At 35.7% G+C, this 72,089-nt stretch overlaps 4 protein-coding genes and 1 pseudogene across 6 annotated transcripts; 3 read left to right on the plus strand and 2 right to left on the minus strand.

Annotated features, from left to right (window-relative positions):
• The first annotated feature begins 5,054 nt into the window (after positions 1-5,054).
• Positions 5,055-8,282, plus strand: LOC137745685 (uncharacterized). Of its 3 annotated transcripts, XM_068485685.1 has the most exons (6): positions 5,055-5,829; positions 6,514-6,598; positions 6,708-6,877; positions 7,138-7,427; positions 7,778-7,999; positions 8,188-8,282. In XM_068485685.1, the coding sequence occupies exons 1-5, from the start codon at positions 5,454-5,456 to the stop codon at positions 7,952-7,954; spliced, it is 1,098 nt and encodes a 365-aa protein (XP_068341786.1). In that variant the 5' UTR covers positions 5,055-5,453; the 3' UTR covers positions 7,955-7,999; positions 8,188-8,282. The 3 variants fall into 3 exon arrangements, with proteins under 3 accessions (XP_068341786.1, XP_068341784.1, XP_068341787.1); XM_068485683.1 differs by having other exon boundaries at positions 5,056-5,829; positions 7,778-8,282; XM_068485686.1 differs by having other exon boundaries at positions 5,061-5,829; positions 7,138-7,412; positions 7,778-8,282.
• Positions 8,283-13,820: 5,538 nt separating this feature from the next.
• Positions 13,821-16,548, plus strand: LOC137745978 (FT-interacting protein 1-like). The gene has a single exon (XM_068486014.1). It carries the CDS (start codon positions 13,839-13,841, stop codon positions 16,224-16,226), a length of 2,388 nt encoding a protein of 795 aa, XP_068342115.1. The 5' UTR covers positions 13,821-13,838; the 3' UTR covers positions 16,227-16,548.
• Positions 16,549-21,550: 5,002 nt separating this feature from the next.
• On the minus strand, positions 21,551-23,517 carry LOC137744874 (large ribosomal subunit protein eL6-like). Its single transcript, XM_068484683.1, has 4 exons — positions 23,185-23,517; positions 22,963-23,069; positions 22,104-22,285; positions 21,551-21,823 (listed from the first exon to the last, which is right to left on the minus strand). Exons 1-4 carry the CDS (start codon positions 23,439-23,441, stop codon positions 21,668-21,670), a joined length of 702 nt encoding a protein of 233 aa, XP_068340784.1. The 5' UTR covers positions 23,442-23,517; the 3' UTR covers positions 21,551-21,667.
• An 8,998-nt stretch (positions 23,518-32,515) lies between these two features.
• On the minus strand, positions 32,516-40,852 carry LOC137746016 (bZIP transcription factor TGA10-like). Its single transcript, XM_068486063.1, has 11 exons — positions 40,482-40,852; positions 40,094-40,224; positions 39,301-39,395; positions 38,973-39,119; positions 38,760-38,831; positions 38,603-38,662; positions 38,336-38,413; positions 38,177-38,252; positions 37,785-38,056; positions 36,262-36,501; positions 32,516-32,879 (listed from the first exon to the last, which is right to left on the minus strand). The coding sequence occupies exons 1-11, from the start codon at positions 40,763-40,765 to the stop codon at positions 32,724-32,726; spliced, it is 1,611 nt and encodes a 536-aa protein (XP_068342164.1). The 5' UTR covers positions 40,766-40,852; the 3' UTR covers positions 32,516-32,723.
• Positions 40,853-43,838: 2,986 nt separating this feature from the next.
• Positions 43,839-44,684, plus strand: LOC137744516 (protein ALP1-like; annotated as a pseudogene).
• Positions 44,685-72,089: the final 27,405 nt, after the last annotated feature.

Genomic DNA, 72,089 nt, shown 5'->3' on the forward strand with positions numbered 1-72,089 from the left:
ATTACCATAATCTTGTACCCTTTCTCAAAACAAGCAGATGGTCCATCCCTCACAGCCATCGTCTCCATCATCAAACTTGACGCACTCTTCTGTACTTATTTGTTCCATAAAGTGGTACTTGAAGATAACAGTATGAAATTGTTGAATTTATCCTACTGCTATCACAAATCACGTCTACTTGTTATTTTCCATCAACCCAATTAACATAAATTGGAAATCATTTGTAATTAAACACTAGACAAATTCTACAAACACTATGTACTAAATTTCTATGTTGTCTTATGTCACTACAGGTAAAATGGCCAATAGTAATAAAGTAACCGTTGCTGTTGTTAGGGTAGCTATTGGTAAAAACATGTTTTTGTGTCACCTTCACTTATAACACATGGTTGGATTAGCAATTCATCTACTTCACCATCAAGGTATGGCAGCTCTACTGGCGATTAGGACAACTCTTACATTGAACCGTCATTAGATTGGATGAGACGGAGTCTATCTGTTTTTGAAGAGATGCGTTAGAGAAGATGTGTTCAGACACCTTACATTGAAGTTTTCCCTCCCAGATAGGCAGTTGTGGTCTTTCTACTTTCTAGTAATAGACCAACCAACACACATATAGCATGGTAAAATGCAAGACAGTATGTATAAGAGAAAATACAAAACTACATGAATGCCTACAAGGTTAATTGTTCTGTATTTTTACGTGTATATCACACGTACATCTATACTGCTGGCCAGTCTTTCTCTCACTGTGGGATTCTAGCCAGCTCAAAGCACCAAGGTGCAGTTGGTCAATGACAACATCTCTTGATTTTTTAAATATATACATTATTGCTGAATATCAGAGTAAAATAATAAAACTATTATTGACACTCAAAATCAAAACAATGTACCTGAAGTACAAAATTTTATAATTAACCGATAATACGTGCGAAAATATATAATACCATGTTATCTTTAATGTAAGGTATATTAAACGGTTGAGATTGAAAAGAACATATTATAACTTTATCGTCTTCATCTAACTCATCAATATTCTACATTTAAAACCACATAATATAATAACCACACCCGAATTCATGAAGAATTCACGGAGTGTCAATAACAGTTGAAAAACACATGCTAATTAACCAATAGAAACCATGTTCTGGGTGACAAGGATAATAGGTGGATTATACCATATTATAGGTCACAATTCAGTAATGAGCTTCATAAAAAGTGCAGTTTAAGATTTGTGGTAGTCTGCTGTGGGCCAAATTATGTAAAAACCTAACAGTATTAATTGGCACTTGCAGACAACCTAATTAGATCACGACAGGTTGACAGCAAGAGAGAGGAGGTCTTTTTCATTACCAAAATTATGGAGTTTTCCACTCCCTAACGCAATTAAACTTTTTGGAAAGAAGAAATACAAAAACATGGACTCGCATTAATGCCGGACGCCCTCACCAAACTCCGCTCTTGTGCTTGGATGGAAACTGCTTTAATTTTTAATTTTTTATTAATAGTTCGGACTGTTTAATAGTATGGAAAATAAACATTCATCATTGAATTGAGAAAATATTATTTTTGTTGACTTTTCAAAGCTTGACTACGCAATAGTGTGTAGTATTAAGGACTCACCCTAATTTCTTTTCTTTATCTTCTCTTGTTGGTCTTCCATAAAAAAATTGTGTATTGGGTTTTCTCCAGCGACTTAATTTTGGGCTAGGCTACCTGTGCTTGCAGAGTTCGCCTTATTTTTATTTATTTGGCAATGACATTTTCTTCGACATAAAAAAGACATATCATATCTTTTAATTAGATTCTTCTACCACTTAGTAACGTCAAGTGACATTAACAATTTTATAACACTATTTTTGGGTGAAAAAATTTAAAATTATTAAGGAATTTAAAAATATCGGAAATTGAAATAACGAGATTTTATTTTTTAAAATTTGTAAATTTTCTTGTTTGGTTAACCTAAAATAACAATGGAATTGAATACAAAATTTTTTTATTTTTAAACTCTCAATCATAGAAATTAAAAAATAACACCTATTTACATGGAATTTGAACTTGGGATTTGGAGGTCCCAAATTCCAAGTTTTTTTTACATGCGGAAATTCTAAATTTTTATGTTTACGAATATAAACAAGAGAATTGGTGCTTGTCAATTTATAAATTCTAACTTTTACCAAAATTCCATGTTTATTTCTAAATTTCTATGTTTACGAATCCAAATAAGAGAATTGGTGCTTGTCAATTTATAAATTCTAATTTTTACCAAAATTCCTTGTTTATTTCCCTCGTCCAAACATAATATAAGTTTTTCTCCTCAGTAGAGGAGGAAGTGCATGTTCGAGGGATTGAAAGATTGAAGGCCCGAGACACCTTATTGGTTGGGGAAGGATTAAACTTAATCTTGATATCGGTTGCACTTTCTTCTCTTCCACTCCTCTGCCTCCTCCATCAACATCCTCCACTCCGTCAACCCAAGTTTTGTTGTCCGTTGCTCCTCCTCTCCACCACACTCACTCCGGATTGTGCTCACCCATGCTCACCATCCCGCTAGATCTAACGTTGCACTCCTACCTTGCTGCAAATCACATGCTAAATCACTATTATGTATGCCAAAGCTTCCACTTGCTGCAAATCTCTTCCTCGGCTCTCTCTCAGCCACACCTTGGTGGGCTTCAAACTCATGGCTCGAAGGATTTGGGATCCCAAGATCATATTTTATCCACTTGATCGACTGCTTATGTGTGTAACTATGTCCCCATTTTAGCATGACCGCTCTTTTCGTTGTCTTCAGACTTGTTACTATGATGGCAGCGTTTTTTGCAGTGGCTGTGCCGATTGAATGGGTGTAGGGTTTGATGTATTTTGGGCTTCAGATTTGGTGTTTGGCTGATGTATCTTTTTTTTTTTTTTTTTTTTTTTTTTGGTGTGTCTATTTGTATCTGGACCGTTTTAAGTTGTTAAATGAAATGCATTTTTATCACCAAAAAAATAAAAAAGCTTCTAAAAAAAATACTCATAAATAAATTTTTTCTTTTTTTAATCTTCAGTATAAAAATATGACCCTTTCACTAAGAGCAACTCCACCCCTATCCACTTTGCGCTAGCACCCAGCCCATTTATCCACTTAATTGAACAGTAATAGACCCAATGAACAGTAATAGGCCAAAGCATCTCCACCCCAAAAAAAATGTGCTGGCACCCAGTCTAAAAATGCGGTGGCACAAACGATCTCTACCCTTACAAAATGCGCTGGCACGCAGTCCATTTAAAATATTACATAATTTTTTTATAAAATAATAAAAAAATAGTTTTAATTTCGGATAGGATTTTTAACCAATCTCGTCACGCCACCTGTCATTATCCGAACGTACTATTTTTTTAATAGATTTCCGCTAAGATTTTCAACCAATCCCGACAACCCACGTGTCACTTCCTGTTTACAATAATTTAGACAAGATTTCGATAAGATTTTTAATCAATCTCGTCACGCCACGTGTCATTATCCAAACGTACTATTTTTTGAATAGATTTCCGCTAAGATTTTCAACCAATCACGTAGTGCCACGTGGCATTGTCCAGAACCTCATCTTCTTTTTTTTTGTCCACATTTCTCGTTTATCCATCTCATTACCCGTAATCGGGTCATGAGTAGTGCGAACCCAACATTCACACAACGTAACATCTTCACTGAGCTTCCACGAAGTCATTTTTTTCTCTCAAAGTGTACAAAATATTCAAATGTAGAAAGTGTAGAAAATATTGAAATGTGGTGTAAGGTGGAAGATGAGGGTTAGGTATTTATAGAAAAAAAAAATAATAATAATTTTTTAAATTTTTTCTGTATTTTTTAAAAAAATTTTGACAATTTTTAATAAATTTTAATGTTGTAATTAATCTGGACCGTTGGATTTGAAAAATAATCAAATCCAACAGCCAACACGCTGTCACGTGGCCAACGGTCAAATTTCTGACCGTTGGGCCTTTTTTTTTTTTTTAATTTTTGGTAAAAAAACGTGGACCGTTGATCTGTGATCGGACGGTCCAATTTAAAATTGAAATTTAATTTTTTTTTACCGTTGGAAATCCAACGGCCTACAAAAACTAGCCGTTGGAAATCCAACGGCTCTGAGGAGGGCCACGTAGCCCTCAGCCGGATGAATGCAAGTTGCCCTGCACGAGGGCCCCACCGCCTGCAAAGCCTGTCGGCTACTCGCCTGGACTCGCGCATGTTTTGCACGCGCCAGGGAAATGGACCGGCTTCTGGGTCCGTCCGAAATAGGCTGGGCTGCTGCCTGGCTTGGGCTGGGTGCCAGCCTGTTTCTTGGGCTGGAGGTGATGGACAGAGTCCCGGTCCATTTTCTTCACTTGGTGCCGGTCCATTTTCCTTGGGCTGGAACTGCTCTAAAGGGACACTCAACATACAGATAATAAAGGGGCATTAAAAAAAAAGTAGTCATGCACATCCTATAACTGTACTTTTAGACACTCTTTCAATGCCACGTCATTCACTTATTTCATGTCAATATTTCAAATTTAACAACCAATATTTAAAATATTTCTATAACAGTCTCTTTTTCTTTTTCTTTTTTCTTTTTTTGTATTACACTTGTTTTGAAACAATTTTTAAAAGGGTCATTAGAAAAATAGATCATTATCTTTATCTTTAAATTAGAAAAACAATAATAATAAAGAATAACTTACATGAATGATTTGAAAAAAAAAAAAAATTACATAAAATGATTTAACTGCTTCCCTTGCATCTCGTTCAATGATACATTTATATGTAAAGAAAAACTTGCATGCAGTAATTCGCAATTAAACATAACATGTAAAGAAAATTTTACACATATAATCCAATTCGAAATTAAAATACTCGGAAACTGTGAATTCGTTCAATGTAAAACTTTGTTATCACAAAAAGCAAGCACAGAATAAATTAGGAATAAAATAAGAAGAATGGATAAAGAAGCATGAGGTGGCACTGGCCCCAATCCACCTTGTCAATCCCATGTTTAGTCTCAGCCCACAGTTTTTGTTTATGTTTTGGTTTGACCCTTTCGCTTTCGCATTTTGGATCTCCTCCACTCTCTCTCACCATCCCTTTACCTCTCATCTCCTTCTGTCTCATGGATTTCTTCTTCTCAGTCTTCCATTGATTTCTTCACCGCCCATGCCTCTCGATTCTCAATCGCCACAGTTCCTGGGTGTTTATTTCAAAATTTTAAGTTATCTCTAATCTGTTCATCCCCAAATCATGACTTTCAGATGATTAAATTCATAATTTCTTATTTTTTCCAACACACTGGATTCTGGGTTCTGGGTTCTTCTCTGTTTTTGAAAATTTTCATATAATCCCATCTCGGTTTTGTTTAAATTGATCAAAAAAAAAAAAAAAAAAAACCATTTTTTGTAAAAATTTTGGTGTTTAAATTTCTGGGTTTCTCTGAAAAATGGTGACTGTGAATCTGGGAATGCTCCATTATGTTCTGGACCATGTGTATGGTGCATTCATGCACAGAACGAAGATAAGCCCTCAATTTTTTTCGAGAGGGTGGGGCGGCTCAAAGCTTGAGTTGCTCGAGAGGATGATAAAGCAGCTTTTCCCGGAAGCAGCTGGGCAGAATTGGCCTCCCGCTGTGATCCAACCCACTTGGAAAACTGTTTGGGAGAGCAAGACGGCTTCTCTCAGAGAAGGGATTTTCAGGACGCCTTGTGATGAGCAGCTTCTCGGTGCATTGCCTCCTGAGAGTCACCGTGCAAGAGTTGCATTTCTTGTTCCGAAGTCGGTTCCTCCTCAGAGAATGGCCTGTGTTGTTCATCTTGCAGGTATCGTCGCAGTTATATCTTTTTATACACTGATAAATTAGGATTGACATTTTGGGATTAATGTATTACTAGTGGGTCATTTTATTGTTTCTGTTCTGGTTATTACACGAGAATGTAGTATATCAAATCGTTGGTAAATTTTTGGTAGGTTGGATTTACACTACCGGTTTGGTTTATCGCTACAAATATGAACTTTGAGCCTAGCTTACTGATGAAATGCTGTTTTCGGCCTCAAGGCAAGTAGCAGTGAACTTGGCACTGTTCATTGTGTTGAGCATTGAAATTTCAGAATTAGAAATCAAATGCTAGAAATATGATTTGTTTATTTATTTTAAAGGTGTACAATTCAAATGGGACTGTCTTCGACTTGTATACTTGTCTCAAAGAGTCTAATATTGAGTTTAAAGTGTTAACTAGTTTTGGGAACTATATTTGGAACTGTTCTTTTTTCCTTGAAAGATTGATGAATATGGCCGTCGAATGTACTTGGTTTGTTTCTCTCAAGTAAGTCATTGCTTTTGAAACTATATTGTTGATTGGGAAATGTGAGCTATTTCAAACTGCTCAGTGTCAAATATTGGATGATCACATAGACCAACTTCTGATAGAATTCCTTTGTAGTAGCACTTAATGGAATTTCTTATTTACCCCTTTGCATTACAATTTGCGATTTCTATTTTGCAGGAACTGGGGACCATACATTTGAACGAAGGTTACGTCTTGGTGGACCGTTGCTGAAGGAAAACATTGCTACTATGGTGCTTGAGAGGTATGAATTTATTCTGCATAGTGAGACACCTTCTGTAAATGATATCAGAGTTTTACTTGATTATTATTTGTAGTTTCCAGCGTTTGATTAAGGTTGATATGTATTGCAGCCCCTTCTATGGACAAAGACGTCCTGTAATGCAGCGTGGGGCAAGACTCTTGTGCGTTAGTGACTTGCTTTTATTAGGAAAGGCAACCATTGAAGAAGCTCGCAGTCTCTTGCATTGGTTAGACTGTGAGGTGGGATTTGGCAAGATGGGTGTTTGTGGACTTAGTATGGGTAAAGACTCAACTCCATCTCTTGCTATAGCTTTGAGTAGAGGTTGGAAGAATTGGTTCCCATATTTCTTCGGTTTAAATATATGTTTTCTTTAAAATTTAGACTGGTTTAATTAGTTTCTATCTGCTTGAAAGCTGAAGCTATTTTTAGTTCTGACTTTGGAATAAGTCAATGAACTTTTCCCGAGAACTAGAACACTCGCAAACTTCATTTAATTATTTTTCTTTTGGCCCAAAATATAATGCTTGTGTGGAACCTAGGAGGAGTACATGCTGCGATGGTTGGATCACTGCACCCTACACCTGTTGCAACCCTTCCTTTTCTTTCTCCACACTCAGCTGTTGTGGCATTCTGTGAGGGAATATTACAGCATGCAACTGCATGGGAAGCACTGAGAGATGATCTTGCAGTGCAGAAGGCTGCAATGACTCTCGAGGAGGTGAGAGAACGGATGCGCAATGTCCTGTCTCTCACAGATGTCACACGCTTTCCGATTCCAAAAAATCCCAATGCTGTGATATTTGTTTCTGCCACTGTAAGTACTTATGAGGTTACCTTTCTACCCATTTGTTATTAACCCATGTTTAAGATTCTGTTAGCGTTTTCCCATTTCTTAATAGGAACCGTTTCCCATTTCTTGATAAAACTAGACCACTGTATACAACTCCTAGTAAGTCATTATGGAATTTAAAAGTTCTGCATCAGTAACATAATCAGTTTCCAGGGTTCAAAGTGTTTTCCGTCTAAATTGTGATGTAGATAAACTGACCTCCATCATTTAACGATGATAAATACATATCGATATGGTTTGCAATAAAGCGACGTATCTTTTTTTGTCTGTTGGTTTTTGTGCCTTGCTTAGCTTTACCAGTCTTTCCTTTAACTGCACTCATGTTTCAGGATGATGGGTACATCCCGAAACACTCTGTGCTAGAGCTTCAAAAAGCTTGGCCGGGTTCAGAAGTAAGATGGGTCACTGGCGGGCATGTCTCATCTTTCCTTCTCCACAATGGTGAGTTCCGGAGGGCCATAGTTGACGGACTTGACAGATTGCCATGGAAGGAGTCTCCATTGTGACATTAGCATCACTTCCGAGGACGACCCTGCACTTATTCTGATGTGGTAATCTTCACCTCTAATTTACACCAAACTTGTAAAAAGACTGGATATAATTGACATGTGAAACACCCCCATAAAGAATTGGAAAACGGGTTCTTCGTTCATGAAATATCCATTTCCTGATGTATTTTCAAATCATCTATTTCCTGTTGTATCTGATTTCCGACGTGTTGAACAATGTGCTGGTTCAGGAACATTGTATAGACAAGATTTACCAGCGGAGTTTATTATGTTTCTGTTTTCAACAGGTAAATCATCCGCCAAAGTTTGTTTGCTCAAATTTTTTCTTTTGAGGGATTATTCGCGATAAATGTTTGTGTTCTATGTGCAGTGGCAAAATGCATAAACGAATCAGTAGGTAAATTAATTTATATGTAGGTAATTAGATGATTCAACCAATATTAATTGATTCAAAATAATTGATTGTAATTTGACAAAAAAAAAAAAAAAGTGATTGTAAAAGGAATTTACGAAAATATGCCTGATATTTTTGGGGAAAGTGCCAAAAATGACCTTTTTTTTTTTTTTAATCTTTAGACTAAAATAAGACAAACCGGTCATGCACACCGTGCACAAAAGTGAAATGATGAAAATACTTGCATATAAATTGTAAAAACTTATAGGTGATGATGTCATTTTTCTGATTTCGAAGAGAATTGTGAGGTCTGGGTGTTTGGGTTGAGCTAAGATTTGTGAACATATTATGTCCATGTCTTGTATATAATGTGTATTTCTAACTCGTTCATGCAAAACAAGATTTCTCCTTCTCCGTCACTACCAATTAAACCCATATGTACATTTATAGTGCGTATTAAATTTTAGAAAAATTCTATTTCTGTTATATTGTTATGCATGTTGTGTGTATATTCTATACATATCCTGGAAATTATATTTTAATAAAAAAATTCAAAAAATAGGTCATTTTTAGCAAATTTCCTATCGTTTTTTTTTTTTTTTTTTTGAATATGGGTAAATTAATTTATGTATGTTACTAATATTTATGATACAAGAAAAGTACAATTTCCATATGGGCTTAATTGCTTATCATAATTAGGGTGAGCAATAACATTTATTGATATAATTAGGATTTTGTGGCATAAGTTATGAATATGTTGTAATAATTGGTTATATATATTGTTTACATGGCAATCTATTTGAAATTTAGATTTTTTATTTTTTATTTTTATATATAGATATATATTTTAACAAACGATATTTTCTACGCTAAAGGGGAGAGGGATGAGCCTCATGGTGCGTTAGCAATAATGTGGTTCAAATTTGTCTTTTGCTAGAATCTAACTTAATATCTCTCACTTACAAGTGAAGAGGAATACCACTAGACCGTAGTACTAAGTGGCTAAATTTAAGTTTTATTTGAATGTTTATAATTAGGTGGGTTTTTGTTTGATTCATTTAGTACTATGGTCTAGGGTGGGCAAATGGGTACAGGACCCGCAGGTCGGGACGGGTCCCTTTTTTTTTTAGAATAAACAGGGCGAGGCAGGTCGTTGATATATACAGGGCTGGGTGGATCGAAATCTTCAGACTTATGGGGCCCTGGACCGGACCGTTTCTATAATGCAATGGTTACTGCTGGGAAAAAAAAGCCCACTTATTTGAATGAATGGATGGGCCCATTCCTATAATAATAATACAATGAAATTGAGCCCGTTTCTATAACAATGATACAAAATGAAATTGAATGAAGGCAATTGCCAATTCAATTTCCTTTCAGCCTTCTTTCTCTTTGATTTCGAAGCCTTCCCAGGCTTCCAGAGCCTTCTTCCTTCTTCAACTCCAAACTGAAACCCACCAAGTTCATATGTCTCTCATTTCTCTCTCACTCTCTGCAAGTCCATAAACCATTTTGACCGTAACCTGCTCTTAATCCTCCCTTGATTTTATCGAAATCTCACTTAGATGGACTAAGATGGTGCATGGCTCCAAATCAGAGAAGACAGTAGACTCTAGATCGACGAAAATGGCGACAATGATGGCGCAAGGGACGTGTTTTTCATCATCAGACTTGGAAAAGATGGTGTTGAAGGCGGTGTTGTCCGTGGCCGATGGTTTTGTCCTTGGGCATCTGGGTTTCGCGACGTCGGAGGAAGACAAGTTAAATGATGTCATTCCCTTCTGTTAGACCCCTGGACTCAGCACGAACTGGCCCGTTTTAAATGGACTGGGTTATGTCTAGTTCCAACTTCAAAAATTTTAAAAACCGGCCCACCCCGCCCCATTCCATTTTAAAGCGGGTCCGGTCCAGTCTCTTCAAATTTGGACCTGGCTCAGCCTGTGCCCACCCCTACTACAGTCTAGTGGTATTCCTCTTCATTTGTAAGTGAGAACTTTTATGTTCGATTCTTGCCAAAATTGAATTTGAACTGCATTATTGCTAGTCCATTGTGAGGCTAAGCACACTCCCTCCCCTTTAGTGATATCGTTTGTTTCAAAACAATAAAAAGTAAAAAAAAATGTGGATTTTTGTTTGAAGAATAGGAATTTCAAGGGTCTATCTCTAAATAACCCTTAAATAAACTAATCAGCGCAAGTGACTCTCTACCAAATCCATAACCCTTATTTTTGGATTTGGATCCCATCCGTACCTAAATTGTGGGGATCTTAGGGATTCTCATATCTTGGTCATTCATCGTGCATCGTGCGGTCAGAAATCATTTGATATTTTTATTTAAAATTAAACACAAATAGTACCTAAAGAAAACTGTCGGCATGATGTACGATGAACAGTTAGGATGTGGAGATCCTTAGGATCCCCACAAAATGAATCTATAGAGGATTCTCTTCTCTTATTTTTAAAATTGTTTGTTGGTTCTTTGCAAATTTAGAAAATTCATTTTGTGAAGTTTTTTCAATCAATGTTGTTGAACTTTCATCTAGTTCTCTGCTTATAGAAGAAAGCTTTCAGGTTTGAATCCTTTTGTTTTTTCGGGTTTGGGTCAAAATGATCTCATATTGCTATATCCTTTTCGTGGTTCCTAAAAATTTGGTTTAAAGTTGCAACCAATGCATTATATTACATGATGAGTGCATTCATAATTCTAAATTTTTCAAAATTCTCAAATTCCTTTTGCAAGTTTTGGGTACTTAAATACAACGTTTATGTTTCCTGTCTTCCGTGACTTGAAATTGGTGATCTATGTTTACTTATTATTATTATTATTATTATTATTACAAACTAGAGTGAAAATGAGAAATTGAACGTAAGATCTCAAATGTAAGAATAAACGTTCATAATTACTTGAATTACAAATCTTTTTAATATTTTTTTATTATACATTGTTGGCGTATCTAAATCAACCCTACTTTTCCCTTTTTTTTTGGTGTTATAGCTCTAGTTTGTGCATGATCTTGTGGCTAATTTCTTATATTTTTGTTTTTAATCCCGGCAAGGTTTTTATCGAGGCCCATTATGCACACTATCTTCAGTTTGTACGAATTCTGATTTGCTTAATGAATATCGTACCTTTGTTTCAAATCTTCACCCTAAGATAGGCTAAATTATTTTAAATTTGTTTTTCGTATATTCTCGTATTTTTATAGCACTCGTAACATAATCGTACATTTTTATCCTTCACGGTCAGTCCGAAGCCACAGAGCTGCTGTCCTAACTTTTCTTGAAGGTCAACCGACCTACACAAAAGGGTCGTCTTCTCCATTTTTTTCTTTTGGGAAAGATGCATAAATTATTAAAAATGGAATATATATATATATATATATATATATATATATAATTAGAAAAATGGGACAATTTGTGAACACTTAAAAACTAATTAATTGAAGTGTTTAGGAAGTGGGGAAACTTTTCTTTATTTGTGCATTTTATTGCACTAAAGCAAAGAATAAAAGATCCCTTGATTATGAAATAATATTAAGTTTATATAAAGCTGTTTACAATTGATGAGAGCAGTATTTAGCTAATTAATTTCTTGCAAACAGAGTTTCATGATGGCCAAATCATCTTTGGCACTTAAAAACTGGCTCTGTATATCTTCTAGCAGTCTAGCTTTGAGGGAATAATAACTCTGAAAGTTTTATTATGTTCCGGTATATGACATGCACCAAATAAATGAAATATTAGAACCCAGACTAGGATTGTTCAATGGCCACATATTATTCATACAACGGTGCATGCTAAAAAATCTCTTGAAAATATCTCCATCAAACATTCATTTATCTTTCCGAGGGGAAAGGCAGCAGAAAATGAAGATTATTGCTATAGTGCTCTTCTTAGCAAAGCATGTGAGGTTCTGAATAATATGATGAATATATAACAAAGTGCTTCACATAGATTGTGTCATTGATTCCCAAACCTAACTGACAATAAATTCTTGCACACGTTTATAAAATTGTGTAAATAACATCTCTCGCAGTAACCTATCTTCCGACTAGCACCTCAGAAAGTTCCCATGAGAGCAAAATTGTGTACATGCACTTGTCGAATGCAATAATGCATCCTAACCAGCAACCAACTAAAAAACCCTCAATTTTTTTCTAAAGAGGAGAAGACCAACATTCTCAATCCTAAATTATATCTAAATTAAAGAGAGAATAAAGTAAGAGAATAATGAACAAAAGCATCTTCGTGTGCAAGGTGACCTTCCCTTGAGCTTTCTTTCTGCAAACTGCTTTTGCTTTTCTTTTAAGCTCACCACACTCCTTTAAACTCTCTCTTTAATCATCTTTTTCTGTTTTGCTTTGCATACGTTAGCTTTGCAGCAGAAAGAAGAGAACTGCCCAAATAGTCCAACTGATGCACTTCAAGCAAAATTACAAGATTGCACTGGTCATGCATGCTGGATTCTTCAAAACAACCAAGGTAGGGTGAAGGGTAATTTGGGCTGTTCATCATGAAGTTTGACAATTTAAATAAAAAAAGGGGAGAATATAGGAAAGTGAAAGTTGCACTAAAATCACAATGTTTTGAAACTTTGGAGTCCAAAAGACCATCTTTGTCCTCACAAGTGGGGCATCTTTTTATCTCTTTCCAGAAATATAGAACAACTAATTAACCAACTCTATTTGTTTTCTTTCCAGTTTTTTAGCAGTGGCATTATTTGGTCCAATACAAAATTTAAGCATACAAATAGTAAAGAGGATCGCTATTCAGACTCTTTCAAAAGCAAGTATAAACGTGAGTTATTAACCCATATAGTATTTGCCTAAATATTTAAGTTGCAGCTTGGGCTCATTATAGCACAATATGATAATAAAGAAGAAACATTACGATCGGATGTTAGTATGTCTTGCTTGAACTTGCTTTTAAGAGGTTCGGAATGGTGGTTTAGATAGTAAATACCTTCACTATCACACTTCCTCCATGCCATTGTCATTTTCAATCAATACTTTGATTATTCTTTATACAATCAAAGCTAACAGAATTCCTTTTTGGTTTACATGACAGCAACCAAAAAGGCAATTCGAAACTGGTAGTGGAGGTGGCAGATGCCCTAAAAGTTTGAAGACAAGAAAATGCAGGATTCTGACTTGCTTGTAGAAGGTGACTCTTAATACCACAGAAGCAGTATCCAAGAGTACTGTACCTTAAGCATCTGTAAAGCCAGGAACAGCTCAAATTCGCAGTCGTGAATTTACTCTAAGACGAGAATCATTGGCTAGAACATACAAATCTAACAGAGAAGGTGAGGATTATCAAAAGAGAAACCCTTGGGATTCAAGGTTTTCTTGTGTGCTAAGGTGAGAGGAACCTGAAATCTATATCTGAAATAGAGCTAATTTTCTGCAGATATTTTTTACAATTATTACTGATGTGTAACTGTATATGTGTTTTTCAGGTACTAGAGAAGCATACAAAGTTGCACCAATGAAGTCACAAGCAGCACCTAACCAAGAGGACTACAAGTTGAAGGACACGAAGCCCCAGCTCGGGGAACGATGGCCACATGGAGGACTTCGCGGTGGAGGAGGGTGGATAAGCAGCGATAGAGCTACGAGCACTTACGATCTTGTTGAGCAGATGTTTTATCTATATGTAAGAGTTGAGAAAGCGAAAGATCTTCCAACAAACCCCGTGACGGGAAGCTGTGATCCATATGTACAAGTGAAGCTGGGAAATTACAAGGGCAAAACAAAGCACTTTGAGAAGAAGACAAACCCTGAATGGAAGGAAGTTTTTGCATTTGCAAAAGAGAAGATTCAGTCTTCGGTACTCGAAGTTTATGTCAAGGATAAAGGGAAGGTGGCAAGAGATGACTACATTGGGAAGGTGGTGTTTGACATGCATGAGGTGCCGACTAGAGTTCCACCAGATAGCCCTTTGGCACCTCAATGGTACAGATTAGAAGACCGGCGACAAGATACTAAGGTTAGAGGAGAGGTGATGCTTGCAGTTTGGATGGGTACACAGGCTGATGAAGCTTTCCCAGAAGCCTGGCACTCAGACGCTGCTTCAGTTCACGGAGAGGGAGTTTTCAGCATTCGCTCCAAGGTTTATGTCTCGCCGAAGCTGTGGTACCTCAGAGTTAATGTAATCGAAGCTCAGGATGTGGAGCCACACGATAGAAGCCAACCACCACAAGCTTTCGTCAAGGCTCATGTCGGAAATCAAACACTTAAAACAAAGGTCTCTCCAACCAGGACAGCGAATCCCATGTGGAACGAAGACTTGGTCTTCGTAGCAGCTGAGCCTTTTGAAGAACAGCTTGTGCTTACAGTTGAAAATAAAGTGAGTGCTGCAAAAGATGAACACGTGGGAAAAATAAGCCTGCCGCTGACAATCTTTGAGAGGCGGTTGGATCACAGGCCAGTCCATTCACGTTGGTTCAACCTTGAAAAATTTGGCTTTGGTGCTTTGGAGGGAGACAAAAGGCACGAGCACAAGTTTTCGACCAGAGTCCATCTCAGAGTCTGTCTTGAGGGTGCTTATCATGTACTAGATGAATCAACCTTGTACATAAGCGACGTGAGGCCTACTGCCAGGCAGCTATGGAAGCATCCAATTGGGATTCTTGAAGTAGGGATCTTAAGCGCGCAAGGACTTCTTCCAATGAAGAACAAGGGTGACAAAGCAACAACAGATGCCTACTGCATAGCCAAGTACGGGCAGAAATGGGTGAGGACCAGAACAATCATCGAAAGCTACAGTCCCAAGTGGAATGAACAATATACATGGGAGGTCTACGACCCTTGCACGGTGATCACACTGGGAGTTTTCGACAACTGCCACCTCGGTGGAAATGAGAAACCAATTTCTGGCAGTGGAGCTAAAAATGACTCGAGAATTGGCAAGGTGAGAATTCGACTATCAACCCTAGAAATGGATCGGATTTATACAAACTCTTATCCGCTTCTAGTCCTACAACCATCCGGATTGAAAAAAATGGGGGAGCTCCAATTAGCAGTAAGATTTACATGCCTTTCACTAACTAATATAATTTACCTCTACGGCCACCCCTTGCTGCCAAAAATGCATTATCTGCATCCATTCACTGTAAACCAGTTGGATAGTTTGAGATACCAGGCAATGAACATTGTAGCCGTGAGACTTGGCAGAGCTGAGCCACCACTAAGGAAAGAGGTTGTCGAGTACATGCTAGATGTAGACTCCCACATGTGGAGCATGAGAAGAAGTAAGGCTAACTTTTTTAGAATTGTCTCTCTATTCTCCGGCCTCATCTCCATGAGCAGGTGGCTTGGTGAAGTTCGTCATTGGAAAAACCCGATCACTACTGTTTTAGTCCATTTCCTGTTTTTCCTACTGATCTGCTACCCTGAATTGATTCTGTCAACTATCTTTCTCTACATGTTTCTCATCGGATTATGGAACTTTCGCTTCCGTCCAAGGCATCCGCCTCACATGGACACTAAACTTTCATGGGCAGAGGTAGTTCACCCGGATGAAATGGATGAAGAGTTTGACACCTTCCCTACGTCTAAGGCTCAAGATGTCGTGAGGATGAGGTATGACAGACTACGAAGTGTGGCGGGAAGAATTCAGACAGTGGTTGGAGACATTGCAACTCAGGGGGAGAGATTTCAGGCGGTCCTTAGCTGGAGAGACCCAAGAGCAAGCAGCCTGTTTTTATTTTTGTGTCTAATTGCCGCTGTGGTGCTCTACGTGACACCATTCAAGATGATTGCTCTGGCTGCCGGCATTGTTTGGCTAAGGCATCCTAGATTCCGAAGCAAGCTACCTTCGATTCCAAGCAATTTCTTCAGAAGATTGCCATCTCGCGCGGATAGCATGCTCTGAAAATCACGAGGAGGTAGACGAGGAAATACTATCTAACTAACATGGATCTTCTAGTGTTTGCAAATTGATGGTTGTTCTGTTGAAAATGAAGTTTCTTGGAAGCAAGGCAATAAATTTTTATCCTGCACTGTTGTATTGCGGGTTTATGAATAATATGAACACGCAAATAGCGTAGTAAATTTGGTTGTGTTTGAGAACTTATGTACATTTATTCGGTTGAATCCCATCTCAATCTATCCTCGAGTCAGAGAATTGATGAGAAACAGGTGAGGAATTGATCCTTAAATTGTTAGCTTTTAGAGAGGAGGGAAATTGGTAAGAATCGGACGCTGCATCATGGTACATAGACATGATTGTTTTTCGCTACTGCAGTAAAGTACTATCTGCCTAGTGCACCTCTTAAAATACACATGTTATTGTTCATATTTTTGTAGCCATTAGATCAATGTGAAAGGTGGTTATTAAAATTTAAAGCTAAGCTCAACCCGGTCGAAAAGACCCAGTCGGATAAATTGTGACCCATCTAACTCTCTCTGTTCTACGTAATACCGTTCAAGATGATTGCTGTGATTGCAGGCATTATTTGGCTGAGGCATCCTAGATTCCGAACCAAGCAACCCTTGGTACCAACCAATTTCTTCAGAAGACTATCATCTCGTGCGGATAGCATGCTCTGAAAATCATACACTTCTTCAGACTTCCAGGTGGTCCCAGGACCACCCGGGTCCATAATCGGATCTGCCTCTGGTTATTCCTCATATTGCTAATTAGTTTTACAATGGAACCTCAACTTTCAACATTTTCTAATATTTGTCTTTTAATGTTTGTTCTGTTAAAGAGAAGTTTATTGGAAACAAGGCAACAAAATTTCATGTTGAACTGCTGTGTTGAGGATTTATGCATATTATGAACACGCAAACGTCCGGTTGTGTTTGAGAATTTGCGTACATAATGTGACGGTATATATTGCTAAGGGGTGAGGGAATTAATTGTCATCTACAATATTTGAACTTAAGATCTATTTGAAAAGGAATAGAGCTACACTGTAGTACAATATCGTCATTTCCCAGTCTGATAACATCAAACAGGATTCAATGCCTTAAAATGACATTTCAACATTTTGTCATGGCACAAAATGGGCAAAAATTTGTCAAAAGACTCAAAACTAGTAAGGGTGGAAGGACTAAAATTGGTAAGATGCCTATGTACAAGGTTGCTAGTAAGGGTTTTTTCACCACAAGTGACACATTGACATCTTAACTCCGCCGCAAGACATAAATTGACATTGAAACTTTAAAGCGATATCATCCATAACTTAACTAATCATTTCATTTTTTCCTGCAAAAACGTTTGAGGTGATTCTCACGTCACCCTTTCTAAAGATATTATATTGACGTAAGTTCATTTGCAATTACGTTGTCCTTTTGGGTAGCTTCAATGCCACTCAAATTTTGGAAGCACCCCTAAATTTTTAATATGAAGTATCAGTCTTCTTTAACACGAAATGGCTATTGAGGCCAGCAAAGTATGCGATAGCAACATCAAACTGATAATTATGTAACGTTTTAGTAGTCAACAACCAAAATATTAGACTTTCAGCTAAATATTAGAAACCATGAATTGTATTTATCCAAATCTTATAATTTTTTAGAGAAGTTTTATTTATGCTTGAGAGTGTAAACAATTTTTTGATTCGTTTGCGGTAATCTAATAGTAACAAACCGAAATGTCAAGTGTTGTAAAAAGTTTGTTCTTATAAAAATCTAGATTTTTAGATGCTCACGAGCGTAATAATATGTTACACTAACTTCAGTTAAAAACAGAAATCCAAGGCAACAGCAAACGGCCATTAAAAATTTTGGGCCAACAAATTCAAAAATCACCACCTGCATATAACTAAACCGGCTTTGCTTTTGAATTCGAAGTTAACGGCTATAAACTAATACGCGGAGTCTCAAGTCTAAACCCGCCCTTTGCTTCCTTCATTAAGTCGTCATCTACCTCTCATTCACTCTCCGACGTCAAATCTCCTCTCTCTCCCTCTCTCTCTCTCTCTCACATCAAATTTCAAGTTTCAAGCGATCGATCAATGGCGTTTCAGCGTTCCTCGTTCTCATTCCGAACATCGGACTTCTGGGTCTCTGTGAAGCTGCAGGGATTCCACGCCCCGCCGGACCCTAAGGCCCAATTCGTCGGCGAGCTTTCTCTCCGTCAGGACCAGATTCATCAAAAGCGCTTCCATACCCATGTTCTCGATGAATTCCCACTCGGTCCCGACCGGTACGCCACGCTTCGTTTTGCTGCCCGCCAACTCGTACACTCAGAATTGCACGCCCACTTCCGCTCTCTCTCCTCTTCCCTCAGCCTCGATCCTTCCATCTACGAGGCGTTAGCACCCTATATCAAATCTATGGCCTTGAAACTTGCAAATCGTAATGGCTCGCTGGGATTCATCATGGTGGCTCAACTTGAAATCCTGTCTGTTGATTATGTCGACGACCTGTTCGATGATTTGTCTGACTCAATGGGTTTACTTGCAATTGGTAGTAGCAATGGAGGTTCGACCTCGTCATCGTTCTCATTGGATTTTGTGGTTGAGAAATTGGGGGCGGAGAGAATTTTGGAAAGGGGTGATGGCGACTTGGGTACTTGCAGTATATGTTTGGAGGAACTGTCGGACGGGAAAGGGAGTGAGCTCATTCGGATGCCGTGCTCTCACGTCTATCACCCATCTTGCATCCTTCGCTGGTTCAACATGGAGAAGAAGACGTGCCCCAACTGCCGATGTCAATTCCATGCCCAGTGAGTGACCCAGTTTTGTTGCCGCTTTGTCAAATCCAAGTTTGTGGTTATTAGTAGTGTAGTTACTCATCAATTCTTTAGTACTCATTGATTCCTTTTTGATAAGTTTCTTTATGTGTTCTCAACTTTGTAAATCCTTTGTACAACAAAAAATCGTAGAAATTTAAATAGATTTTCCGTCCGTGCTTACAATTTACATAGAGACCGGTTTTCATTTACTATTTATTTGTTACGATAGGTGTCTGTTTGTTTTAGCTTTATCTCTGCTCGTGTTTTCCTTGTGGAATTCTAGTCCGTCCTATTATACAATTTCTTTTTCTTGAGTAAAGATTTCATTTTTCCTTTGTTTTCAGAAAGAAGGGGAAACAGGTTTTTTGTTTTTCGTATAAAAACTGAAGAAGTAGAAACTGTGCACTTATAAAAAGGAGGAGGAATGCAATATACATGATTTAATCTTGATCGTTTGTCATGATATATTATTATATTGATATGTTTATGTATGAATACTCTTTTCGATTAAATATGTTAAACATTTTTGCCGACTTCTGATGGACTCCCAAGGTGTTTTTAGGAGTACCATTTTAGTTGATTAATCTTATTCTCTAGTCGTATATGAATGTATTATTGCAATAGATCTTCACCCACTTTGAACGCTGAGCTGGAACTAGCATTGCTAAATCAATTTCAATTGGTCTGACCAGCTAAAATTTGTACCCAGAGATCTTCCGGTAGAAAGAAAGCATGATACTATGGCTGGTTCTGGTTTTGAAAAAGCGGAGGACTGAAAGAAGACTTAATAAAGGTAAGGAAATTGTTACCTGATTTGCGGTCAAAGCAGCTTCTTGTAATTATTATTTTTTGTTTCCTTTGTAGTTTTCTCCTGGAAATTTGATCTCATAAAGAATAATTTTGTAAAGGTTCATTTCTTCCTGAAGCATAGAGAAGAACATCCTTCAGATGTTGGGTTTCGACTTACCTCATGGATCTTAGGTCTTTGTGTTCTAGCTGTGTTGTCATTATCATGACAGCAAAGACGGTCTTCCTTGTACAAGAACCCTCATTGATACTCGAACTTCTTCTGGTAAGGAAATTTCTAGTCTATAGCTTTGGTTAGATGTCACTTCTTAAATGCCTTCAACCACACACGAATGTTGAACATATTTTGTATTCGGAAGATATCAATGCCATATGGTTCCCCATCCAATATGGTGTTTTCCATGTTTTTTCGTATGTTTGTGGTGCTTTGATGCTATTACCAATTCACAAGTTCTCTTTGACAGATTCTCAAAGAATTTCCTTTGCTGCTAAGCTATCACCTATCAGTATTAGCTCTCCCCCAAGAGAAACCAACTTCTGCCAGCAGAACTAAAAATGACTCGAGAATTGGCAAGGTAAGAATCCGCTTATCAACCCTGGAATGGATCGCTTTTGTTTATTAAATGCAGATATGTGTAAAATACATTCAATAAAAAATCTGACCATCATACAGTAATAGTACTAAGTAGTAATACTAAAACCAGCCCCCGAAAAGTGAACTACTAACCAAATTTCCTAAGTTAAGTAGGGGCCATCACATTTGTCTAACTTTTTAAAGGTTTCCGAGTGTTTGGGGGCATGATGCAGAGTAAGGCGAGTGTTTTTAAGCTATATTAAAATAAGATCTCTTATTTACAAGTGAAGAGAAATATCATTAGACTGTAATACAAAGTGGTAGGTGGTTATTATTAATTATATTGTTATCATCATGAGGATTGAACCCCTTTTATCCTTCATTTTGTGAAAATAAAAGTTAATTTATGTTGTTAGGGCCTTCCTCTTAAACCCCGCCTCTCAAGTCCGAAACCTGCAAAAGAGATGACACCATATCAATTGACTAACATCGATGTGTACAACATTGTGAGATCCAGACCTGAAATGGTATAATCATACCCAATTAGTGTGTTTGCCAAAGTGCCTGTGATGCCCACGTCAGAAAGTGTGAGAGAAAAACTAAAAAGTCGGGAAGAGAGTTTCTAAATAATAGAATTCGTGATTATCAATTTCCTTATTTGACTTGGCTATTTATAGTGAAATTTTTTCCGTAAGTCGTCTGCTAGCAGGAGAAGGCAGACCGACGAGCATAGCAGTCTTCCTACTGGTGGAGAAATATTCCTTTTTAACAGATGCCTGGCAGAGAGCATCAAGATGTCGCTCACTTGGTCTTGGACTCGGTAATGCAAGAGCTAATCGCTTATAAATATGGAGTCGGGAAGGAAAGTACTTGACCTTGTTTGATACTCAGTAGAGCATTCCTAAGTTGTATACGTTCTTGTCCGATTTCAGACTTTCATAGTTATCGTCCGTCGATTCTTTATTTGTTATGATCAATTCCGGTATCTGAAACTCTGTATATAGTTACTTTGCGATCATAATTTATTCACGATTGAAGCGGATTAAATTTGTTTTTGCGAAATAATACCTGTTTGTGTGCAAAGAAATCGAAGAAATTTGCCGATTTCTAATGATCCAGTGAAAAATCAAAATGACCCAAACAATATCTTTGATATGCCAGTAAAATGAAAATACAGAGTACGCTGATAATCTGAAAGAAACAAGTCGAAGAGCACAAAATGATCCTAAATAGTATATGAGATAATGGCCTAAAAGACAAGCTCATGAGGCTTCATGCCTGCCTTCAGAGAGAACCTCGCCGCTAAGTATGTCTTCAAGTCTGGGACAGCCTCAATGGACTTTATCAATGATGCATCCACACTCTTCTGTTCATCTTTCCTTCCTTGTGGGAGCACACTCTTTTCCTACAATTTGTTGTTTGGAAAAATATTAAGAGACAACATAAAATATTGCAATGGAATCAGGCACGGTGAACATTATTCTCCAACAGTTTACAAATCGACAATCTGTATAATCTTATCCTTTCATCTCAGGGTATTCCGTTGCATGATAAAAATAATATGCAATATTAGAAGACTGCGACTGCACTGCCACATCGAACTACTTTAAAGTCCATGAAGACAATAGCAATAATGGAAGAGAAGCATGAATTTGTTATGTAAATGAAGAAACAACAAATCTTACCTCCTTCTCGGCCTCAAAAAACTCTCCCTCGCCCTTCTTCTTCTTCTTTTCAACTTCCTTTGCAAAATATTTGTCATCAAACTTTTCTACATTCACCCCAGAAATGTCAACCTTGGTGGAAGTGCCAATCACATAAGACTGATTAACGCGTCTCAAAGGAACACCATTAATTTTAAAGGGCCCTGCGATGGAATAAAATCAACACTCATGTTAGAAAGAAACTTAACAAGTTTCGTGAAGAAGCATGCAAAAACTGGAAATACACATTCAATCGTGAGGAATCATGATTGAATGATGCAAGGTGCAGAGATCACATTCTCGAGAAATACACATCTACATGAATTAGAGAAAGTAACCATGTAAATTAGGTATCAGATGACACTACGCAAATTGACACTCTTTCCCCCCAATTCTCTCTTTCATGCATCAATCATCGTCCAAAAACAACTTTGCTGTGTGATACAGCTTCAGAAGAACAAATCTAACACCACATCACTCACAGTACAAACTACCCTATTTGAACATACCCCACTACAAAATATCCTGTTCAATGGGAGAGGAGCATTCTCCCAAGTGCATAAGCAGGGGGCGGTTTTGCAATATTTTACAACGAAGGCAACCTTCTTTTCTGCACCAAATTTGACTGGTGCCGCTACAAATCAAGGTTGTTGGCATTTGGCCGAAATAGTATGGATTTATCAAACTTGTTAATCAGAAAATGAAAAAAAAAAAAAGATATTACTTCTAACATAAAATAAAAAATAACAGTAAGAATACAACCATTCAGCTAAAACCGAAAAGAACTCGAAACATAAACACAACAGGAAGTGTTTGCATGTAAAACGGAAGTAAATCTCACCAGTAACAAGAAGCAACCCAGATGGAAGCTGCTTAAGAAAAACAACTCTCTTGCCCTTAAACCTCCCAGCCAATATAATCAACACCGTCCCTGGTGTAATACTTGCCCTGCATTCAATCAACCATGTCACAAAAATAAAAATAAAAATTAACCAATAAATTAAACCCATTTCCTTTTCTTTTTTTAATTTAAAAAATAAATAAAAATTTGAGAAAATGGAACCTGAGCTTGGTAGGTTTGGGCTTGCGTTTGTTGACGAGTGGCTTCTTGACGTCGTCAGCGGGGTAAAACTTCGGGGGCTTCTCGGGCGCGGTCTCGGCCGCCGGCTTCGGGTCATGGCATGGGAAAACGCCGCCGTTTTTGGCCTTGATAGCCCAGAGACCACGCTTGTGGTACATTTTGGACCTCGAGAACTTACCTACCCCACGAACCAGATCTGGGTTTCGGGTCTTTCGAGGGTTTCTTGCTTTTGCAGCCATCGCGACTCTCGCAGTGTTTCTGTCTGAAACCTATGGCTTGCGATTTGGGAGAGAGAGAGTGCGGTTGAAGTAAAACCCTAACGGCGGTTTAAACATTTAATTAAATTATTTTTTTCATTGGCCTCATCGGGAAAAAGCGGGCTCTTTATCAATCTGGCAAGGCCCAAGCGTTGCCAACCTTTTGCCATCTGATTGGGTCCGATCGACTTAGAAAATCTCCAAATGAGATGTCAAATTTTAAACGTAAAATTTGAATTTGACAGCTTATTTAGGATTTTGAAATCTTTTAAAAAAATTTTCTTCATCCGATATGTCAAATTAAATATTATTTTATTACACTAAAACACAATTCACATATCCACAATCATCAACCTAAAACAACGCTAAACCAATTTGGGCCAAAATCCGGTCCAAACCGGATCTCAATTGCTCTATTAAAGTAGCAAACGATGACGACGAAGAAAAAATCTGGTAAAGTAGCAGACGATGATGACGAAGACAATCAAAACAACAACAAAAAAGGCGATGATGATACGGCGAAGGCGAGTTGGCTCAGCAGGTCGAGCGAGTTGTGGGAATTGGGTGGCAAGTCGAAGCGGGAGGGAAAAAGAGTACGTGGTGGCACGGCAACGTCGAGGCAGCAGAATAGCGACATGCAGAGCTCGACGAGCTTGTCGAAGAGGAAACAACGTCGTGGTAGATGACAGCTTGGGGAAAGAGTGAGAGGGGTAGGAGATAAAAAGAATAAAAAGAATTTTGAAGGTATTGTCAAATTTGACAACAATCCCCTTGCTGCCAATCTATGTCATCGCCACATAAGATTGACATATTGGTTGGAGAATATTATTGTGGTTTTTTTTTTTACTGTTATAGCTTATGTGGATATTTTGACATTTCCTGGACATGTTCTTAGCATTTTCAATGAAAATGTAAATTGTAAAATTTAAATTATAATTGATGGATGATGCAGTCATTTCAAGTTTTAGAGCTTTGGGAGTATTTTTGCTCACCATCATTTAGTGTGATGTATGCTTATCACCTTATTTATCACCGTTAGATGAGTTTAAATTTCAAGATTCGTGTAGTGGATATGCACAAATCTTAAAATTTAAATTCACCTAACGATGATAAATAGAATGGTGAGCATACACAACACCAAAGGATGGTGAGAAAAAATGCACTCATTTAAAAGAGAGGTCAAAACTGTCACATAGACATTCAATAGTATAAAATGGCAAAAAACTTTCTCCAACCAAGCATTCAGTTTCTTATGCAAAATTGAGTCATTTGAAGGAAAAGCCTTCTGGCATCAAAATTGACAGCTAATGTCAATTGATTTAATATATTTTTTTTTTATCGGGGTGACACAATTCATAATAAATGTTGTATGTTTCAAATATTTGTTTGTTTGGACCACAAAGAGATTAAAAAAAATTATAGGACATTTTTATTTAACTTATCGAGCGTAGCAAAAAATTGTATGTAAACGTGAAATTGCGACAAAAGCCATCAAATATCATTTTGATGTTTTACATTTGACATCTTCTTGGACATGCTTTATGTCAAATTTAGTGTTTTTCCAATTAAATTGTCAAATATACATTTTTTATTAGTATAGAGCCTTAAAAGAGTGTATTTATTTAAAAAATTGTTGAAATAAAATTTTTATTGGCTGAAATGCTAGTGGAATAAGGGAATTACTATTAAACGAATCAAAAAATAAAATTGATGTTGCCCTTTTATTGATGTCAAATTTGACTCTTAATCACAAAGGTTTCAAATTCAATCAACAAGTAACATTTCAGTTAGAAACTTTGAAGGATTTTTTATGTCCAATATGCACTTAGAATTTGACATCCCCTTTAAAGATACTTTTAAATTCAAACATTAGGACGACCATATGTAATTTTTTCTCTCTCAAATATTTTTCTTTAGTCATTTAATAGAAGTATTACGTCTTTAAAAGTGCGAGTAAACTGATGGTGGTTCATGGCATCTGAGAAGACTAACAGACAGACTTGACCATCGCGGATTAAAATGTATACAATTCGAGGGTCTGCCAAATAGAAAACTTCGAAGGAGCAAGGCTAGGACGTTGAACATAACTCTCGTACCTATCAATCGGTTACTTACCATTTATAACACAATATGTTTTAAAATGTGATATATGTGGAAGATGCATTTGAAGTTATTCTTAGCATTTATGTCATTTTCTAGGGTCATAAGTAGAAGAATTAGGACCATGAGCCCGTCAAATAATTTTGCAAAAATTATAACCAACCGAAAAGAGACGCATGAATATTTGAATGGATAATGCACTCCAACTGGATTTTATCAATAAATAGATCAAGTCGATAACAAATTCATACAAGAATACAGGGCAATATATTATAATGTACTATTACCTCTAGCAGAATTTGCATCCATAAATTGTTGCTTTTATTGAAAATTCTAAAAAAATACTCAACACGTGCTTTAAAATCTAAGTGAAGAACGCTCATTTCATCCAAAATCTTCCTTCCACCTATTGTTTTTATTTTCTTTTTTTGAGTTTTCTTTGAACAACAAAAGTGGATACGCCAAAAAGGAGGAAGACCAACAACGATCAATCCTCAAAGATCGAACGCAACAGCAGCCATGGCACATTGTTGTGATATAGCAATACTAGGACTAGCGTGACCTAGCTAGAGCTCGACCCACTAGGCCACAACGCACCACAAACCCACCAGGCTGCGATGCACCAAGTATAGGGTTGCGCCAACCCCAGGACCAACGACCTAAGATTTGGCACATCACGAATCGCGACCTGCTTCCAACATCCACACGCCCAGTGAACGAGTTTGTTTGGGCCCTCTTAGTTCCACCCCCTTCTAATGGATTGTGTCATGTTATGTTATGCCTTATTTAAATGGGTTGTGTCCATACTGGTGCTTATGTCGGACAATTCTTTTGACACTTAAGGATGGAAAGAATCAGTTAGTACCAAACATGTCACTCACGAGATTTAACTTTAAAAACTTCTCACTTATAAGTAAAAAGTAATATCAATAGACCATAGGGCATTCAATGTGTGGTGTTAAGGCCTCCTAGTTGGCATAATTTTGCATTTCGAACTATGCTTCACAACATTCCAACATTTGTGCTTTGTGAATGATTTGTTGTTGTTATGAAGATTGAACCACATTTGTGCTTGTAGTTGTTGAAAAAATAATTGTGAGACAAAATAATTGTAATTGTTGAAAAAAAAAAAAAAAAAAAACCTAAAGGTCCAAATAATAACATTTAATTACATTTGAAATTTATGAAGATTTTTGTATTTCAACTCTTGCCTTGAATCTTCTCGACAAATTTTGTATGAATCTTCTTCCACATTTGTTGCACCATCTTCTCATTTTCTGTGATAGGGTCATGGGTATCATGCACCCAACCCTTAAGCAAAGCAATGTCTTCTGCATTGACCAAATTGGCTTCTCACTCTGTTTTTTGGGAAAAAAAATTGGAAAGTGGAAAATAAATATACAAGATTGGAGTAAAAAAAAAAAAAAATGTGCAACGTGTCTCAACAGTAACATTTTCAATTTTTTTTTCCATTGGAAATTCAACGGCTAATAGCAAGCCACATCAACGAGCCGTTGGGGCTTTGTTGTTAGTCAATTGCAGCAGGGCCCACCCCTACAGCTGTTGTCAGTCTTTCGTCGTTTTGGCACGTGTTACACATGATAGGAATTTTTACCACCTACAAAAGTAAGGATACAAACACTTAAAAATAATTGTAAGAGAACAAGGTAGTTGTAGTATAAACGGCTCAAGCAAGGTTGTTTTCTCAGGGATTGAATGAATAATATGTATTTATACTAATTCTTAGCTAATTATTTGAAAACAAAGATTGGAAAAATACAAACGAATTTAATAAAAGTAATTTAGGAAAAACAACTAGTAACCAATTAAGAATAAATCAAATAAAAAAGAAAGGGTAAATTACACTTTCATACCTCAGGTTTGGGGTCTATTTCAATTCCTTACAACATCTTCAAAACATTTCAATTTCATACCTTAAGTACCATTTTATTTCAAAATAATACATCCGTTACATTTTCCATTCATTGATCCGTTAAGTGTTGACGTGGCTGTCACATTTGTGCCAGGTGGCTATTAAATATGTGCCACATGGCAAAAAGAATAATTTTTTTATTTTTTTTTAAAACCTAGAAAAAAAAAAAAAAAAAAAAAAAAAAAAAAAAACTTGAAAACGCAGAAACCCACCCCACCCCTCTTCTCCCTCTCAAGCCTCCCAACCACCTCCCTCTCCTCCACTCTCTTCACCTCCCCTCCCATCCCACCCCACCCTTAGCAAACCTAACTCCATTCAAACCACCACTAACCAAGCACCAAAAAAAATTAAAATTTGAATACATACCTCATTGCTTGAGCCGACTGACGAACCAACAAGCCCACTCGGCGATGCGTCAGGGAGCACTGAGTCTGGGTTTTTTGGGGGGAGAGGGGGAAGGGTTCAGATCTGGGTATGTTTTGGGGGGGGGGGGGGAGTTTTATGGGTTTGGTTGCAGGTTTTTTTTGGGGTGCCGGGGGGGGGGGTGGGGAAGGGAAGGTTTCTGGGTTTGTTGGGGGGTATGTGGGTTTGTATGCAGGGGTGGGCGGTGGGGGTGGGGATCATTGCTTCTCTTTATTTTCTTTTCTTTTTTTTTTTTTTAAAATCAAGTTTTTTTTTCTCCAGGTTTTTTAAAAAAAATAAAAAATTATTCTTTTTGCCACGTGGCACACATTTGGCAACCACATGGTACAAATGTGGTAGTCACGTCAGCACTTAACGGATCAATGGATGGAAAATGTAATGGATGTATTATTTTGAAATAAAATAGTACTTAAGGCATGAAATTGAAATGTTTTGAAGATGTTGTAAGGAATTGAAATAGACCCCAAACCTGAGATGGTAAAGTGTAATTTACCCAAAAGAAAAGGTTTTGAGAAATAAATTTTGAAAAGCACTAGGGTTCTGCCGTCCCTTTAACAATATTACGTAGTTTTACTAATTACTTATGAATTACACATGCAACTTTGAAGGTTAGGTTTTCCTAATGCATATTCTACTCGTGGTATTCAAGTTAGAACGTATATCAAACATGCAATATGTCCGTGATATTCAGATCAAATATAAACATGCATGACTCATTATGCTTTGTGAAAACCTTTTGAAAAACTATGCAACCCCTAAGACGTGATATTCGCCCTAGGTGAAATAAAAACTATCAACCACAAGAAGCAATACTCAATCCCTCGTTGGTATTCCGACTGAATTGCATCGGATAACTTATCTAAACATCATAATGGTAACTAAGCATTAAGATATATAGACAATTTAAAGCACAATGATTAATAATTCAAAGCATGCATGCATAATATCATAAGCAATTAAATAAAAACTACATATTCATGCTAAAGCTCAAGGCATCACCCTAGCAAAATAAAATTAGTTACGAACAACCATAAAACAAAAGGAATATTATTAAAATAGAAAAATGATAGAAAACACCTTGAAAATAAACTTCAAAAACTCTCTAGAGTAGTGCGTGAGTTGCCCCCTAGGGCTAGCCCAAAAAGGCTTATTTATACTACTCTAAATAAAATCCTCCTGATAAAAGGTTTCAGAATAAAAGGAAAACTAATGAAAATGACTTGAAAACTTTGAGTTTTAACGATAAGGACAAAATAAAGAGTAAAGTGTATAGTACCAGGATTGACTTTTTACTGTAAAAATATAGTTTTTCATTGAAGTGAACAGTACCAGGAGTTTTTTGTTAAAGTTCCCTAGAATAAAACTAGGAAACCTAGTAAATTGAAATAAAATAAGAAACATAATCCTAAATTAACTCGGTAAATTCACCCAAAAATCTGCATAGCCACGTTTTGGACCCAAATCAGCTCCAAAACTGGTCCAAAATAGCTGGATTTAAAGCTTAGACCATTTTGAACACTTCTCCATAAGGCCACAAACCCATCACAGGTCATCTTAGGCTCCAAAAATGCAGTTTAAGCCCATAAACGTCATTTTCCAATAACCCACACTGCTCCTTTATTAAATAGCCAGAAAATAACCGTATGGTAGAAAATCCCAAATTTTGACACAAACAAGTTAAGAGACATACGAACATCCTCCAATTTGAATCACTCTAAAATTTGTCTGTTTGATCACGTTTTTCTCTAGATGAAATCGAATATCCTATATTGAGAATATAAAGTAAATTATCGAGATTCTACTAAAATAATTACCAAATTATACTAAGAATATGGTAAAATATATAATATAATATTGACTCGTCAACACACATCTAATAGAAGAAAAAAAAAAAAAAAAACGTGGCTAGCGCTAGCTTGCCCGCTGGCACAAGGCCGAGCTTGTCTTGCTCAGGCTTTTGAATGGGCAGTGGCCACCACTTGCCCTTATCAATTTAAATAGGTGAAGATGGATTTTTGGGTTGGAGGACATTTTTTTGGGTCCTTGCTCTTGCCTTCTACCAACCGATGAATATGCTCTCACTAGAACACAACAGCTCATCTACCACGACAATTCTACCATGGACTTTATGTGCGCGTGATAAAAAATAAATATTTATCACGCGCTTCGTGAGGACGTTGTGGATAATAATATTTTATAACGAGCAAATAATGACCCGTTATAATAAAATAATCTAATACCCCGAACTTAATCAACATATTGTAAAAATATTAAACCACCACGGGCCTTCAACGTGGTATATAGTTCGTAACCACTCTGGATTTTTTTTATCTACCACGATCATTATTACACACATTATTAAAAAAAATTAAGAAAGCGGGATTACAAATTTCCCAAAATTTGAAACCTACGAAACTTACTAATATTCCTGCTCTTCTCAAAATTTAAGTGAAATCCTTCTCAATTCCTATTTCTTGTGGCTTCCTCTTTATTCTCTGGGCAGAATCCCACCTACCATTGGCGACTTGAAAACTCCCCACCGGTTCTTAGCCATCTACAGGTTTTGCTATTCACCCTTTCCCTCTCATTTACCCCTTGTTCTTTCTTCCCCTTCGTACTTGTTCTGGGAAGATTCCTTTTCTCTTTCTCTTTCTCTTTCTAACTTCTGATTTTCAATTTTTTCTTGAGAAAACTGCAATAATGGTGAGCTTCTCAGCCCTCTGAGTTTTTACTTAACAATCTTCGTCAACCTGCTAGTATCGCTCTAAATCTCCCTGCTAGTGCCCCAACTGTTGTCGTCATGAGCCTCTACTTCATTGGCTTCATCACCGCTCTTCATGTGTTTGGCAAGCTGTACCCCCACTGATCTAGTGGCGGAACTTGAGGTCTGGGTCCTGGTTCAGATCGGGTTCGGATTCGGAGCTTAATTGATAATTCAATGATACAAATGCTTTGTTTTCGCTATGCTATGTAAATTATCTCAGGGTTGATATTATTAGGGTTTCAATTTTGTTTAAAGTTTGAATCTTGGATTGTGTTTGGATCAAAATCGCGTAATAAATATTTAACCTTTCGTTATTTTGCTTTCTGAATTTTGATATGGTATTGAATGATTGAGAATTTGATGATCCAAAAGTTTTGAATTTGTTAAAATTTTAGAGATTAAAAGGAAAGCAGAATTGTGTAAACTTGGGAGATTCATAGTTACATAATAAACTAAGTAGACGTTTGCTAATAAGAATTAGAATTGAAAAAAGGGCATCCAAAGAAAAATGGATTAAAGCTTTTAGAAAATAAATAGGATTGGCTTTGCAATACATTGGCTACTGATGTATGTTTAGAAAAACTTGCCCTTGATCCATTTTGGGGTGAAATCTTGACAAATGTAAAGATAAGAATTGATGAATGATCAACAAAATGTGAAGAGCTTGATTGTAGCCAACATAACTAAGCTTCTTTCCTGCCCATGATTGGGACTTTGATTAGAAGGTATTATTTAGAGGGTTTCATAAGGTTGTTACAGAATGAATGCCTATTTCTGTTAATATCTTTATTAGAAGGAATGCATAAGTTTGAACTGGGGCTGACTTTATCCACAGGGTTCAGCATTTGATACCTGTTTGCTTTCTAAGATATGTATTTTTTCTTGCTTTATCTCAAAGGTGGTTGGTGGTTCTAATTCATGAGGTCCATAACTCCAATGTCAGCTATTACATCAACAGGAAATTACAAATTTGAAGTGTGTACATGGGTGGGCAACTGCAAATTTGAAAGGAATTTGATTGGAGGTGTTCAAGGAAAACTAAAGTCTTCTAAGTGACAATTTCCTTGTAAATGGAGGCGTATTTCATAATTGATAGATGGTTTCATATTTCTTAGGACATCACATTGGTTTTATAGGTGATTTTGTTGTAGTTTAGTGTAATGCTTGTAATTCTTTTTAAACATGTAATAATTTAAAATTTTATTGTATTATAGTAAATTTGCAATTTTGTGGGTTTTTTTATATATTGTTTTTTTGTCAAAAAAAAATATATATATATATATTTTTTAATTAAATAGTTTTTTTTCAGAATTTTTTTTTATAATAGGCATTAGCCGTGGTTAATTAATGGTCCACAACGGTTTTAGCGTGTGGTGTTAGATTAAAATTTACTACGGGCGAAGTCCGTGATTATTATTAATTGACAATGCGCTTTAGTCGTGGCAAAAATCTAAACTTTTTACCACATCCTTAATACTAATGGGCAGTGTGTTTGTGGTGAATTTCGATCTACAACGGACATCCACCGTGGTAGATGACCTTTTTTCTTCATCCGGCCAGCAACACTAAGGCCACCTGGACGTTTTGAGTTTCAAGTTTCAACACCCTCGGCTTCTCTTCTGTGTCTACTTCACACGAACTCATCAAAACATAAGCACCAACCAGACCATCTTCCATTCCAGTCGTCGAATGTACGATTTTCTTAATTAATTCTTTTCTTTTCTTCTTGCCCCTATTTTCTTGGTCAGCATTGGCTGCTAATATAACCATATCCCCTCTGAATTAATTTCCATACACAAGAAAAATTAACAAGATCTATGAGGGAGAGAGAGAGAGTAAATTCTACAACTGCTTGGAGTTTAGTATATTTTTAATTATATATCTATACATCTCTCTAGTTAGCTAGGAAAGAGGTAAAGCGATGTCATATCATATTAAGATGACATTAGTCGATTAAACTGTAACTAATTAACAGAGAAGAGAGACATGCATTGGAGCTAGCCATTACAGTTGATGTGAATTGGGTAGCTTCGAATATTCTAATTTATGACTGATCTTGTCGAGGACGAGCCATCCAAAGAGAGCTGAGAGCTCGGAGACGATGGAAGTACTCAGCAATTGCCAGCAAACACCTCGCTGCTTGACGGGTCGTCAGAATTTGTTGAAGCCGGTGAATCGTCTGCTGCCTCAGATTATCAGCCTGTAAGTTTCACTTAAATTATTAGATCAACATAAACATCAGATATATTGTTAACTACATTGAAAATGGTACTATTAAGCTATCCAATTGCAGTTGATGAATGTTTAGAAGGAAGTGAAAGCTTGTATATCTTCTGAGTTGCAAAAAATTACAGAAAAAGAGAGAGCTTAAATTTTTTACCAAAAAAAATAACGATCTCTACACACCAACTCTTGTAAAACCTTTCATTCCAACGTTCAATTATAAACCAATTTCTACCACACATATTTTAGTACTCCCCTTCAATCTCAACTTGGGTAACTAAGCTTGAGATTGAAACTGTGCTTAACAAGACTATGAACTCTCATGGACAGAGGACTATGAAGAGTGCTGCATTATGTCATACAAATTGCTTGTCGCAACGTATTTGAATAAATAAATACATATTATACATGGTACAAGAATATCAACCTAGACTAGATGAGATTACATCTCATATCTTTACCTAAGCAGAAAAGTTTGACTTTGTGATATACAATATATAAGAGTGATTGTCGACTTTGTTAATTAGCTAAAGCATAAAAAAAGTCATTAGTTAGGAAGTTAATGAAGTATGGGATGAGATCATTGGTCCGCCCGCAGCCGGGGGGAAGGTGTTAAGCTAAATAATTTTAGTCAATATCAGCATGTTAAGATGTCAATTACTAATTGGCTACATGAATCTTGAAGAAGTGGTTAATATGCCCCAACCATAATAGTTACTCTCTTAATCTACCTATGATTAGATTGGTGAATATAAGAATATATATGATCTTAATTTATTTATTTATTTTGTTTGGAAGATTATTGAAAACCAATAAAATGATTCAAGCTCATATCACTGTTAAAAATATAGGACCTTAATTTGATTTTCAAAAAGGTGAGCCATTTCAATTGAATTGAACTTCGCTACCTGCTCAAACATTACTCTCATTTGTATGAGATTATTTTATGACATTTGGAGGGATTTTTTCTCTCTACTAAAAACCCTAATATATGTACGTGTGTGTTGGCTAGCTATGTACAAGAGCCTATTATGGTTATCTCTAGAACAATCGGTCAAAAGGAAGTTATGGTTAAGGGACTAAGCTGGCTTGCAAGTCAAACGGTTAGGTCGATGATATCATACAAAGATATGGGTCTACGGATCTTAGTGGACACCAGCATATTATGGATTATTGCCACGTAACCAGATTTGATGGTTCAAAAATGCAGAGAAAATCAATGGCTACTAATTTTCTAATCTAGTTCGATCCTTGATCTTGGTCTCTCACTTGCTAGCCCTTTCATTTTATACTTCTATAGTTTGGTTGGAATAAGAGGGTTGGTCGACCTTGGTCCTTGGTCTCTCCCTTGCTTAGATTATGCTTTGCAAGTTGACAGGACGTTTTTTTTTTCTTTTGTTGTTGGAGTATATGTGTACCAGTACACTGCACACTAGTTGTCTATGCTCCAACAAAAAAAAAAAAACTATTTCTTTACCCAAAGTTACACATAAAAATGCTATATTTGTTGGGCAACATCATGTTATCTTCATCAGACAATCGGCCTACAATTTTTTCAGAATTTTTACGCAAATAGTATGAAAGCAAGCTAATGCGGTTAGTCCATGAGGTGATTGAGTGGTAGGGTGATGAATATAACTAGATTAGATCCAAATTCAAAATTGTCCAAAAAATATTATATGGTTCATATTTTGAAAAGAAAAAAAAATAGTACATGAAAACAAAATATTTTACCCAACGCTATTAACACACAAAATATAGCACATCATTAGTTATGCACCTTTCTAGATCCGAGACAGATCCAGGATTTAAAATTGGGGTGGGCTGAACTTTGAAGCAAAATGTGATTAGTGTGAAAGGAATATGTCAGAATTTTGGCAGTAACTTGTGAATCACAACAACCAGTAAATAAAATTCAAGACTGAAACTCAAATTGCTAATTTCAATCCTTTCAATCCCTAAATATCTAATAAATCAATCAAATCAGAAATTCATACTTCGTACTGGAGCAATTAAATAACAAGATTAAAACATTACAGAGAAACTGAGGAAATAAAGAAGAAAGAAGAGGCACAATCCAAAGGCAAAAGGCTAATGATAACGCCTGGACTAGAAGAAGAAGAAATAGTAGGAGAAGAATGATCAGTAGAAGAAAATAAGGAAGAAATAATGAGGAGGAAGAAAAAGAAGGCACGTACGACAAGGGGGACTGGAAGATGATTCGGGAAGAAGATAATTGGATAATGGGGTGGGCTGGTTGGGTTGTAACTAGGTAATAGTTGTTGGACGAAGATTACTGGATAAGAGGTGTTCACTTATGTTAGAGAAGTCATTAGTGACCTAATCATTTTTGCTGATATGTGTTCTTTTGCAGATATACGTTGCATTAAATATGTCGTACGTTCTAACTTTTGAACTTAATGGTATGGGCTAGTTTTATTGGAAACCTAAGGAGACGTATGTCCCTTTCAAGAAATAATACATCAGAAAGAAGCATGCAGATAAATAGATTCCATGTATCCACCAGCCACCTCATGAGAGTGAGATATGGAGTGGTTCGTGGTGTTGGGGTAGGTTTCCAACCAAAATCATTGAAGGTCCCCCATTCATAAGATCATTTGTAGGGTACCATAGTCAAGAGCGAACGGATACAACTTCATGCCTCATCAACATGCAATTAAGAAAATAATCTATAATATAGTTTCAATTAGTGTTTTAAAAGTTTCCGCCTATTGCTATCTAAGCCCCGTTGAGGCACTAGGCGGCTGACCACTGTCATGATTAATCCTTAGAACCGCCTAGGCCGCCTAAATCGCGATTCTCACTTAGATAGAAAATAAATAACTATTTTGCATTTTATTTGTTCAGTAAACTGTAAGAGAGTTGTTGAATACTTGGATAAACACTCATTAAATGCGTGTTCCTCATGTTGAAAATATGGTCTAATACTTTATAACTTATATATCATTTATTTTGCAACTTATGTATTCCAATACAATTTTATATTTTTTTAAAGTATAAGTAGACATTTATTTTTATATCATATAATAAATCTAATTAGAATTGAAAGAAAACCATCTAGGCCCCACCTAGACCCATGCCTAGACGTCTAGACACTAGATCCTAATTTTCTGCCTCCCGACTAGTGCCTAACACCTTTTAAAACTTTAATTCTAATTAGATGTAAACAATTAGTGCAGTGATTGGCTAGTAGGAGTACTGATCTCTAATTTTTTTTTTTTTCGATATTTGTCAGAGTATATATCGATAATATATTAGAAACTGTAAATTAATACTTGATACCAAATTTTGAGGATAAAAGAAATTGTATGTAGGTGGGTAGTCATTCATATATGTACCTGCCTAACGAAGCCCTCGAGGGTGGAGAGCTTGTTCATGGCTATAGCCATATGTCCCATGTAGTTGGCCATGTTGGGAGGGCAGCTCAATGAATCAGAGGTTATGGTCTCTGAGAGAGACTGATTGAGAGCTTCAAGACCTTGAGAGAGAGCTTCTTCAGTCTCCTGTGTGGATTGTTGTAACCCACAAATACCCAATAGTTGCTGATCCGTTAATGGCTCGATTTGATTCAGAATAATCTAATATTCATCAAGAACAACAGCAAATTAAAATCAATAATCAAAGTCAGTTGTGTTTTGAACACTGAAAGAAATTACACTGAAGATCCTTTATGGATCCTAATTATAATCAACGTCAATTATCTTTCACAGATAATTTGATTTATTGACATTATACTAAATTAATATTATGCATGCAAATAGGCAAATACCAAACTTTCTTGGTTCTGATTTTTTTTTTTTTTTTTTTTTTTTGCTTAATTATTTGCTAGAAACCAAAAAGAAAGATGAAGATAGAAACAAAAGTTTTGTATATATATCCATCAAAGAGAGAAAAAATAAAAGAGAGGAAGAAGACACCCGTATAACTCTCTTTCCCGGATCAATTTTTCAGAGAACAAAAATTGCAGTAACAGACATGACTTTTGGGGAATGACACCTAACTCTACCCTTTAGTAGAAACACCTTCACGTTACCTTTCGTCATTCACAATATTCACGCAATGAGAATTGAGATGGATCCATATTCTTTGCCACTGCAACCGACAAGTACTTTGATGTACATGTACCCATGCATATATCTTACTTCAAATTTTGATCACGATATATGCTCCTCGTACTACAGTATCATATCTCCTTCACATCTTTCCTCAGTATTATCTTTTCCCAAACCTCTCCAAACAAATGGGTGAGGAATTCTTACTAACATAGGAACATGTATAATCTTTTTGTTTTCTTACAGCGGAGGGTTTCGAATACTAGATCTGCTAACACATGAACATTCATAACTAAACAAATTCTCGTAATTAACCTTGTTTCATTTTTGTGTAATTAGAGTTAATTTGCTGTGTAGCTAGTTAAGCATAGAATTACTCAAGTTTTCTTTTTTACATTCCAGGTAATTGAACATAGACCGACCTATCGTGATCGTTAATTACCTATTACCCTAGACACCCTTACCACTTAAGCTAACCCTAATTAAGGGTTTAAAAATCTGGGTTTTCAATATGGTACTGCTGCATCCATGATCTAACCTAAGAGGAAGGTTTTCAATCTGGGTTTCCAATATGGTAGAAACAATAATTTTTTCCTCAAACTAGTTGTGTAACCTAATTCAAGTAGATAAAATCTGGTTGTGTCCTTTTGTCATTTTCTTGTCACACATTTACTGTTGTACTTCTTTCATGAATTTGAAAATTTTACGAAAAGGAAATAATATATATAGTTCCTATGGAATAACAACGAATTAATGAGAAAGATATGTATTTGTAAGTTTCTGGGGTTAATGAGCTAGGAATATCAAACCTTGATAACGTCAGAGGGCCGAAATCCACCCATCCACATAAAGCAACGTTCAGCCGGACTCTTCCACATACCAGAAACAATATGAAACACATCGGTCTTGGCAACCATGCCTTTGAGGTTCAGCACTTCTTCATAATGTGCCAAGCAGTTGTCCACAAAAAGCCGCAGCTCATTCTCCGGCAAATGCTCTTGCACTGCGGCTCGGAGCTCGCACATGAGACGATGGTGCTCCTCCAGCCACCTTGCATACTCCATGTCGAAAACAGCAGCATCTGGTAATGAAATAATAAGGAAAGAAAGATGGAGATGGGTTTTAATTAGGGTTTTATACTGACCTAGAGATGCAGAACTTAAGAGAGAAAGTGAAAATGGAACAAATATTATTTTATTACCCGAGCTAATGTTGTTGATACCAACAGGAAGGTTTTGTTGCTCTCCTCCTACAAGTCCTCCTCCAAAGAACATACCCTATAAAATCAAAACCCAAGTCTTAAAGAAATGTTTAGGAAACCAATTCACTAAAAAATTGCTAGTTAGTAGAGTAAACTCACTTGAGATCTAGCTCTTTGCAGTTCTTGTTCCAGTTGAGTTAGCTTAATCCTACTTGTCTCTAACTGCTGAACATATGCCTGGAAAAAAGAAAAAGGTTTAAGAATTAGATTAAGATCATTAAACTTTTAGAAAAACCTAGGTTAACTGTTAATTTGTAATGGAAAAGTGTAAAAAAAAAAAATAAAAAAAAAAAAAGAAAACAAAAAGAAGAAAAAAAAAAAAAAGGAAAAGTTTAATGACAAGCAAAATTGCTACGGGTTGAGTACCTTTTTCCTAAGCCTGCTTTTTCTGGCTGCTTCTCTATTCTGAGCAAGCCTTCTCAGAGTCTGGAAAGGAATAATCACACCAAACGTTGGAAATTATTGTTGTAGAGAAGAAATAGGAAGTGAAAATATTTTATTGTAAAAAGTGAACTCAAGTCACCTTAGGGTCCGGCGTTTTGGGTCCTTCTTGCTCTGAACTTGATGTAGTTGGTCCCTTGCGGTTACCCTCACGCTGCCAAAACATTCAAAGAAACACACGTACAACAAAATAAACAAAGTCATTATAATTTCACTTAATTTAAAGAAACTATTTCTCGTTAAAAATTTCATATATAGATGGTAAATAATTGATTAAATTGTCCATGATCCTTACCTTGATAGCTTTGGCAGCTTGTTGAGGAGGTCCAGAAGGAGGAGGAGGGGCAGTAGAATCATTGCGTGGGTTGGCCAACTCCATGGACGGCAATGATGGTCTCTTTGAACCACTACTTGAAGAAGAAACTAATCCCGTTCCAGCTGCCTATATTACCAAACCCAAACGAAACCATTTTACAACTATAATTCAATACTTCAATGTGCTAATAATAAGCTTTATATAAAATAAAATAAAATAAAATAGCTTTATAACCAACCAGAAACGCCCTAAAATACTTAGTAGTATATATATTATCTACAATTCAATAACGGTTAGAGTAAGATACTTGGGTTGTTGATGGCTCTACATGCATCGGCTGAGATGGGAAAATATTCAAAGTTGGAGGCCTCATTCCAGATGACGAGTTATTTTGATGAGGATCTGCACACAAAAATTAAGTAATTCTCAAAACTATAAAAATCGTATATATATTTGTAAGTAGAAATTGGTCAATATTCATGTGTATTAGACAAAATAGAGAGAGGAAGAATTAACCGAGGGAGCTCTAGAATACTATTAAAGGAGGAATTCCAGATGAACTTGGAATTTGAATTGGTCATGATACATTTTTCTCAGGACATGTGGGAATATATTCTAGCGAGGAAGTCATGATCAGAGGGTTTGCTGCATGTATGTCAGGTTCCAACCAAGCTCCAAAGAAGAAGAAACAAAAAATAAAAAATAAAAAAGGAGAGACAGGTGGTTTTTCATGGAAATTTGTGAATTTCCATTTTTCCTTCGTGTATATTTTCTCTGTGGATCCGGTCAAAGAAAGTACTGAAGAGAGAGAGAGAGAGAGAGAGAGAGAGAGAGGGAGAGAGAGAGGGAAATAGTTTTGTTGAACACGCTTTCCCTGTGACCCATACAAAATCTCTTCTCCATTTCCGACCCAGAAAGGACTGAAGACGACTAAGAGGGAAAAATATATTCCCTTGTGATGGTTCTCTCTTTGTTTCTCTACCTCCATATCTTTCTCTCTCAAGGGTAAGAGAGAATCATGCAGCTAGAGTGAGAGAGAGAGAGAGAGAGAGAGAGAGAGAGAGAGAGAGAAGGGGAAATGAAACGACAGAGGTGCTTACGTCGTTGGTCTTGATGATGAACTTGATTAACTGAAGGGTTGTGATGGTCCTGTGACTGTCCATCAAGGTAGAGAAAAAGAGCTTGATCTAATTCCCCCAAATCATAAGCAGCTCCACCGTCTTTGCTTGATCTGGTGATCATATATACAAAGATGAAAAATCAATGGTATTAGGAATAATCACCTGCTAAAACACATCTTAGACAAAACGCTAACACAAGAATATCACCAATTAAGTTAAGTAAATATTATATTATGGAAAAAAAAGAATTAAAATAATATTATAAGATGACAAAATGAATGATTTAATTAATCTCTAGCTAGCTAGCTAGGCTTTTTCACTTTGATGATGGTGGTGATGATGATGATGATGATAAATGTATAATTACATGAAGTTCCCAGCAGGAATATTGGAGGATGATGATTGCATCATCCCATATTGAATCTGCTGCTGCTGATGGTGATGATGCTGATCTTGTATTTGATGATGTTGTTGTTGTTGTTGGTGTTCAAGTTGATTGCTGTTTTCTTGAATACTGGAGGCCATGGGAAAAGAAGAAGATGTAGAAGTAGGTGTTGCAGAAGAAGCTAAGAGCTTTGTGTCTAAGAGTTGCTGATCTCTTTTATTTTCTTCTTCTCCTCCTCCAAAATTAAAACCTCTTAGAAGCCCCATTAATGGTAAAACCGCCTTCCGTTTCCTCCTACCAAGAACATCATCCACATGTAGAGAGAGAGAGAGAGAGAGAGAGAGAGAGAGAGAGAGAGAGGAAGGTGGAGAGAGAGAAGTCGGTTGTGAGTTGAAGAGAGCTTGCAAGCTGTGTTGATAATTAAAGAGTGGAACAAAATAATGGAATTCAATGTAAAGAAACAAAAGAGACGAGGCTTTTTTTTTTTTTTTTTTTTCCTTCTCACAGCCCTCTCTCTCTCTCTCTAAGAAGTAGACGACTTTATTTTCTGCTGCAACCAAATATTCAGATAAAGCGGTTCTTCAAATACTCTCTCTCTCTCTCTCTCAAAACCTGAGAAGAGATGGGGGAGAACCACTTTTGTTTATTTTAAATTGGGAAACAGCTTATGGCTTCCTTGTCCAAGTGGACCAAACCACTCCCTATATAGCTTATTCCGTTCAGCCTCATGTGAAATGACCAAACTACCTTGACCATGCCATGCATGTTTTCAACTTTTACTATTCACCTTTTGTTGCAAACACATAGAAGTAGGTCATGGTTAAATTGAAAATATAATTAATTATATACGAATATGTTAATTTTGTTGAACAATTTATGCTTACGAGAAAGTTAAACTTATTCGGGCAAATGATTAGTTATTGTATTTGGACTAAAAGGAAACGTCATTATACATGCTTGACATGTTATCAAGACGATGACCACCTCATATTTCAAAGAGTGAGAGAATATGGATATATATAGATGGTACTTTCCTTTGTTGGAAAATTTGTAAATTTAATTCCTACTTAGCCCACAGATTATACCAAGTCCTAAATGATTCACCAAACAATGTTTTTTTTTTTTATTTTTTTTTTTATTTTTTTATTTTTTTTTATTTTTTTAGGGAATTCATAGTGTAACATTAATAATTGGTTAATGAGTATACCATTCTCAAGTTTTAAGAATGATTCATATGTATCAAACAAAAAATATATATACATATATATATATATATATATATATATATATTTATCGTCTTTGTTATTTATTTTATTTAGGAAAAACTAGCAATAAAACAATTCAGTTTCTCAATAGTTTAATATTTCATTTTTTATTTTCAAATATCTATATATATATATATATATTGTATCACTCAAGCCCTAACCACTAGAGTATATACATAATAATTTCTCCTTTTTTTCCTTCAATTTTTTTTTTAAATGTTAAATTGTATCCGGATAAAATCGAAGTTATATAACCTTTTGTCAGTATCATCTTTTTTCAACGTAACTGAAATCGATGACTTACTGGAACTTTTGTCTGTAATCAGAAAAGAAGAACAAAACAAATTTTAAAAAGGAAACGGAAAGGTGCAGAGAATCATTTTTATTAGACATGCAAGTTATGACTTGTTTGGCAATGCTTTTCGAATGTTAAAATCATTTTTCAAATAATCAAAACCATGGAAATGTTTAGTAGATAGGCTAGCTTAAAAGTGTTATACTAATTATAAAAATATTTTTAGTGTTTTAAGGAGAAACACACCGTCTTCCAGGGGGCTAGATCGTTTGAAAGTGATTTTAAAAAGATTGAAATCACTAGATCGTTTGGAAGTGCTTTTAAAATAATTGAAATCACTTTTGGTGAAAGTGCTTTTGGGTTTGAAAAACATTTGAAGTACACTTTGGAAAAAGCACCAGTTATGTGCTTATCACAAAAAGTACTTCAGATGTTTTTTTTTTTTTTTTTTTTCCAGATTCACTTGCATTTTTACTAAGGGCTAGTTTAGTATTGTTGTGTTATAAAAATAAAAAAAAAACGTGTATTGTGAGAATAAACAGCTGAAAAATAATGTTGTTCAGCGTATAGTAAGCTTTTTTTTTGGAAAAGTGTTTTTAACCAAAAAAAAATAGTGTATGAGTGTTTGTTATACTTTATATGAATTGATGTGAAAATGTTAAATGACTAAAAAAGATATAGTATTTAATATAATACAATAATTGTCCAAGAGAATAATGTAGCAGCAATGATTCTAAAATATGTGGAGGTATACTTGGCATTTGAAAATTTCATTAAATGGGCACTGATGACTATGCTTTAAAAAAAAACTTTTTTTAGAAGCATGGTAGATTATGCTTCTGCTTTTCTATGTTTTTCTACTGTCATTGACAATAGTTTTAAAAATAAAAACATTATTTTTTTTGTTTTACTAAACAGATTTGATCCAAATTGTTTAATAAGCCTTTAGTTTTTAAAGCACCACAATCCCAAACGTTTTTAGTCATTTTAAAATTACTTCTAATCATACTAACAAAGGTGCTTCTTAGATTATCTCCAACCCTGGCCTAAAACCTAAAAATATTTAGCCCAGAAAATTTAGGTTTCAACTCAGAAATAGCTTTTCTACTCCAACCCTTTTGGCCTAAAATTTTAGTCTAGGATTATTAAAGAATGAACTTAGGCTAATTTTTTTTTTCTTAAATTAATTTTTTTAAATAAAATAAAATTATGTAGACTATCGTAATTTAATTTTATGAACATTTTAATCTAAAAATATTTAAATTTCGATAAATATTGAAAAATCACTAAATCGACACATGAAACTCACCAAACTTTCAATTTTTACCAACCGTTCAACTTTTAACAAACTTTCAACTTTCACCAACCATTCAACTTTCATCCTCTATATAAACACAGGTCCAATATCAGTTGATCACACAATCTTTCAACCTTCAATCATCCTCTATATTTACCAATCTTTCAACTTTCAAAGTGTTTTTGTTTCCTAAAAATCCTCAATATCTTATCAATGGGTGATAGAAGAAAGCGCAGTAGGACAATGCTGATGGCATAATACCAAGCAAGGCTTGACATTGAGGATGCTGAAATGATCAACGCCGAAGCTGAATTTGCAAACTCGCTTATGCAATATGAGCACCATGCTGAATCTAGCCATCGTGGCTCTGTGGGCGTTCATTTGTATGGCGTGATAGAGAAGAGTGTCATAACCGAATGATAAAAAATTATTTCATCTAGTGTCCGAGATTTCCTGCTCATGATTTTCGGAGGCGGTTTCGGATGAGGAGAAAGTTTTTTGAAAGCATATTGAACGCAGTTGTCAATCATGACCACTACTTTGCAAGGAAGATAGATGACGTCGGCCGACAAAATCTATCACCTCATCAGAAGCTCATTTCTGCATTTCGGATGCTAGCTAATGGGTGCTCTGTAGACTCAACTAACGAGTATTGCAGACTTGCGGAGAGTACTGCTATTGAGAACTTGAAGTGCTTTTGTCAGGCAATTCAAGTCAAATATGGAGCCACATACCTCTGCAAGCGAAATTGTGAAAACTTGAAGACGCTTCTACAGAAGTCAGACAAAAGAGGCTTCCCTGGCATGATAAGAAGTCTCGATTGTATGCATTGGGAGTGGAAGAATTGTCCTACTGCTTGGGCTGGCCAATTAAAGGGCCATCATAACAAGCCAACCATCGTGCTCGAGGCTGTAGCGTCTTACGACACATAGATTTGGCATGCATTCTTCGGCGCTCTTGGATCAAACAACGATATCAATGTTCTTTGGTCTTCACCTTTGTTCGATGATGTTGTCAATGGATGGGCACCAGAATTTCGGTACAAGGTAAATGGTAATAGGTATAAGCTAGGTTACTACCTAACTGATGGTATTTATCCTAGTTGGTCTACCTTTGTCAAAAGTTTTTCTCATCCCGATAGTGCAAAGAAGAAATTATTTTCGCAAAGGCAAGAATCTTACAGGAAGGATGTGGAAAGAGCGTTCGGGATCCTACAAGCTCGATGGGCCATTGTTAGAGGGTCTGCACGACTTTGGTATACCGAAGACCCCCATTCAATCATGATGACGTGCATAATTTTGCACAACATGATTGTGGAAGATGAGTAAATCGAAATTGAAGAAGATTTAGACGAAGATGTGGATGATGACCAACCAACACATGCAAGAGCTATTGCAAGAGATGTTGAATATCTCGTTAAAACCACATATGAAACCCGATAGGATAGGGTCACATTGAGTGAGTATATGAGATATTTAAATAGAATTCAAGCTCCTCAAGGTCGTGACACATTCTGCAAGGATTTGGTTGAGCATGTATGGTGACGAGAAGGTGAACGTTGATGATGTTGGCTGAGCATTTATGTAATCGTTTTAAGTGTACTATGTTGGTATTTTCTAGTAATAAATTTAAGTGTCTTCTTATGCAAAGTATTTTGTGTAGTACGTTGGATAAATTATTGAATCGAGGTTGAATTATTGAAGGCATCTATTTTACATCAAAGTGTGGAATAATAAGTACAATAATTATTGAAGGCATCTAGATTAATAGAAACAATAATTAACGACAATTAATAAGGTACATAAACTTAATACAAACGACAATTAATAAACCACATAAACTTAATACAATTGAAAAGTCATAAACGACATAAACTTAATAATGATATCTACCATCTTGATTTGGTGATTGACTTCGTGGTGGACTTGGGGTATAACCTTGAGATGAATTATCTTTTTGAAATATACTCCTTCTGGCATCCATTTGCAAAATTTCCCTTTGCTTACCACGTAAGTACTTCTTCCTCTTTGGAGTGTATTTGTTGAGGTCATCCATCACCAAATTTATTTCGAACCTATTTTGTTCCCTATCCCCTTATTCCTTCATTTGCAAACACATTCAGACCTCTTCTTTTTGGCGAGCGCTATGGGTTTCGCTCAATTTTGCAATTCCGGTAGCAATGGGTCCACTCATCGGATCGTGGAACTTCCCTTTTTTCTTTGCTTCCTTTTGCTTATCTCTTCCCAGGGGCTTTGCAAAAGAAGAAGTTGGGGTCATTTGTTCGACACCTTCATTGACACCTTCATTCACAGTTTCATTGAAATTATTTGGGGGCGAGGCTTCACTATGAAATAATCTTTCCCATTGTTGGTCCACATCGGTTCCCCACCTTGGACAATCCTTGAGGATGTTCCAAGCATGATGCAACTTAAAAACTTGATTTTTTTGGTGTAGTTATTGTCCTGTAAATTGCCATTGCTTTGTCACCCTATGCAACAAATACATAAAAACAATTAGTTGCAAAATATTATTATGTACATGACAAATAAAATATGAACAAAGAAACTCACAATTTCTGAGGCACCCCTTCCACTAGGCATGTCAACCATGGCTCTCTCCAAGCTTCCCTTCCACAAAGTGCACGCTTTGTTGATAATCTTCCACCGATTATAAACACCACCAGCTTTCCTTCGACCGGCGTTGGAGTTTTCATGGAACTTATTAACGATTTTACCCCACAAAACCTTTTTATTTTGATTCGTGCCGACGACACCATCTTCGCTAACATAAATCCATGCCAAACATAAAGCAATGTCTTTGTCAAAGGTCTAATTACGACCTCTAACATGCTCTTTTGCCATCTTGAAAAATTTGGAAATGAGAAGAAATGGTAGAAAGAAAAATTGGAAGAATTGTAGGAGAAAAAGTGAGTTTTGTGTGGATGTTTGAACAAATACATAGGTATTTATAGAGTTTTTGGTTGAATTTGAGTTAAAGATTTTTTTTTTAAATTATTTTAGCTATTGGATTTAAATTTTGACGGGTAGATTTTTTTTTTTTTTATACCGTTAGATTTTATTATATTCGATTTAAGCCGTTGGATTCAATAAATATATAAATATAAAACAAACAAAAAAAATATTTAAATGTGGACCGTTGGATTAACCAACTGTCCAATTAAACTGGCCATTGGATGAAGAAAAGTAGCCGTTGGGCTACAGTGAGGCTGACACGCAAGGGGGACAACCCCACGTGGGTGGGCCTCTGCTGGAAAGGGTTGTGGCGTGTGACGCGCGTTTGGGCGTCAGGGTTTTGGGATGTGGGCTTCACATCCCACTTTTCACTCTCACCCGTTGGTCCCACTTCAATTTGGGGGGGGAGGAGGGAAAATTTGGGTTTAGGGTTGGAGTGGGCCTTATAAAATTATTATGAGCAAAAGTTTTTTTGAAAAGGTTATTACTAAATGGGCCCCTCTATTCATTTTCGACTAATGTTAGAAGATAACTAATCTAGTAATAATCATAAGCTTCATTTTTTTTAAATACTTTAAAATCAAATCCTAATTGAATGCAGGTGGAATTTTATAGACTACGTTAAAAACTTGAATGTATAAACCCAAATTTCGTAGTTTTATAAATGTCTTTAAAAGCTTAATTGAATACCCATGAACTTCTATAGATTCATTTAAAACCTTAATTGAGTACCCCCATGATTTGTAGACTCTTTTAAAATCCTTTAAACTCCTAATTGAAACATTACTTTATATTTCTTTGGAGAAGGTACAAATCTAAACCCTTAAACATTTCATTAAAAACTCAGTAGCTTCATTGTCAAAAGAAAAAAAAAAGTTTGAAATTTAAATTTGAAAGCCTATGTAGTATTTTGATATCTTTTAAAGTTTTGTTCTCTACCGATATGTCAAATTAAATTATTATTTTATTACATTATAAAATAAATAATTAAATAAAAATTTAACAAATAACATTTAAGTTATTATTAAATTGACATCCCATTCACTTTCCTTAATTGCAAAACAAGAAAGATGTAGGATAATTGCACTGGTCAACTCAACATTAATTATAATAAATGATTAAACTAATATAAAAATTGATAAAAGACATTTAATAATAATAAAAAATTAAAAATTTAAAAAAAAAAAAAAAACATTTGAAGGTGCTGTCTAATTTGACAGCAATCCCCTTTGCTACCAATCTATGTCATCGCCACATAGGAATTGATACTTTGGTTGGAGAACGTTAGTGTGTTTTTTTTTTTACTATTATATCTGATACATTTTAACATCTCCTATAACAAAAGGAAAATACTATTTTTCCAACGAAATTTGAAGCTGTCAAGTAGTGGAGAAAAGCTAGAAGCAAAACAATAAATCATACTAGAAGAATCACTTTCAAGCCAACTATTATTTATTGATTTGGTACTGATGTGCTTTTATAAAAAGTGGGTATCAAGAAAAGCTGAGCTCAAAAAGGTATTTTTTAAAACACTTAAAAAAGCTTATTTTCACAGTTTTGAGTGAAAAAAAAAGCTGAAAACGTGAAGCAGTAAAAATGAATTTATTCTCACAGCACAACAATATCAAACCAACCCTATGTCTAGGGGTGGATTTTTTTCGCCAAATTACCGTGCCATACCGATTTTGTGCCAATCAGTAATGTTACAGTATTGTACTATACCAAAATTTAATGGTATGGTATTGGTAGTGGATACTATTACCACAATATTACCGTACCATAACGAAAATATAATATAATATAATATATAATTATATAACACATATTTATAATATATATATATATATATTCAATAATTTGAAAATGAAATCCTATAGACTACTCTCTCATTTCTTTCAACCATGCTATACTCTCTCTCTCATTTCGTCAGCCATTTTGTCGAACACTTATGGTTGAACAGTCTCATTCATCTCATGAAACCAACGGAAGATATGATTTAATTTTTTTAGTAAATTTGTTATTAAATGGTTTTCAACTTTAATTCTTCTTGCTACTAATATGTTTTCTTTGTTTGTAATGTAGGCTTGACATAAGCTCAATCTTCGACAAGTTCAATGCTTCCTCCAAAAGCTTCAACATCTCAAGCTTGAAGAATTGATCAATGAATTTTCCTTTTTGAAGCTTAGTTCCAATTTTCATTTGGTTTGAAACTTTAACTCCTATTTCGATTGTTAACTTCTATTTGAATTGTAAGCTTACTTTTCATCATGAATCTTGATGCATCATTTGAATTATTGTGCGTATAAATTGTGAATGATGAATAATAGATTAATTTAGGCTTACAATGTAGGAGATAAAGGTACAAAAAGAAGTTTTGCCCTTGAATTGGATTAAAAAAATAAAAACAAGTTTTGGCTCATAACAAATTGTAATTACCATTGCCATATATGCCAACCGAACTATTTGGCAATACCGAACTTCGGTGTACCAAAAATTTGGTACGGTAATGGTAATAGATTTTGTCAAATCGAAAGTTTAGTACGGTAATTGGTGCAGTAATTTTGGTACAGTAACCGTACCGAACCCACTCCTAATTATGCCAACCTCACAAATGCCAAGGCAATAATCATAACACAAAGCTCTGCACATGATGGCCGAGTTGTGAAAAAAAAAAAAAAACAAAAAACAAAACAACCCCAAGACATTAACCCGAAGAATCACAGAAAAAACCACCACAATTAGCCCTTTTTAGTTCAAGGTTTGGAGGGGGGAAATGAATCACAACTTGCTTATCGCATGTTTCGTAAGATCAAGTTGGGAAAAAAAAATGTAATAAATATTTGGGAAAGAGAGGTTACAAACAAACCCTCCAACCCTCTTGGGTTTGCTTTACCTCTTTTTTTTCCAACATTTATTACAAAACTCTAGGGAATATGATCCTCGTTAAATATTGGAATGCCACTTATGTGAAGGATTTTGATTAGTACCCTAAAAAATGTTTGAATACACCTCACACAAAAGTTTCTTATTAAATGACTTATATACTTTTCTATGAAATAACCATTTCAGCCCCATAAAATTTTAAAAAGAATATTATTTTACGAATACATTCAAAATCATGTTCAACGCGTATTCTAATTTTCTTCATTGGAATTCCACTTCATTCTGTCGTAGGCTATTTTTGAATGATGGACACATAGTAGTAGGGGATTTCTTTTGCTTTGGGCGACATCGTTTCTTTACTGAGTTGAGAATGATCTTTCTTTTCAGAAAGTGCAGCTTGAATCGAGTGTTGAATTTATTTTGGCGTGAATTATTTGGGATGCCCACGATTATTTATTCTCCAACCTTGTGCATTGGGCATGTCCCTCACATGAAAAATACGAAAAATTAGTTCTCAGACCATTTAAGTAAATTGACTTTGGATCCCTGTATTTCTTCTCGAGAAGTTAAAAGCATATTTCTGAGCTTTATCAACATTTAATTGTTGATTTTATTACTAAAGATCTAGAAGTATTTATAAGATGGTCGTTATATAATTAAATTTCTATTACAAAATTAATTCCCAAATTTCCTAAATGTATCATGTCACTTCGAATTGATTTTGAGCACACAACTTCAAAAACCCTACCATAATCTTTATACATTTTATTCTTTCTTCTTTGGTAGATGCATTTTTATCACATCCATCACCATGATCAGTTTGGTTGAGGTTAATTTTCCAACCAACAAGTAATTGTGTACACATAGATGGATCATCCATCAAAATTGGGATTCAAGTTGATTTGTTTTAAGTGCTTATATTTACTTGATGAGACAATTATTCTCGTTGTTAGGGGAGAAAGACAGTTTAAAGAATGTCGCGAATAAGCATTGATACATCTGTTGTTGTCTCATTAATGACGTAGATTAATATGTTAAGGGGAGAAATGACAGTTTATAGAATGTGTTGATTGCATACCAACCACTTGAAAATTTATCTCTCGAAGCAATTTTTTAAAGTAAGAAAATGCCATGAAATTCTTATCAAAGATTTTAAATGAAAAGGCCTAAAGCTCAATGTACTCGATACCAATGTATTGTATTCTAGATAAGTTTGGTATGAATTATCTCAATGAGTATTCTTATTAGTTCGAATGAAAGTTATATTATTGCAATATACTCTTGAAAGAGTTCACATTTTTGTAGGAGTACTAAGCCCTATGAGAAGCCTTCAACAATATGCTATACCAGACATAAGTGTGCTATGCTCTTTTTCTTTAGACCAGGTTTTTATCCCACTGAGTTTTTCTGGTAAGGTTTTAGCGGTGCAACATTATGCTCATCCAACACCGTGTTAATGTTCCATAAACGTGGTGTTTTGTCCTACTGGGTTCTTCAAGCAAGGTTTTTTCGTAGCAGCATTGATTGGTAAACATCCAAGAGAAGTGTTGTAAATAGTGTCAATTATGTGATTGTCCACTTGGAGCCAATATTTAATATGTAAATAATGGAGACCTTTTTTTTATGTAAATCCTAAACCTATAAATAGTTACTTCAATGAGAAGAAAATACATTGTAATTCCTCATCCACTTTCTCTTGTCTCTCTCCAGTTCTCTCTTACTCTCTACTTTATTACTATAATTTTGAAATAAGTTTTCAATTTCCATAATAATAAAAATTAAAAACTAAATGGTTATAAATAGCCTATAAAGTTAATTCAAGAGACACTTGGCTCTTCGAAAAAGGTTACATTATTTTTTTTTCCCTTGTAAGTGTAAATATATCATTGTATGAAAAAAAAATAGAAAAAAAGAAGAAAAGAATTACACCTCTTAAATAATAATAGTAAATAAGTAGAGTTTCAGTTTAGTTGTATTGACCTTCACATATACATGAGAGATCTTAACTTCAAAGCATGAATCGTAAAAATGACTTTCTTTTAAAATTTAATCTTGTCTTCTTTGAGGTTCTTCTAATTAAAAGTTTTAAGGTAACTTCAACGAAAAGCTCCCAGTACTGTTCACTTTAACAAAAAAAAACTACATTTTTACACTAAAAAGTCAATCATGGTACTATTCACTTTAGCCTTTATTTTGTCTTTATCGTTAAAACTTAAAGTATTCAAACTATTTTTATTAATTTCCCTAAGTTTTAAAGGGGTTGTATTATAAAAAAATAAAAAAAAATAAAAAAAAAAAACTTTTTTCTTTTAGGGAAAAAAAAGTGACTTTCTATTTTTTTTTATATGAGTAACAGTCCAGATGTCAAACAATGAAGCACATTGGAAGAGAGATTTTTCAGTGTGACGGGTACACAGGGTGGTACACTATGTGTCACATCTCGGCCCGGGGTGGATCACTTCCCTAGCCTGCTCGACCACCGTAGCACGATATTGTCCGCTTTGAGCTTACCATTCCCTCACGGTTTTATCTTTGGGAACTCACGAGCAACTTCCCAGTGGGTCACCCATCATGGGATTGCTCTAGCCCTCTTCTCGCTTAACTTTGGAGTTCTTACGGAACCCGAAGCCAGTGAGCTCCCAAAAGGCCTCGTGCTAAGTAAGGATGGGAATATACATATAAGGATCACTCCCCTGGGTGATGTGGGATGTCACAATCCACCCCCCTTAGGGGCTCGACGTCCTCATCGGCACACACGCGACCATGGTTATGCTCTGATATCAAATTGTCACATCCCGGCCCGAGGCGGATCACTTCCCGGGCCCGCTCCACCACCGTAGCACGATATTGTCCGCTTTAGGCTTACCATTCCCTCACGGTTTTGTTTTTGGGAACTCACGAGCAACTTCATAGTGGGTCACCCATCATGGGATTGCTCTAGCCCTCTTCTCGCTTAACTTCGGAGTTCCTACGGAACCCGAAGCCAGTGAGCTCCCAAAAGGCCTCGTCCTAGGTAGAGATGTGAATATACATTTAAGGATCACTCCCCTGGGCGATGTGGGATGTCACAATCCACCCCCCTTAGGGGCCCGACGTCCTCGTCGGCACACACGCGACCAGGGTTAGGCTCTGATACCAAACTATCACATCCCGGCCCGGGCGGGACCACTTGCCGGGCCCGCTCCACCACCGTAGCACGATATTGTCTGTTTTGGGCTTACCATTCCCTCACGGTTTTGTCTTTAGGAATTCACGAGCAACTTTCCAGTGGGTCATCCATCATGGGATTGCTCTAGCCCTCTTCTCGCTTAACTTCGGAGTTCCTACGGAGCCCAAAGCCAGTGAGCTCCCAAAAGGCCTCGTGCTAGGTAAGGATGAGAATATACATATAAGGATCACTCCCCTGGGTGATGTGGGATGTCACACTATGTGTCATTAAAAAAATAGTGAGATATGTGTGTTAAAAAGTTAATAACTTAAGAAATAAAATTTCCCACAATTCCTATTAAAAGACGTAACGTATTACTTGTGTTCCCGTCACAACTAAAAATTTTTCTTGGACCATCGACCTTGAGACATGTTTGGGTGTGGGACCCATGAATCGGCTGAAAGTTGGAAGCATCTGACGGCTGGGATTTGTGGACCTCAAAGTCTTGGCCGTTGGTCGGTCTATGGGGACCCACCAAGACCGGCACCCACCTTTCCCGCGATTTTTGCTTCTTGTTTTCCAACAACTCCGAGCATGAGGACAACAATATGCTAATTTGATATGATTCTGAGGGAAAAAAAAAATGAGAGGATATTTAATATGGATTGTGATGTAGACGCACGTTAAGGAACTATTTTGCTTTTTGTCTAATTATTTTCTTGATAATAACTATATGGAAGTGGAAGTCATTTCAGAATCCAAATTGGTATTTTTGATTAAATTAGAATTAAAGAAATGATTGAAAAGATCGCTAAGCACTCTTATATCATAAAAATTTGAAGGTTTGCTCTAAACATGAATGGAATAAAATATATATAGCGAGCCGTCAAATTTTCATGGTAAATGAACTTTTCTTTTGCAAGAATAAAAGAAATGATTGAGTAATTTGTAAATTGTAATGGATGATATGCACTTTATTTCGTTTGAGTTTTGGAAAGGATTGTATTCATAATTTCTTCTATATCCTAACTCATTTCTCACCTTTCGGCATGCACCAATTGAGCCGGAAATTCATATTATTTTGTGTTTTTTAAGTAATCCTTACTTATAGTGAGACAATATATCCATATAGAAAGAACAAAGAATTAAGATGAAAGCTGCTGTGGAAAATTTCATACAATATTTAATCATTCAACTAGGATATTTGGCTTCTGTTTCTTACGGGCTCTAATTTATCTATTTGGAAATATGATATAGAACCGGCGTAATAATTTAACTATATTGGTTGCCTAGGAGTTTCGTTACAAGGAAATAAAATCCCTGAAGTTCTACCCTCACCTCATGCCATCCATGTCCCATTTGACCTAAAAGTCATGGGGGCCTCACTAGATCTCTTCTTTCGTTCCTTAACTTGAAGGACCTTTCTTATTTTATACCATCACACACACACACAGATATATATATATATATATACACACACACACAAGTTTAGACTAATCTTGTCATCAAAAGTCAAACGATATCTAATGAAGTCCACTCTTTGAAACATGACATTACATATTTGAACAATACTTGGCTACTCAAAGATGAGTAGGAACTTCCACTTAAAATTCTTAGTGTTTTAATTGTGGAGCTTTGTGCTTATGATCAGAACCGTTCATACTATGAATCACATTGTAAAGATCATCTCTGCAAAAAATAAATTAAAACTAAGGTCATTTAGTCAATCTATTGTAACAAATACATAGACGGTTCATAATGCTTTTACCAATACCTTTCATTTGTTTTTAAATAGTTTGATGACTAAAGAACCTTAGTTTTAATTGATTTTTTTGCAGAGGCGATCTTTATGTGGTGATTTATAATATGAACAGTTCTGATTATAAACACGAAGTTCTGTAAATTGACAAGGAACAATTTTGAGAAATTTGAAGTAGGAGTTCTTACTCATCTTTGAGTAGCCAAGTATTGTACCACATATTTTTAGCATGAAAGTTTCGTGACGTTTAATGAATTGAAACTTATTCAACTTGTTTGGTGTTATATATACCTTGTACTTGTCACCCCTTTTGTTGCACAAACATGTTTTAACATCACAACTGCATGTATGCAATTGTTGTATCACCTATTTACATAACAAATGCAGTAAAATATTCCTTTCCAACATTTGTTCTATTCATCTAATGCATGCGCTGCCCTGCCCTCTATCTGGTTGAAGGATTCGACCCATTCAATGTTTGTTAGGACTACTTAAGGATTATTCCTTGAACTAAAAAAAAGAAAAAAAATGATTATTCCTAAAAAATCATCTAACTACAAGAAAATAAATAAATAGACAATGACATGCATTACTTTATGCTAAAAAATTAAAGGTTCACGACAATCCACCATAGTTAAACAGCTTTCAAACTTGTTGATGTTTTGCAGGAATGATTGTTAAATGCAAAACTTAAATAGTGTAGATTATTTCTCCATAAAAATGTGAACAAGTTGCCCCAACAATGGTACATTTACTGTTCTTGTAAAAAGGAATCCTCTCAAGAGACTTTATCAAAATAATTAAGCGTAAGCAGGTTTTGAATATTGCTTCTTATTATATATACACTATCATTATCAAATATGTTTTAGGATTTAAATTACGTACATATCAGTAAGAGTAATATTAAGAAGATTAAATTTGTAAATAAAATTTACAAACTTAAATAAGCACGTTTTTTATTGGTGATAAATTTACAAAACCCTAGCATTACTCAGTCGATAAATATTAGAGTAGGGGCTCGGAAAAGCATATACAAAACCCTCGGCTCCTTTGACCTATCATATAAAACACAATGTTTGAATCCTCCTTATTTAACTATATATATATATATATATATTGTCTTTGTTCTGTATGAATCCCACTGTAATTACCCTTAATTTATCTTCTTTAATCTCTATTGGCCATGCTTTAAACCTTCCCCTCGAAACAGAAAACTTGATGAATGATGAGTTATAAAAAAACTAAAAAGGAAAGATACAAAACTTATTGGATTAGGTACATCAGATCACAGCCAAGGATTAGTAAAAACTTCTAATTAAATAATTATACAATGTGATTGTGATACCGTTCTGCTTAATTAAGGCCATAATTAATTCAAGTAGCTAGGGTTTCCACCAAATCCTTTCGGTGGCTGAGTCGACAACCTGAAAATGACATTAAAAATGCCGAATGATCAATATTTTGACATGACATATATGTCATTGACTCTCATTGTTTAGCAATATTTATGCATTTAATTATGAGAAATGCTAAATTTTTTGTAAAGTGAGACTCTTTATGGACTCTCCGCCATATTATGTTTTTGACATAATGCTTTATAACATTCGCATGAGAATTGTACCGAAAACATGAGATGACGCAAAATCCATAGAGTCTCACTTTTAAGAAGGCTTCCTTAGCATTTATCAATTTCCAGATATATAATTAAATCCTTAAGTCAATGTGACTATAACATTCATCGGCGCGTATGAGTTAGTAGTTGAGGAAACTTAAGGCATGCATAATGAAACCACTTAATTAATCTGGACATCTTCCAAGAAATCTAGCTATATTTTTATCATTAGTTGGCGGGTACTGAACTACTTTTTTATAGTAGCAAATTTACCGGGTAATTACATGATCGGATAATAATTGTAATTGGAGGTGATGATGCATCTAATTGCAATAATTTACTAGGGGCGTTGAATGGTCAATATAGTTGGGTTTACACAAAATAAATAAGATTAGGGATCCCATAAGATTAATAGTATTTTTAATAGTATTTTGTAGTCTACTGGTTTTGACCTCAGTTAGGAGTGAAAATTGCTTTATGAAGAGAAAAAAATATTTTCATTGAGCTAACTAGAAAATGAAAATATGCATCAACTTATGCTAAAATATGAAATTCTTGTTTGACCTAAACCAAATTTTCTAAAAGAAAATAGCCTTTTGAGTGGTGAAGGTAATGTTGGATTACCATTTTCTCACATGTTAGCTTCAGGGAATTGGAGATCATCGTAATGTGATTGAAGAGTGGATTAGAATTTTTATTTCTCATTACCTATCTGCAAAACCTAATCTTCGTTAAAAGCACGTTAGCTTGACTATCGAAATGTTTTGGGGTCTCAGATCCAACAAAAATTAAAGCCTCAAGTCTTGAACGTTGTAACTGAATTTGTAATACATAAGAGCTTGAATTTGTGTACAAATCAGTCGTGATAGTCTAACTTTTAGGTTACAGGACTAATCCACCTTAGAATCATAAAACGGTACAATGATATATTACGATAATGATAGGGCAACAACATGATTAAATTCAACGAATCGGCCATGTATATGTTATATAGAATCCAACTATATATGTCTATCCACCTCCATGAAGAACAAGAACACATTTTGGGTTGACTTTTTAATTAGAAATGTATTTAGGTCAACTACGCACATCTTGTTAGTTGGGTTTGCGCCCTACAAATAACCAATTCCAATTGCATTACCAAGACAAATATATTATTAGGAAACTAATTAATGGGTTTGATAATCAAGATGATTAATACTGTTACGAATTACATATATGTGATGTGCCAGTCACAGCTAGTGGCCGTACGATTGAATTAGCAATGCACGAGTTGGACATATTTAGAGTTGAATAAGGATTCTCTCCGGATTCTCTTTGTGAGGATCTCGAGAATCCTTCAATCATATATGTTCATTTTACATTATGTGGCCAGTTTTTGTCAGATACTGTTTATATTTAATTTTAAATAAAAAGATTTATAATAATTTCTGACCGCACAATATACGATAACAAATGTAATTAGAGAATCCCAAGATCCTCACAAAGAGGATCAAGAGAGGATCCTCACTTTGTATACTTAGTTTAATTAGTAACACTCAATCGTAGATGGCACTTTACCGTAACAAAAAATAATAATGTTTATGTATTCTGATGGAGGTTCGATCTCCATTAATTTCTCGCTTTCCTAACATTTAACAATTCAACCACTAGCGCTGTTCGTTTGTCGAAATTTTTTTAACAACAGTCAATTCAAATGTTGTTTAGCAATAATTAATAAAGGGGTATGGTGGCCGAATCTTGTTGCCCTCAAATAAGGAATGTTCTCTAATGGGGGCCATTAATTATGCAAATTATTTGGGTCTAACTTTACTATAAACAAAGTCAAATAGCAATACGCATCTTCTTTTCTTTTCTATTTCATCAAATTCATGCATGTGTCTCCATTTCGTGCAGATACCACTATTTAATTTGTTAGATTCTGCTGAGTTTCATCAAGCGTGCTTAAGTTTGTTACGTTACTCTTGATGTTCCTGCCACCAGTTTTTTTAATCTTTCTTTTTATGAAGGGGTGTGCTATCCACACACCTCATTTTACTTCTCACACATCTATTGATAATTTTTATCCGTTAATCTTCTTTAATTTATCTGATCCGACGGCCGAAAATTAAAAAGGTGTGTAAAAAGTAAAATAAGGTGTGTGGATATCACATCCATTTATAAATTACTTTTTGGCATACCTTGTAGAATTGGGCTTTCTTTTTTTTTTTTTTTTTTTTTTTTGTTTTGGGCTGGTCATTCAGGTTTCATTTGGGATGTGCTTCTCTGTAAAACTCAAAGAGAACATATGGCCATGATTCTCCATAAGGGAATTCAAAGAGCCATAAACACTTCTAATTTAGAGCATCTCCACCTGTTAGTGGAGGACAAGGGCAATAAAATTGCCCTTACTATTCACTCTAAACAGTAAGCAGTGAATTGACTGTAAGTAGTGAACACTTAGTGTGTCCCAATGTACACAAGTATAGCTTCCTTCTATAGATTCGGATCTATTTTCTTTTTCGGTCAGGTTCTATTAACCTGGATGAGCGAAAGGTTAGCTAAGTCGACTCAAAGATGCACATGCCTAGCATGAACAAGGCATGTGACTTTCTCCTCACTTTGAACCAAACCTCATATTTTTTTTTTTTTCATACCCTTATTTTATATATGATGTGCCGCAGATTTATACTGTTATGGAGTTTGCTGATAGTTGGAAGACCTCTTTGCCTTTTCATCTTTTAACCTCTGTGCATTAGTTGGGACGGTTCTGAAGATTAGCGTAGCAGGAATCCTAATGGGAAAACTAATAGAAATCGACAGGTCCGTCCAAAGCCACATTGCAAAGCATGCACCCTTGTTTTGTGTTAATCATTTTACTGCAAAAGGAAAGTTTAGTCCTTCCAAGGATCTTGTTGAACCTCTAAAGCAATGGATAACTAAGTCTTCTTTACCTTGCTTGGAGGGATGGACAGCCACGATTAGGGCAGGAACACATCCAAATCCATGCTTGTATTGTATGGAAGTAGGTCATTTAGCCGAAACTGACCGATGTTTGAATATCATGGTGGCATCTTTTTCAAGGCCAAAATTTGATGCGTTAATTTTTGTGCGGCGAAGAGGGGGTGGAGAAAAAGATTTTGCTAAATTTGGCAATGGCTTTTGAGACCTTTTACTTTGTTCCAATAAGTGGGATGGATCATGCATGGATCCTTAATTTTTGGGAGGGAAGTCGATATGGGCCTTCATAATTGCACCCAAGTTTTTTCCCAAGTGGGGCCGTAATAGCGACCTTTTTTCCAGTTTCTAAATATAGCAAATCTTTGATCTGAAGAGTATGATTCTCTCCCTTACTAATTTCTTTTATTTTTTATCTCCTCCTATTTAAATGGTTATGATTAAGTCACGTTAACATCTTGTTTTGAATTTTTTTATATAAAGAAAAAGATAACAAGAAGAGTGTGAGATGAGAAAATGGGACAAGATAGTAATAGAAAATGAAAGAATCCTACTCCTTGATCTGATTGTTTTACATTCTGCAATTTCATATGGGTTTTGTTTCAAGTGTCAACCACATGGAATGGCAGTATTATCCATTCTGTTTGGCTTCAACACAAATTCCCATGTTTTTCTCATCTGTTTTAGATATCCAGTACTCTTCTCTATTGCTAACTGCCTATTTATAGAAACTTTGCTCCCAAGAAATGTTGAAGTTATGAAAAGACAATAAGTACATTAGACCATCTTCAGAGGTGATGTCAAATTTTGAATCTCAAATTTAAAATTTGACAACTTATGTGACATTTTAGCATATTTTCATGTTTTACTCTGCACCCGATATGTCAAATTAAACTATTATTTTATTACTTTTTTTTTTCTTAATTTCTATCTTAACTTTAAATCTTACATATAAATAATTCATAATAAAAGTCATATTAATTAATTCAGCCACAAATAATCCAACAAAATACAAACTCTTAATTGAAAATAGAAGAAATAAAAATCCAACTCAATAATCATCACCTCTAAGAATTTTCATTTTAAGGTGGGCAATTTTTCCTTTAATGCATAAGGGCAATCAGATTGAAAAACAATGGGCGATCAGATTGCTAGGGCGGAGGATTTCGAGTAGAAAGCAGAGAAGAAATTGAGCAGCTGGGGATTTTTCGGTTCCAAGCATGAAGACGCCGCCGAACTCTACGACAAATCTGCCAATGCCTACAAGCTCGCCAAATCCTGTCTCTTTCTGCGTCTTTGATTGCCTTCCGATCGTTTGATTTCTTTGTCATTGGCTTTACTGGTGTGTTTGTTTCCCGTGAAAATTTGATTGAAGGGAAAATTGCAGAAGAAAATAAGAATTGGATGATCTCTTATTGGAGGTTTTCACGTCTTTGGTATTTTGGGAGATTGAATTGATTCAATCATGCGTTTCCCATAAGCTTCGGTCTTTCTGGCTTCCTTCAGTTTCAGCATTTCCCATAAAAAAAATTAATAATAAAAAAAAAAATTTGAAGCTGCTGTCAAATTTGACAGCAACTTCTTTACTGTCAATCCATATCAGCGCCACATAAGAATTGATATTTCGGTTGGAGAATATTAGTGTAGTCTTTTATTACTGTTATAGTTTATGTAGACATTTCGTGGTCGTTATTTGCACTCAATCATCATACACTCGTTTCCAATGTAAAAATAAAAAATAAAAAAAAGTTGGTGCATGATGAATTTTTGGAATGCTAAAAATATTCTTAAGCGTATGTGTTGTTTGCTGAGTACTATAATTTGATTGGAATTGCACCTTTCAATTGAATATAGTATAAATCATCGAGATCAATGTGGTAGGAGAAAAAGAAAAATAGAAACTTATTTTCACTGATCAAGAACGACAAAAGTGTTGCAGCTACCAAATCCGTAACTAAGAGCAACTCCACCGTTGTAAAGGCCTCTTAGGGCAAGTCACTGTTGAAAAACCTCCAATGAATAGTAACTGCTTTTTGTATTTTCACCCCTACACTGAATAACCATGACAATAAGCAATAAAATATTAGTATTTTTTATTTTATAAAATAATACAAAATAATTTTATTTGTAATTTCGGATAAGATTTTTAATCGTTCTCGTTGCGACATGTGTCATTATTCGAGAAGACAGTTTTTGGTGATAGATTTCGATAAGATATTTATCCAATATTGTCATGCCACATGTCGTTACCTTTTCATAATCGTTGATGATAGATTTCCGATAAGATTTTTAACCAATCATGCCGCGCCATATGTCACAATCTGATATCAATCTTTGAGGATAGATTTCGATCAGATTTTTAACGAATGACGGCATGTCATGTGGCATTATCTACAACCTAATCCTTTCTTTTTCCTCCATATAACCCACCATCCAGAACCAGAAATCACACACCAAAATCAAAGAAAATTGTTATTAGCACTCCAAAAATCTCATTCTACACTCCAAACTTTCTATATTAGGAAAAAGAAAAAAAATATTCTTGTGACGAGTATAGAATGAGATTTTTGGAGTGCCAATAATACTTCCCAATTCAAAATCTCTATCATTATTTATAGTTTCTGCTTCATTTTTCACCAAAGTCAAAATCTCTATTATTATTCATAGTTTCTGCTTCATTCTTCACCGAAATTAAAATCTATATCATTATTCATAGTTCATTCTTACAATGTCTTCTTCTTCAAGGATGTTGTGGGAAATCGAGGAGCAAGAGAAATAATTGTTTAAGTAAGGGGAAGAAATGTTCAAGTAAGGGGAAGAAATGTTCAATCTCCAGGTGACCCAAAATGAGATGGAAGACAAAGAGGATGAGGAGCGTAGAAGGAGAGATGATGAAGTAAGAAGCTAAAGAGCCTCACATTCTCGTCGAGTCATCCAAGCTGTGGCTTAGATCTGCAGGCCCAGCCGTTCTGCAAACTTTGATAGAAGCAAGCAACGACGAGGTATGGGTCTCTTGGACGATTATTTTGTCTATAATAGTGCATTCCATGATACGTACTTTAGACGTCGTTTAGAATGGAACAACATTTGTTCAACAAAATCATGATTGCTATTTGCAACCATGATTCTTACTTTGTGCAAAAGAATGATACTTTTGGTGTTATGGGTCTCATTCTTGAGCTAAAAATTACTGTTGCCTTACGGATGCTTGCATATGGAGTACCACGGGCCATACTACCTAGCAGACGACATTTACCCAAGGTGGTCATCATTTGTCAAAATAGTGCCACGTCTGCGAAGTGCAAAGGAAAAACACTTTGCAAACTGTCAAGAGGGGTGTAGGAAGGATGTTGAGTGTTGTTTTGGTATCCTCCAAGCTCATTGGGCGATTGCCAGAGGTGCTGCCAGAATGTTTGATTTAGAGTCGTTTCAATCCATCATGATGACGTACGTCATTCTTCACAACATGATTGTGGAAGATGAGTACGATTATGATGTCATTGATGAATATGAGCCAGACACGATGAACAATTCTAGAACAAAAATTTATTGAGCTCATGACGCCACCGAAGAACTCGTGCAACACGAGCCATTACAAAGGGATAGACGTTACAATGAAAGACTCATTCAACGATATACTGCGATTCAGGACCAATATATGCACAATGCCCGGCAAATTGACTTGATAGAGTACCAATGAGAATTGAAACAAGCTCAAGAAACTTTTAAGTTCATTTAGTGTGTTTTTTAAGTTCATTTAGTGAGTTTTTATTTTTATTTTTTATTTTTTTTTAATTTGGTGTGTTTGTAATTTTATTTGATATGTTTATGTAATTTTATTTGGTGTGTTTATGTCCTTTGAATAAAGATTCTCTTAGTTTAAATAAATTACCAAATTAAATAAATATACTCTTAGTTTAAATAAAGCATTAAATTCAATAAATTGGAAACAACATAAAGCACTCTATTCAATAAATAAGAAATTACAACCCAAAGTGATTGGAAAATTATGGGCTCCGATTAAAAACAAATTCCCTAGTCCCTCGTGAATGGAAAATCATCACCTAACCAATTTGTGGTGCTAGGATCATCTCCTCTTGTGGTGCTAGGACCATCTCCTATTGTGGTGCTAGGACCATCTCCTTTTGCCCTTGCTTCCCTTGCACGGCACCACGTCTGCTTTCTCCGAATTCCAAAAATATTTAGAATTCGATGACTTCCCCTCTAAAGGCTCCTTCATAATGTCACGATCTTGTTCAGCCCTTCTTTCTTCTTTAATCTCTTCCCTTTCTTGCCTAAGTATCTCTTTTTCTCTCTCATTATCTTGAAATAATCTCTCAGCAGTTGCAGCTTTTGCCTCATTTCTGGCCTTATTAGCCTCAAATTTAACCATTTCTCATGCCAAAGTCAATTCACCTTGGCGAGCAAGTTCTTCCATGTATTTTCCATAATCATTCTCGGAAGCACTCCCTTTTCTTTTTAAAGCCTTCTTACCTTGAGGCTTAATTGGATAATGGGTCAACTCCGACGCTTGTTCAGGGGGGTGTTTCCAGCACTTCTTCTACGTCATCTTTATGAACATGTGAGGCATAATTGAGTGTAGAGTCTAAAGGGGTGTTGTTTATGACAACTTCTGGACTGACAGACACAATTCTAAATTTAGAACAATCTTTGACAATATTCCAACATTGCCACCGGTTAAATGATTTGTTTTTGCTTTTGGTTTTGGCATTATACCAAGCTTGTGCTTGAAGTGTCTACACAATACGGGAGAATAAATAACTATAATCAAAGTAGCTAATGTAAATTTGGGTATAGTACAAACAAATAAATAATATATTGTTACCTAATCCGCTAATTTTTCCCCACTTCGAAGATTACTACTAGTTTGTGCCAAGGCGTCTCTCCACATACTAAATGATTGGCTGAGTATTCTCCAACGACTGGACATCGATTCTTTGGTTCTTTTCCCACCAATTTTCTCAAGATAATTGGTATGAATAAGACTCCACAGTTCTTGCAACTGCATCTCATTACCCGTAATCGAATCATGAGTAACTTCAACCCAGCTAGAACACAACGTAACATCTTTAATAAGTGTCTGATTCATACCTTCATCATTAGTCATTTTGTTGGAAAACAATTGGATTGAAATTTTGAGGGAAAGATAGGAATGTGGTTGAAAGTATTTGAGAAAATATGAAATTATGGTGTAAGGTAGAAGATAATGAAAATGTATTTATAAAAAAGTAAAATCAATTTTTCTTTTTGGATTTTTTAATTTTTTTTTTTACATTCTTTTTAATTTTTTATTCACATAATTAATTTCTACCGTTGGATTAAAAAAATTTTGAAATCCAACCTTCCATATTGTGCCACGTGGCACAACAGTAAAATTTCAAAATTATTTACTATGTTTTTTTTTTTAATTTATAAAGGCTAATAATGTGGACCATTGATCTCAAATCCAACGGCTGAAATTAAAGAAGGTTTGAGTTTTTTTTTTTTTTACCGTTGGAAATCCAACGGACACAGAGCTGCCACGTGGCCTCTAACGGTAACATTATGCAGGCCTGCGCTGCAGGCCCCAGTGCCAACCTAAAAAAATATTAAAACATGGTTGACGTCGCCCTAACGTCAGTGTTGCATCACCCTTACCTCAGGCTCTTAGGCTAGTGATTCTCACTCGGGCCCCTTCTTACGCAATCACCGGCATGTGTGGGACATGATTGCTGGGGCTATTGCCCCTTGTTCTAGAGCCGGTCCATTGAGCTACTCCACACAGTGGAGTTACTCTAACTGGGTCACTTACGTCAACCAAGCTTTAGATGGGTCCCAATTAAAGAGTAGAAATTGAAGATGTCTTTCCACATTTTTCTTATAATTAGACAATTCTAACTTTTTCGCACATGCATACAAATTATTATTTTTTATTTTTATTTATAAATACGCATTTGCAAATATGCTTTTCATTATAGCTCTGTACATATTGGTTACGATGGGTGAATATGAAATGAGTGAATAATATATAAAATAAAATAAAGAAACTCACCAATCTCCTCACGTAAAGAGAAATTTGAAGTAATCCTCTCTAGAACCAGAAGCTCCGAAACACAAACTGAGGTAAAACTCTAGCCGCCGACCTTAGCCCTTGGCTTAGGTGTCAGTGGCAACCCCCCTCCCTTTGTCTTTTCCTTATTCTCTCATCTCCTTCTCTCTTGCTCGTATTTCAGTTTTCCTTTTAGCTTTGTTTCGATTTTTTGAGATTGGTATCCCCCTTTCCCTGAGCTTGTCTCAATTCCGGGCTTTATGCCCTTTCTTTGGCAATCATCACTCTTTCTCCAACCTCCCTCTTTTCCGCCCCCCCCCCCCCCCCCCACCTTTCCTTTGTACCTCATCTCCTCATAATCCACCCACACCCCATCCTAGGCTCCTATCTGTGTGCGCCGAATCGAAAATGGATGCTAGATCCATCTCCCTTGCTCACTTCCTTTCCCCCAGCAGGCATGCCGGAATCCCTTCGAGGCCAAGTGTTTTGTGGTTTCGGCCGAAGTAAGGGTATTTTACATACTCCTTAGCCTTACCTTCTATCCATGTGCCACTATATTTGTATATATATGCAGGGATTTGTCATGGTAGTTCGGATCTGGCGGCTACTTCTCGATTTGGCAGTGGCAAATTTTGGTTATGGTGTACTTTTAGTTGTGGGTTTGTAAGTTTTCTATTACGATGTCTTGGTCAAATTGACCACTTGGTTGCTTTCTCTAGTTTTGCTGCTTTAGTGGCTATTGGCAAGACGTTCGTGATACCAACTACATCGGCATAGTGCGTTTGGGAATTTGGGATTAGGGTTTTAATTTGTGCTAGTTTGCTTATTGGGCTGGGCTTTATGTATTTGATTCCCCCAATTTGCTTTGGGTTACTTTTGCTTTCCGTTTGGATTGGTGTAACCTTTTCTACTTAATTAAGGCATGCTCCTTTTCGACCCAAAAAGAAATGAGTGAATAATTGTTGTTGTTGATAACTGAAAATTGGAGGTGTACAGATTAAAAACCGATGTTTCTTAGTACACGATGTCTATCAACTGATAGTGTTCTTGTCATTTTATTTGGTGTTCATGTAATGCTAGCCAATCATAAATTAACTCGTTTAAGTGATCGTATCAAATGGTTCAACAGTAGTCTTAAATCAAAACAATAATTTAATCTGTCTATTAATTGTCTGATGTTCGAGTTAACACATTATTAATTATGTTTAATGGACTGCTTAAGATTTTGCCAAGTCTACAAAGGCTAGGACGGCCAAGCATCAAACAAAAACTTACCTCACAATGAGCAGGTCTGAGTCCACCAAACAAGCCTAACCTAGGAGCTACAGCCACCACAAGGCCCCGAAAATTTCCAAATATTTTAGCATTATGTAAAAACAAAAATAAAAACAGAAGAACAGAAAGAGACAACTGTGATAGGGAAAGTGTAGGGGCCATTTCAACAATGTAATATTTCAATTTCGACTGGGTTATCTAGTGGTGTGGGTGAGTAGGGTGATATGTAGAAATAGGTTAAAGATTCACGAACTCCTCATTTGTAACCTCAAAAAGGAATATTTCAATTTAAGGGAGCAGAAAAAAAGCCACTGCCTCTCCTCAAATGCAGGATGAGTGATGAGCCAAAATAGGGTTTTGTTCTTGTCTCTCGGAGTTAAAAGTTTTCCCTAAGCTCGCTATTTTTACCAAGGAACGCCTTTTAAGGAAATACACTTAATTTTTTTCATATCAACTCTATATAAGGACCTTCAAGGTTAATTCTTTGAATCAACGACTCTCTCTTTATCTTACTTGTATATATTTCACACGCGTGCACAAACACACATACTTCCCACAAAATCAAGATGGAGCGTTCCGGGCGTTTGTTTTCAACTGTCTTCATTCTCATCTTGCTTTTGGTGGCTATTGGTATCTTTCTCTTTCCTTATCTTAATTTGATCTTTATACCTAACAGAAGATATAACAGTATTTACACGTGTGGGAAGAAGTTCTGAATTCGAATATTCATTCTCCCGTTGATAAAAAGGAAAACCAGAATTTTATAAAATCATATATGTGGTTTGACATATTGATGCATGTTTGGCAGGAACGGGGCCAATGGTTGCTGAGGGGAAGACAAAAGAGAAGTCGTCAAAGAATGAGAAATCATCGAAGATTTGCGAGTCTCCGAGCCATAAATACCGCGGTATTTGCTTTCGGTCAAGCAATTGTGCAACTACATGCAAAAAAGAGGGATTTATGGGAGGCAAATGTGCTGGCTTCCGGATGAGATGTGTATGCACTAAAAAATGTTAAGTCATACAAATGCGTATTTGGATGCATGCGTGGGAATAAAAGAATTTTTTTGTTTTGTTTGTTTGAAGAGAATAAATGACTGAACCCTAATTCATAAATTTGGAAAAGTAACCATATTTTAGACCCCATATAAAATTATAACCATCATTTTAGTTTTATGATAATTCTAACCAAAACTTAATGTAAAATTAGTAACATACCCTTAATGACAAAAAATTTCCCATTACTCTTAACCATGAAAAAACAACAATTAGTTGAGATCTTGAAGCATAAAAGAGGTAGCATCTTGAATACTACAGAGTACCCCCACTCTCGAATCCCTCCATTTCTTACACCCTTTTTTTTTTTTTTTTTTTTTTTTTTTTTTTAGAAAACGTGAAAATTGAAGATAACCTAGTAAACGAAACATAAAAATTAATAAAAAACAGAATCTTCGAAGAAAAATTTGACTCTAAAAATAGAGCAGCAAAAACCCTTTTAAGCTAAAATCTATGTGAGGTTTTTCTTCTAAACTAGTGATTGAAAATATAAAAGCCAATAATGTAATAAATCTCGAATAATATAAAAGCCAATAATGTAATAAATTTCGAAGAAAAACATTCACATAATATGTTGGAATGGAGTCTAATTGGATTCTTGTAAGTTTGGTGATTATGGCCTGTCCCACCACAGCTACTACACTTTTTCCCTATCCTTTCCTTCCTTGAGATGGGATTCTATTTGTCTTGCGTCTTCCAGATACAACTTGTCTAATTGGACATAATACAACTTTATTCTGCACCTCTTCTGACACACTCCATTCACTCTTGTTTCCAACTGGCCAAATGGGCTTCGCATACGCTAGCACAATTGCATTGGCTATGTAGAATTTGGAGCATATATTGTACACTGATGTGTTGCGAATTCGACATGTAGCAGTTGCATGGACACATGGAAGTTGGTCGAGATCAAACCTTCTACATGTGCATGTCTTGGCATTTAGGTCAACTATATGATATAAGTTTGTCTCATGTACTTGCAATTCATAGTGATTAATGGAAGATACCTGCATAGTTGTCAACCATGTGAAGAAAAAAGAAATTAAAAAATGCACACACAATACCTTGAAGAAACACCAAAACCGATAATATGTCGAACTCAAAACTCACATCTATTGAAATCTCACTAATCTGGGCATTGTCTTGAAGAACTTGACTTGGTTGTTCATCACCCAAAATGTCATCATTCTCTTGAATTGCCACTGTTGGTGATGGGGAATTGCATGCAATTGGGTGCTTATCTTCAGGTTCATTTAAAGGATATGTTGTAACATATAACATAATCTTGTCGGTTTTGCAGAAAGACTTTCACATATCCAACTAGTCACATCGTCATTGTCGACAATCTCCATCATATTTTGCATCCCTAAGTTGCTCATGCGTTGATAATATACTGAGATTCCAAATTCACTCGGACTAACACGAAGACGTTGATATATACCATGTATAAGATCTTGATGAGTGACTTTGGTTGACACTACCATTGCTTTCGCCTGCCATCTATGTATTGGCTATCAACCCTCCTCCATCCGTAGTGGACCATGGTCACAAATTGAGTCATATTCTGAAGGAAAAAAAATTAATTAGCACGTCTCACTAACCTGCAAATATATTAAAATTAGGAAAAGGTTTTAGAGAAAAATTAATTAGCACATATAACTAACCTGCTTATGCAAGGTGCCAAACAAAATACTGAAATGGTTGCTTTATTGGAGCTTCTAATTCTTAAATCAACTTGTTGATTTGTCGAAGGATTCATAATATATTCACCTGCATTGGAACTTGAAAATCATTAAAGTTTTGACTAAAACCATGATATGAAATATCAAAAAGTTGATTTAGGAATTGGAAGCTACAATTGACCAACCATACCATTGTTTCTTGGAAAATTTGAAAACGCTGCTGTGTCCTGCTACCTCTTTTTTTTTTTTTTTTTTTTGTCAAAACGTCCCTGCTGCTTAATTATGCAAAATGGGCAAAGAGTTCTCTTCTGGTTTAAGGTGAGAAACCATAAGGTTGCGAGAGAGTTTAAAGAAGGTTTTGTTTTTGTTGTGAGAAACCCTAATATTAAGGGTAAATTAGTACTTTTACATCAAGTTTTGGTCAAAATTATCATAAAACTAAAATGGTGGCTATAATTTTATATAGGATCTAAAATATGGTTACTTTTCCATATTTCCCAATTCACAATGGGTTTCCATATGCCCTTGTTTTTTGTTTTCTTACATTGAACAGACATGAGTTATTTTTATGTTTAAACGACTTAAGATTTTTCATTAATGCATTTTTCGTTTCAATTGTTTCTCGAAAGAGTGTCCGTCTGTCTTTAATGCGAATTAAGAAAATGAGATAACTTAATAGTTCCTGCCCACAAAATCTTCTCCCTAACAGGCTGGACTGGTCCACAGGAATCACAGCTAGCTGCTACAGTTAAAATGTGCTTGTCTCAAACTAGAATGCCAAAACCTTAATATTCATGGCCATAACCTTTACGTGCCCATCTGTTTTACCTACTTATAGACCCGGCAGTTTCTGACATGACACAACACGATAACTAATCGGGTCATTAACGGGTTCTTAATGGGTATACACGCGGGTAATACGTGAGTAACCCGGTTCGACCCGTTAAGAAAAAAATTATTTTGATAATTTGAAAGTTTAATTACTAAAAGATTTATTATAAAATACAATATCCATATTAATATGTACAATATATTCTATATTAAATACATAGTGTGACATCCCACATCGCCCAGGGGAGTGATCTTTAAATGTATATTCCAATCCCTACCTAGCACGAGGCCTTTTGGGAGCTCACTGGCTTCGGGTTCCGTAGGAACTCCGAAGTTAAGCGAGAAGGAGGGCTAGAGCAATCCCATGATGGGTGACCCACTGGGAAGTTGCTCGTGAGTTCCCAAAAACAAAACCGTGAGGGAATGGTAAGCCCAAAACGGACAATATCGTGCTACGGTGGTGGAATCGGGCCCGGGAAGTGATCCCCCCCGGGCCGGGATGTGACAAATTGGTATCAGAGCCAATCCCTGGTCGGAAATGTGCCGACGAGGACGTCGGGCCCCTAAGGGGGGTGGATTATGACATCCCACATCGCCCAGGGGAGTGATCCTTAAATGTATATTCCAATCCCTACCTAGCACGAGGCCTTTTGGGAGCTCACTGGCTTCGGGTTCCGTAGGAACTCCGAAGTTAAGCGAGAAGGAGGGCTAGAGCAATCCCATGATGGGTGACCCACTGGGAAGTTGCTCGTGAGTTCCCAAAAACAAAACCGTGAAGGAATGGTAAGCCCAAAGCGGACAATATCGTGCTACGGTGGTGGAGTCGGGCCCGGGAAGTGATCCCCCCCGGGCCGGGATGTGACACATAGTTTTGTATTATTATTCTATATAAGTCAAAAAAAAAAAAAAAAAAAAACAAGGTTTTAGTCATTATTTGTTTTTGTTATGAGAGTTCCTTATTATCATTACTAGGATAAATTTTACCTAATATGTTGTTGTCCAAAATTAAAATAAACTAGTATAGTATTTGTATAGGCAAGAATTAAGAAGACATACATATAAGTATGAAAAATGTGAAAAAATATATAAACACTCGTGATTCATCATTATTCCTCCACGAGTAGTTAATGGTTATACTTACATTATCATTTAGATTTTTAAAATCATCCAAACCCTCATGAATAATGTTTTTTATTTGAGGGCAAAATTAATAAAATTAATAATAATTATTGTAGAAATGTAAAAAATGTAGAAAAAAAAAATATACAATTACTCATAGTGACAAGCTTTACAACTTTCATGAAGGGGCCAACTTGGAAATCCAACACTATAATCCATAAACCTTAAATTTATATTTAACCGTCGATTGTCATTTATACTTTATTCTTCTTACTGAATTTCATTTTTAAAATTTTCTTTTTTGAAAACATGATCATCTGCGCGGATGTAAGAAGATGAACTGTTCAGATCTTTGATATCACGTTTCGATATTTACGGTTAACTGAAATATGAGTCGATGTCATGTAATTTGTAGAAACTTTATAAACATCAAGCAATATTGTCACTAACCGTAAAACTCTGAATATAATTTCAAGGATCCAAACCGTTCATCTTCTTGCATCCTCTAATAGATCATGTTTTCAAAAAAGAAACTCTGAAAAAATAAAATTTGATGAGAATAATGAAGCGTAAATGTAAACAACAATTAACAGTTAAATTTTGATCTATGATTTATATGATTATAGTGGCGAATTTCGAAGTTAAGCTCTTCATGAAAGTTGCAAAGTTTGTAATTATGATCGTTTATATATTTTTTTCTATATTTTTTACACTTCTACATTAATTAAAAAACTATTAAAGACTTTACTTAATTAATTAAGCTATTAATTAATTTATACCCATTTTGTTTCAGAAGCAATGGATGCTAGAGATTCAGATTCAGTAAACCTTAGTGATGAGGAGTCCATGGAGATTATAATGGGAACAGAATGAGATCTTGGAAGCGAAACTATAGACAATACAAATATGAGTCTTGCAAAGAAAAAGGCTAGAGCAATTAATTTAGGTACGCGAAAATATACTTAAAAGAAAAATACGTTTTTATGTTTTGGATGTGACAATATGGTATGTATATACTTATTTAGTATTATGTTTTTCATTTGATTATTTGTTGGTTTAAAATATATTTTCCTTAACGGATAACGGGTCGGGTCATATTACCTGGTAATATTATCGGGTAGGATCATTTTATCCGTTTATTTTAACAGGTGTTACACGACACGACCCGTTAAGATATTTAGTATGACACGAAAATGACACGAACACGAAAAACACGACACGAATGCCAGGTCTACCTACTTACATGTCTCTCTGTCTCTCAAATCGCATGTTCCTATCATCGTGCCTATTATTTTGGCCTTTCCTGGGATTAGTACTGGACCTATGCATTGAGACTTCTTTGTTTTTTGTACTTTTAAGTGAGGAATACAAACTTGTTGTCTTGTAAGATTTTCTCTTTGTAAATTGTCCT

The sequence above is a fragment of the Pyrus communis genome, chromosome 9 (assembly GCF_963583255.1).
Source record: "Pyrus communis chromosome 9, drPyrComm1.1, whole genome shotgun sequence".
In the NCBI taxonomy this organism is placed as follows: Eukaryota; Viridiplantae; Streptophyta; class Magnoliopsida; order Rosales; family Rosaceae; genus Pyrus; species Pyrus communis.

Excerpts from the sequence above, each read along its gene's own strand:
- LOC137746016 (XM_068486063.1), bottom strand. The coding sequence starts at position 40,765 with ATGGGGCTTCTAAGAGGTTTTAATTTTGGAGGAGGAGAAGAAGAAAAT. Across the intron at positions 40,225-40,481 it reads ATTCCTGCTGGGAACTTCAT|ATCAAGCAAAGACGGTGGAG; the intron begins GTAATTATACAT and ends TATGATCACCAG. Across the intron at positions 38,663-38,759 it reads CCAAAACGCCGGACCCTAAG|ACTCTGAGAAGGCTTGCTCA; the intron begins GTGACTTGAGTT and ends ATTCCTTTCCAG.
- LOC137745685 (XM_068485685.1), top strand. The coding sequence starts at position 5,454 with ATGGTGACTGTGAATCTGGGAATGCTCCATTATGTTCTGGACCATGTG. Across the intron at positions 6,599-6,707 it reads GCTACTATGGTGCTTGAGAG|CCCCTTCTATGGACAAAGAC; the intron begins GTATGAATTTAT and ends TATGTATTGCAG. Across the intron at positions 6,878-7,137 it reads TGTTTGTGGACTTAGTATGG|GAGGAGTACATGCTGCGATG; the intron begins GTAAAGACTCAA and ends TGTGGAACCTAG.
- LOC137744874 (XM_068484683.1), bottom strand. The coding sequence starts at position 23,441 with ATGGCTGCAAAAGCAAGAAACCCTCGAAAGACCCGAAACCCAGATCTG. Across the intron at positions 23,070-23,184 it reads CCCAAACCTACCAAGCTCAG|GGCAAGTATTACACCAGGGA; the intron begins GTTCCATTTTCT and ends GATTGAATGCAG. Across the intron at positions 21,824-22,103 it reads TTTTTGAGGCCGAGAAGGAG|GAAAAGAGTGTGCTCCCACA; the intron begins GTAAGATTTGTT and ends AACAAATTGTAG.
- LOC137745978 (XM_068486014.1), top strand. The coding sequence starts at position 13,839 with ATGAAGTCACAAGCAGCACCTAACCAAGAGGACTACAAGTTGAAGGAC.